The following is a 72089-nucleotide window of genomic DNA, read 5'->3' on the forward strand; positions in this document are numbered from 1 at the left end:
TGTCTTAAAGGTAGAGGGACTGTCTCAGTGTTTGGGGCTGCTGACTTGAAGCTCACTGCTCCAGCCTGCACTTTCCAGCTGGTGGCACCCAGTATAACTGGAGAAGGAATCACGGATTGGAAGCATTTGCCCATCTTTGGAAGCCCTCCCCCCCCCCTTAGCTGTGTCTTTAGCGGTCCTTCGATCTGCAGCAAATCATAGGTGATAACTCTTCTCTGCAGTGAAAAATAAACTCCACCTGTCGATTTCTTCAGGGCTAGTTGCTGTTAAAGAGTCAGACCAGGGCGTACCCCCCCCCCATCAGTTTGTGTATGTTTTCACAGCAGGGCAAACTGTGCTCTTCCAAGGACATTTTAGATCGGAAAAATAGCACAGAGGAGGAAGGATTCAAAACTCTTCTTTGTGTGCCAAGGCCCCAATCTAACTGCCCCCCCCCAAATGCCTGCTAAATAAACACTGGGATCTCTGGAGACGGAACTCCCAGACTATTATGTAGCTAGGCTCTCATGGAAAAGCAATCAGCACAGAGTTCCCTAATCTCTTCCCCCTTGAAAAGCAGAAGTAGAGGCTGCAGTGAAGAGTGGGAAGCAGAGGGGATATAAGGGATTGTTAAACCCTTTCCCTTCCTGCCTGTTGTCCACTCAAAACAGCACAACGCATGCAAATTTCCTTCCCACAGGAGGAAAGATATTGGATCCCTTTAATATCTTCTCCCCACTAGGGCTGCCAGACCCCTCTTCGCCAATGGTGGGAGGTTTTTGGGGTGGAGCCTGAGGAGGGTGGGGTTTGGGGAGGGGAGGTACTTCAAAAGAAGAAGAAGAAAGAGTTGGTTTTCATATGGCGACTTTCTCTACCACTTAAGGAAGAATCAAACCGGCTTACAAGTTCTGCAATTTAGGCAAGAAAAACCAAATGCACAGTGATGGGAATGGATTGAGGGATACCTCACTTAGCAGTAGTGCATGCAAAAAGGATCTAAGGATTGGAGCCAATATGACTGCAAAAAAGGCCAATGCTTTTTGAAGAAGAGTTGGTTTTAATACCCCATTTTTCTCTACCTTTAAGGAGTCTCAAAGTCACCTTCCCTTCTCCTCCCCACAATGGACACCTTTTTTTAAAAAAAATTATTTTATAATAAGAGGGGTACAGAAGGAAAAAAGGGGAAAGGAAGAAAATAAAGATGTCCAGCATTCAATTAACAAAAAAACCCCAAAAATTCAGAAACAAATCGAGCAGACTGCATTACCCTGCTTTTCACACTAGTTTACAATCAAATAATTGCCCAGGTTATAAAATAAAAAATAAAAAATGTTCAGGCGAGTTGAATATATAATATAACTGGAGAATGATCACCTTTTATATCCATCAAACATATTTACTATCTCTACAATCAAAGTAATTATCTAGATCTAAAATTAAAGTGTCATTACCATTAGTTAATATCTACTTTCTTATTTTGTTTTTGTTAACATTAAGCCTCAGCATATTTATAAAATAATTTCAATTTCTTGTGAATCTGCTCATAGCTCATGTCATTGCTTGTGTTTATCATATTGGTCATTTTTACCATAATAGCATATTCCATTAATTTATCTTTCCATTCTTCTATATCCGGGAGAAGTGGTTGTTTCCATTTCCTCGCTAAAACTACTCTGGCAGCAGTTGTAGCATATTTAAACAGATCTTTGAGTTGTGAGGGTAGTTCTGATGGTATAATACCTAACAACATGTTCTTGGGATCTAGAGGAAATTTTTGTTGAAGCATTTTTTAAAGTTCCGGATGAATGGCTCTCCAATATGACTGTAGCTTTGAACAAGTCCACCATACATGGCAATAGGAACCATCTGATGCGTTGCATTTCCAACAAGCCACTTGACATGTTTTATTTGTGTTATTCATCTTGTACCAATTTTCTCGAATTTTCTAGCTGGCTGTAAATTTGAAATCTGTGGTACCTTGTGAGGTAGGTGGGGCCGAGAGAGTTCAGAAAGATCTGTGACTAGTCCAAGGTCACCCAGCAGGCTTCATGTGGAGGAGTGGGGAATCAAATCCAGTTCTCCAGTTTAGAGTCTGTCACTCATGTGGAGGAGTGGGGAATCAAACCTGGTTCACCAGATTAGAGTCCATCACTCTTAACCACTACACCACACTAGCTCTATTGTAAGCATTGTAAGCATAGTATCCAATTCATAAGAAGTAGTGGTTTCACTCTTTTGCATGCTAGTTAGGCCTTATCTGGAGTTCTGTGTCCAGTTCTGGATGACATACTTTCAGAAGCATGTAGACAAATTGGAACAGATTGAAAGGAGGACAACAAAGATGGCCCAAAGTCTTGAAAACAAGTCCTATGAGAAAAGGTTGAAGGATCTGGTGATGTTTTTCCTGGAGAAGAGATGACTGAGGAGAGCCATCATTGTACTCTTCAAATACCTGAAGGGCTGTTCCATGGAAAAGGATAAAGGCTTGTTCTCTGGCACTGTAGAGGATACCACTAAATCTAATGGGCAATCAGGAGGGTTGACTCCAGTTGAACGTTAGGAGAAACCTCTTAATGGTAAGAGTGGTTGGACCATAGAAGCAATTACCTGGAAACTAGTGAGCCATCCTTTGATGGAAGTCTTCAAGAAGATGTTGGAGAGCCATATGTTGGGATTGTTTTAGCATTGGGTTTCCTGCATTGGGCAAGGGGTTGGACTCTATGATCTATGAGGCTTTTACCAACTCTATAATCCTATGAATCTGTGATTCTTGGGAGAGTGCTGTTCTAGCAGAAAGAGAGATACGTTTCTGCATAGAGCCATTTTGCATAATCGACTTCGTAGGGTTACACCTAAGTTGTGTTAAGTGTCAACCTAACATAGCAGAACTGCCACCACTTTTGCAAACATATGAATTGTTAGGTACACACTCATTGGGGAACCCTAACTGTCTATAACTCCCAATTGATTGTTAATTAGGCAGCAAGGGTGGGTTGGATTCTCTGTAAAATGTGCATTGGTCCTTGATTCCCATAAGGCTTAATCCAGGCAGCCCGATCTGCAATCCACGTGAGATGATCTTTCAGCAATTTTAGGAGGAAACCGTCACTTTGGTTTCAGTAACAGAACAATAAAACTTGTCCCGCAGAATCGCTCCCAATCTGCACTTTCATTCAACCATGTTATGCTTACAAGGCATGAACCGGCTTCTGAATCTGGTACTGAGTCCCAGACAAGTCCCAATAAAATTGATTTTAAGACCTGTGCAGCGTATGGCAGGAAATGATCTCCCAGCTGTGTCTTCCATGTGAACATCCCTATTAAATGGCGCCAGCTGTACCTGTCACTATTTCTCTGGCTTCATTAAGTGTGAACGGAGCTAATGCCCCTCTTGAAAGAGGCTGCTAGGTTTCTTGTTGTTGCTTTTCATTTTTTTTTTGTTTTTACAGTCCATTCAGCAGAAAGGATGAAAGGTGGCAATTGGCGAAACTACTTGTCCTGAAGGAAAATGTAGCTGTCGCTTTATTACTGAGTGCAGCCAGACTTAGCTGGCGCCTGAATGGGCTTAAGCCTTTGTAGGTTGTTTGTGCATGGGAGTTTTCCCTGAGGTTCGTTGCTGGCTGGACCCACACTTTCCTGTTGGGAATCTCTGCACCAGCAGTCTCCAAGCTCAAATCAAGTCCCCGCCCCTTGAAATGCTGCTTTGTAATTGGCTTACTTGTAGTGCTAACTGTGAGAGAAAATCCCCCCAACCCAATTGCCACATAAAAAAACAATTTTAAGAACAACAAAAATAGAGCAATCTGAAAGGGGGGGAGAAATACAAGCCTTTTCTTTTGCTCAGAAAGAGCCCCCAGGAAGCATTTGAATCCCTGTCTTTTTACAAGCTGCTTTGTGATAGGCTGTGAGAGAAGCCAAGCTTTTGTGTCCTGTGCTTGGAGATTTCATACCTTCATGCCTTCTGCATGGAGATTTCAGCCGGGCTGAGCTCAGGGGAGAGGGAAGAGTCAAGTTAACAGAGGAATAGGAAGACCCGGACATTGTGAGGGGTGGGCATGAGGTCACCTCTAAGGGACAACCGATTCAGACTGGGGGTGAACGTGAGTGAAAGTACCAATACATAAAGGACCGTAGTCTTAGGAAAAGGTCAGAATCTTGAGAGTATTGACTTCAGGGTAATGCCAGGCACCAGATTTGGCACTATACAGGTATGTTCTGAATAGACATGCAGGTCTCCTGCTTTGGTGGGAGACTTCTCACCCTGGGGCTCCTGGCTCCTGCTGCTGCTTGGTGGAGCAGCAGGAGCACAACTGGGGGAAGGAATTGGTGTTGCACCAATGGCACGATGTTGCTTCTGGCGCAAACCTGGCAACGACATCACTGTGTCAGCGCAAAGCAGCAGGAGTCGCCTGAAACTCCATGGTGAATCCTAGACTGTCACGCCAATACACAGGGATGTCACTTCCAGCTTCATACCGGAAGTGACATTGTGGCTAGGGTTGCCAGCCTCCAGGTGGTGGCTGGAGACCTCCCTCTTTTACAACTGATCTCCAGGTGGCAGATTTCCATCTTACTGGAGAAGAAGAAGAAGAAGAAGAAGAGTTGGTTTTGATATGCTGATTTTCTCTACCACTTAAGGAAGAATCAAACCAGCTTATAATCACCTTCCCTTCCCGACAAAAGACACTCTGTGATGTAGGTGGGGCTGAGAGAGATCTAAGAGAACTGTGGCTAGCCCAAGGTCACCCTGCTGGCTTCATGTGTAGTAACTAGTGGGGAAACCAACCCGGTTCACCAGATTAGCGTCTGCAGCTTATGTGGAGGAGTGGTTTTTTAGATTAGAGTCCACCACTCCAAACCAGCTCCTAACCACTTGAGTTTGAAAGAGCTCTTGTTTTAGGAGAGCCCACCCTTCACTTGTTCCACTCCCAGCATTCTTGCCCATGGAATGACTCTCATCATGCCTCTGAGTTCATTAAAGTCTGTCTTCCTAATACCTAACATACATGTCTGGCTATGAACTACCTTGACTCCTGACAATAAAAGGAATTCTAGGAGGAATTCATAGATAATAGATTAGGGTTGTCAACCTCCAGGTGGTGGCTGGAGATCTCCTGCTATTACAACTGACCTCCAGGCCACAGAGATCAGTTTCCCTGGAGAAAATGGCCGCTTTGGCAATCAGACTCTATGACATTGAAGTCCCTCCCCTCTCCAAACCCCGCCCTTCTCAGGCTCCACCCCCCAAAACCTCCAGGTATTTCTCAGCACATTTCTCTTCTGTGACTCTTTCTCATGCTTTTAGAGTCTCATGTGAAGAAGCCTGGAACACAGGCAGAACAATGCTGCTGCAGCTGTCTTGTTTGTGGGCTTCCTAGAGGCACCTGGTTGGCCACTGTGTGAACAGACTGCTGGACTTAATGGGCCTGGGTCTGATCCAGCAGGGCCTTTCTTATGTTCTTTTTTCTTATGACTATTGAGTTCCAGATGCTAACTTTGTAGGTTGGACAGAAAGACTAGTCCTGTGATACCAGCAAAGTTCATGTTCCTTTGGTCTGAGCTTTGGCAGTTTGTAATGATCACTTCCAACCAAGGCAAGCATTACACCTTCTCTAGCTCAGGCAAAGTCCAAGAAAAAATCATCCTTCTCCTTCCTCCCCTCCCACCTGCCATCTTTCCTCCTCCTTCTCTGGCAGGCAGTCAACAGGGGCACATACGTCCAAGTTATTGGCTTCCTGGGATTAGGTATGCCCCCAGGGTCATCACGGTCAGGTCATGCTTTAGGTCAGTTTGCATTTCAAATGTATGTGCCGCTTTTGAACCTGCCCAGTCAATGATGAATACATGCACCATCAGGTGAACACATGCACAGAACTTACCACATTGAACTACAGTTCCCAGGTAGCAGTGGGAGAACATGTAAAATATCAGTAATTATAAAGGAGACTACTGAATGAACGAGCCACATAATTTCCCACCACTCTGTCCTAGCATGATTAAGGCAAAGCACCTCTCCCCCCCCCCCACCATTTGGGGATACAGTGTATGGGGAGAGGGAGAGCCACAGCAAAGTAGAGTGAGACCACACATGCACAGAACGTTTGTGGTACAATTCTGTTTGCTCGATAAAAGCAGTTTATTGAGAGAGGCTGCTGCTCACAACTTGCAATCACATAGTGATTCCAGAACAAGAAAGAGATCAAAGTGGACAAGAGAGTCAGTTTAGTGATTCTTCTTTTCATTTAAATATATATATATAAAAGTCGCTGGAAACTGCATTCAGGAAAGGTGGGGTGGAAGAGAGAACCATTTCCCAGCTGTATTTCTTTATCTCAAATTTCCCTCCCCCAGATGTTTCTCTGCAATTCTACCATGTGCCCACAGTTATAATTCTGAGGTCAAATTTCACATTCAAAATGAACATTGGAGACTTAATATTCCAAAGGTGAGGGCCAAAATTAGAAACGTTCACAAGTTTACACATATTCATTCTGGTTCTAGGAGTTCTGAGGTTGGGGCTCTGATTTCTCAGTGCTAGATATCCCCCCCAAAAAAAATCCTTACCTGAAGAAGGGAGAATCATTCTTTGTGTGTGGAGGACATCTCCAACAGCCAAAGATCAGGGGTGGATGTTGATGAGATAATAAAGACACCAAAACCTTTTGCCCTTGAAATCTCTCACTGCCTTGAGCCAAAAGGAAAGGCAGGGTATAAATGTTTAAATAAATAAATGCCTCTCCTTTCCTGCTTTTAAAGGGAGACCAGTATTGGCCTTGAATGGAAAGATGAATGAATTGCCCAACCGGACTGGGAGAAAGATGGGGGACGCCAGATGTTTGGTCTCTGATGAGTCTGTGATGAGATCTATGCACTTTAATTCAATTTCCTTGTCCTACAGTCTTCTTTTCAGAATGCAATAAAACAAATGAATTATGTCTTTGCAGCCTTTTTCCCCCTCTTGCAATGGAGAAAAAGTGTACCAGCGTCTCTAATGAAAAGCCGGGCTCTATTTTGCCACCATGTCTACAGAATTATTAGTCTGTATCATTTAAAGGCCACTGATAAGATCAGAGCTCTAGGCTGTGTGTGTATGTTGTTGTTGTTGTTGTTGTTTTTGCTTAGAGCTATGAAAATAGGGTTGCCAACCTCCAGGTGAAGCATGGAGATCTCCCAGAATTACAACTGATCTCCAGACTACAGAGATCAGTTCCCCTGGAGAAAATGGCCGTTTTGGCAATTGGATGCTATGGCATTATACCATGCTGAGGTCCCCCCCACAAACTTCACCTTCCCCAGGCTCCAATCCCAAATGTATATATCTTGTTTGTTTTTTCTTTTGTTTTTATGTTTGTCTATGTTTATGTATCCCTGACCTGGATGGCCCAGGCTAGCCTGATCTCGTCAGATCTCAGAAGCTAAGCAGGGTCAGCCCTGGTTAGTATTTGGATGGGAGACCACCAAGGAATACCAGGGTTGCTGTGCAGAGGAAGGCACTGGCAGACCACCTCTGAGAGTCTCTTGCCATGAAAACCCCAAAAGGGGTCGCCATAAGTCGGCTGCGACTTGAAGGCACTTTACACACACACACATGTTTATGTATTGAATTAAAATATAAAAATATAAAACAACAACAATGTGCATAAGGAAGTGTGTGTGTGTGAGGAAGAGAGAGAGAAAGAGAGAGAATAGAAAGGGATGTGATTAACCATTACACTGCAACAGGTATTGCACATCACCTGAAGACACCAAAGATCCTTCCATATTCATGTCCTGTTACTACTAATGGCTTATGGTAGGGCAGGGTGGGTTTGCAGCGAAAGCAATAGACAGTAAAGCCACACTGAATTGCAACAGATAAATTCACAGAATCTTTATGAAGCAGCATTCCCCAGAGGTAGGGTTGCCCACTGAACTCCTGGTTTAGGAGATAAGCAAAAGTCCAGCACACCACGCTGGGGAAACCTTGCATTAATACAATCAAACGTTCAGTTAGGGAAGGGAAATAAATATCTGGCAGGGTTGGCCCTGGTTAGTATTTGGATGGGAGACCACCAAGGAATAACAGGGTTGCTGTGCAGAGGAAGGCACTGGCAAACCACCTCTGTTAGTCTCTTGCCATGAAAACCCCAAAAAGGGGTCGCCATAACTCGGCTGCGACTTGACGGCACTTTACAAACAAAGGCCATTAGCTGTCACTGCCCTCCACACTTTTTAAACAGGAGGTGCCATTGGGAGAGAGGATAGCATCTCCCTGTGGAATTAGGCAGGGGAAAGTACCAGTCCTACTGGTATCAGTAACCAGGCTGTAGTAAAGGACAGTCATGTTCCCAAATTGGCTAAGAAATGACAGAGTTCCTCCAGCTCCAAATCTGCCATGATGCTTCTCACTTATTGGAACCCTACTGGGTGATCTGATTGAAACCAAGACAAGATGAAGTCCAGCCTCACAGCCTTAAATGAAGGCAACCCCAAAGGCTAATTTCACTGACAGCAGTGGGCCATGATTTTGGCACACCAACCAGCTACTTGGGAATATGCCAAACAAGAATATTTGGGCACTTGGAAAACGATAAATCCCTCGTAACTGCGCTCAACATTTGGCAACGCCAACTGTCTCCAGTTCACTTGTAAAAGATGATAATTTCTGCTCCAGCAGTTTATTGCACAGTAACGTAAATGAAGCTCACGAGACGATATGGGTGACAAGAAACACCGACAGAATTCCCAAGGTAGAACATGAACATCTTGAATAACACTAGTGTTTTATAGGAACACAAAAGAAAAAAAAACACAATAAAAAACAAGAGGCAAATGTGCATTGGAGAGAGATATACTTAGTGATACATGGAATTTGATTAAAGAGAGTTCCTCTTGAATTGGGATCTCTGGAGCTGGCTTTTTCAGCACCCTGGATAGTTCCTTTGTTCCATATTCAAGACTGAAGATGCTCATTACCAAATCAATGTTTTTCAAAAAGAAAACAGTGTGGGAAGCTAGGAGGAATGAATGAATGAATGAATGAATGAATGAATGAATGAATGAATGAATGAATGAATGAATGAAGGATTACAGCCAGTCTGATGTGTAATAATCACATATTCAACATCTTGGGTTGTTCTGACCAGCAAGTGTTTTCACTCAGCCTCACCCAATTCCCTTTCTTACAACAGCCCCAGGTCTCACATAGCTTTTGTACATGCTGATCCCATGATTCCTAGCACAGCCTATTTTGGTGCTCAAAGGGAATCCCTGCTTCCCTTTTCATCAGCAGAAAAGCTGGTTGGATCCACACCCCTAATGACTCATGTAGGTTTTGGGCACAACAAACCTTACAGCAGAAATTAATATGTAACAATCATGGGGAATGGCAGCAAAATAGTCAACTTTTGGACTCAAGTGAGGCTCAAGAGCCAGAATGGTGTAGTGGTTAAGAGCTGCGGACTCTAATCTGATGAACCGGGTTGGATTCCCCACTCCTCCACATGAGTGACTCGAATTTTCAGCTGAAATTTTTGCATTGCTTTTATTTTCCCTTTCAAAACTTCACATGAACAAAATGATGCTGATCCAAACATATCTGCTACCATTAATATTGCTAAGGACTACTTAGCCAGTGTGATGTAGTGGTTAAGAGCGGTGGACTGTAATCTGGAAAACCGGGTTTAATTCCCTGCTCCTCCACATGAGCAGCAGACTCTAATCTGGTGAACTGTGTTGGTTTCCCCACTCCTACACAAGAAGCCTGCTGGGTGACCTTGGGCTAGTCACAGTTCTCTTAGAGCTCTCTCAGCCTCACCTACCTCACAAGGTGTCTGTTGTAAGGAGAGGAAGGGAAGGAGATTGTAAGATAGTTTGATTCTCCTTAAAAGGTAGAGAAAATTGGCATAGAAAAACCAACTCCTCCTCCTCCTTCTAGAACAAAAGTGGAGATGGTTTTTAAACCAAAGCATGTATTATTCCCCAGCAAAGTGCTTGAATCTCTGTCTGACAGGAAGATTTGCCAGATCAAAAGCAGGTCTGTTTTGATGGTATGGGGTTATACAATGTGTGTGAGTTAACACCTTGAAGTGCGCATACAAATAAGTGCTGCTTTGATGTTCAGGTCATTGGTTTTCCCACATGTTTCCTTTCTGGTTCAAATATATCACCACCTAATAGCTCAGATCATCTTTAAGATAGCATGTTGGCACCTATAGAACTTTTTGTGGCAAACAGAGGAAGGGATTCCCCTTCCCTGTAGCAATGTGTGAGGTTGAGGTTGAGAAAATGGAATCTCTTGGATGCTCGATCAGGTAGTTATTTCGGAGAGTATTTTTTTCTTTGCAAAGCATTCCAAAATGTTGTCAGCTTACTTGAGGGGCTGTATAACACAGTCCCCACTAGGGGAGCTGTTATTTCCCCAGTTATGCCACATGACACTCAAAGGCTCCATTAGCCAGTGTGGTGTAGTGGTTAAGAGCAGTGGTTTGGAGTCAGTGGACTCTGATCTGGAGAACTGGGTTTGATTCCCCACTCCTCCACATGAGGGGCGGAGGCTAATCTGGTGAACTGGATTTGTTTCCCCCACTCCTGCATATGAAGCCAGCTGGGTGACCTTGGGCAAGTCACTCTCAGCCCCACCTACCTCACAGGGTGTCTATTGTGGGGAGGGGAGGGGAGGGGAAGGTGAATGTAAGCCGGTTTGAGTTTCCCTTTAGTGGAAGAGAAAGTCGGCATATAAAACCCAACTCTTCTTCTTTTTCCCAAACTGTTAGTTACTTCATGTACTTCTGCCACCACTTCCTGTGGTTATCTTTTCACTAAACCAGAAACCCCTCTAGTAACATTATTTTTTCTTCTAAGGGGTTTCACCGTCCTAGTTGCCCTTTCTTGAACTATTTCAAGCCTATGATACATCTGTGTCTCTGAACATGGGCCAAAGCTCTATGGAGTTAAGTTTTTAAAAAAGGTAAAGGTCCCCTGTGCAAGCACCGGGTCATTCCTGACCCATGGGGTGACGTCCCATCCCAACGTTTACGAGGCAGACCTTGTTTACGGGGTGGTTTGCCAGTGCCTTCCCCAGTCAACTTCCCTTTACCCCCAGCAAGCTGGGTGCTCATTTTACAGACCTCGGAAGGATGGAAGGCTGAGTCGACCATGAGCCGGCTACCTGAAACCAACTTCCGTTGGGATTGAACTCAGGTCGTGAGCAGAGCTTTGACTGCAGTACTGCAGCTTACCACTCTGCTCCACGGAGTTAAGTAGGGATGCTCAAATACCTGCTCAGGTCCTGTTCGCCATTTGTGAAGCGGGAACCAAATTTTTGCTGGACAGTTCATCTGTGTGTCTTATTGTTCATGGCTGGTCCGCAGGTTGCTTCACCACATCCTTTCCTAACAGTAGAGTACAGAACAATCAACTTTTCACCCAATCCACTTTCTCAAATAGCCTGATATTCAACTCCCCCCACACCTTGATATGCCACTGCTCCATTTGGCAGGCAATTGCCTAAATAGACAGTCACAAATCATATGGATCTGTCATAAATAAACATCTTGCTTTTAAAAAAAAATCCTACCATTTGATCTGCATTTAAGAAGACGAAGAGTTGCTTTTTATATGCCAACTTTATCTTTTAAAGAGAATCAAACCGGCTTACAATCTCCTTCCCTTCCCCTCCCCACAACAGAAACCTTGTGAGGTAGGTGGGGCTGAGAGAGTTCGGAGAGAACTGTGACTAGCCTGAGATCACCCAGCAGGCTTCATGTGTAGGAATGGCGAAGCCTACCCGGTCCTCCAGAATAGAGTCCGCTGATCATGTGGAAGAGCAGGGAATCGAACCCAGTTCTCCAGATTACAGTCCACCACTCTTAACCACTACATCATGCCAGCTAAGTAGTCCTTAGCAACATTAATGGTAGCAGATATGTTTGGATCAGCATCATTTTGTGCATGTGATGTTTTGAAAGGGGAAATAAAACCAATGCAAAAATTTTCAGCGGAAAATTCGAGTCATTTGGTGCTGAGCCAAAACACCTGCCATTGATCTTTGCAGTCAAATAAGGTTGGTTCGACTGCTGAACACGTTTAACACAAAATTCACCACAATCCCTAATGTTAACCCCACAGAGGTGTGGGCTGTGACGGGCACACTCTGAGACCCCCTCTTCTGCATTCCCTGAGCATTTCCCCATACGCCGCACAGCTGGGACAAATGCCTCTTAGCCGCGCACGGGCTGAGTCGGAGACGACTTCCTTCCCCTGCGATTTGATCCAATATCCCTGCCCCCTTCTCCTTCTTTTTACAGGCAATGTGTTTTCTTGCTAGCTTGCGGGTGGGGGGGGAGGAAGGAGAGGATTGCATGAAAGGAGGACTCTGACAGCAGCTGCTGATGACCAACATCCTGGTGCAAGCTCAGCGAACGGGGCCGTGATGGATGGACGTGCAGGGCGAGAGGTAATAAAGCGGACCCCAGTCATGTAATCTTCCATTAAAATGAAATGCATACCAGGAACGCAGCATTTCTGCAGCTTGTACCATCTCCCGCAGAAGATCATGAATAAAAGAGGCAACTGCACCGCTGACAGATGCCGGCGTGCATAAAGGACAGTTCCTACAGAAAGGCAAGGTCCCAGCTAACAGATGGACCAAAGATGTGAGATGCAGGAAAGATTTAGCTAGCTAAATAATTCAAGGGAATGTCGTCGGTTGAGCCAGTGCTTTGTGATGAGAGCCAGCAGATGGAAAGGCTGGACAGGCCTTTCTCGCAAACCCATTAAGTACGTGGCTCGTCTGAGTGACAGCATGTTACACCAGGCACCGGCAGCGGTGTGTGTGTGTGTGTGTGGGGGGCTTTGCCTCCAGTGCTCCTTCTGCAAGGTCAAGGCGATGGCTCATTTCAAAGGCTGCAACCTTCCCCAGATTTTTCTTTGCCACTGCTGGGTCCTTAATTCCACCTGTGGGGGACATGGGAATAGTAGGGAGCTGTGGGAGGGGGGGTGGAACGGGATCAGGTGGACCATGAACACGTAGAACTGAACCCCGCAGTCCTCTTCATGCCTATAAATGGTATTCCTGTTGTTCTGCGTAATCGGCTAAACCTGTGCAGTAAAAAAGAAGTATCATAGAATCATAGAGTTGGCAGGGGCCATACAGGCCATCTAGTCCAACCCCCTGCTTCATACTGGATCAGCCTAGAGCAGTGGTTCCCAGACTTTTCGGGCCACCCCCCCTTGGTTCCACAAACTCAACCCCAGGGCCCCCTATCCTATAAAAAGCACTATTCAAAATAGGTGTTTGCATGATTCACTAAAGAAGATAATAACAATGAAATTTCAAAACAGTTACAATTAATTGCACATCTATTCAAAATCAAATTAAAACTTTTAAGTTGAAATTTATTCAACAAAACTGACGAACTTTATTCAGTGGTACCAGTTCTTCAAAGTCTGGAAAAAAAATTCTGATAGTTTCCACCAAATTTGCAAGCATGGTGCCATAGCTTGATCTATTGTAAATTAATAAACAACACAGTTGAAGGGACCCACCTCTAGCACCCCCTGCTGCCCCCTTGCCTCTTAGTGCCCCCCTAGGTAATGCCACCCCCCCAGGGGGTGGTACTGCCCACTTTGGGAACCACTGGCCTAGAGCATCCCTGACAAGTGTTTGTCCAGCCTGTGCTTAAAGACTGCTGGAGCACTCATCCTCTGACACTTGCCAGATGGAAATAATAAATCCACATGCTCCAGATTATGTGAAGGTAGCAGTTTCCAAAGCTTAATTTGAAGCAGAACTCACTAGGTAACAGTGCCAGGGCCTGTTTGAATGTCAGGGCCCAGCCTTGAAACATGGGAGAGAGCTCGTGAGACAGGATGGAATGCTCTTCCCACCGTACTACGCAGGTCCTTTCACAGCGGGGCGGAGAGCATGCCTCAACAGAGTGCCAGCACAGATGCAGGAGGATCACCCTACTATGCCTTTCCAGGCAGCCAGAGCTACGGGGGAAGAGCTGCATTGCAGATATGTCTGCCAGGGGCAGGAGATCTCCCACACCCAGTGGCCACTGCCCACTGGCAGTCTAATGTGAAGGGGGGGGGGAAATTAAAATCACTATCACTGACAGCATGACGTCACTTCCGGGAAAAACCCAGGAGTCATGTCAGTCCTCTCTAGATTGGTGTAGTGTGGTGTAGTGGCTAAGAGCAGTGGTTTGGAGCGGTGGAGTCTGATCTGGAGAACCAGGTTTGATTCCCCACTCCTCCACATGAGTGGCAGAGGCTAATCTGGTGAACTGGGTTGGTTTCCCCACTCCTACACATGAAGCCAGCTGGGCGACCTTGGGCTAGTCACATCTCTCTTAGAACTCTCTCAGCCCCACCTAACTCATAGGTGGCAGTTGTGGGGAAGGGAAGATGATTGTAAGCCAGTTTGATTCTTCCTTAAGTGGTAGAGAAAGTCGGCATATAAAAACCAACTCCTCCTCCTCCTCCTCCTCTTCTTCTTCTTCTTCTTCTTCTTCTTCTTCTTCTTCTTCTTCTTCTTTTTCTTCTTCTTCTAGGTTTTCCCAAGAAAATATTGCATGACATTGGTAACAACACTGCCATGTCCCCCCATGCCCCCTGGACAACCCTAGGAAAGTTAGATGGGCAGGAGGGTTTGTGATACCCTGGGAGGTGCTTAACAGCATGTTGAACTGCCTGGGCTTCATCAGTGACCAGCCATAGACCCAATGGGCTTCTTAGCTACCTTCACTTCCTTTATTGCCACTCTGCACAAGCTACTTCCCAGCTCCCCCACTTAGTATTGTGGAACTCCCTGCCCCAGGATGTGGTGATGGCTGCCAACTTGGAAGGCTTTAAGAGGGGAGTGGACATTTTTTGGTGGAGAGGGCTATCCATGGCTACTAGTCAAAATGAATACTAGTCCATGATACATACCTATTCTCTCCAGGATCAGAGGAGCATGCCTATTGTATCATGTGCTGTGGAACACAGGCAGGACAATGCTGCTGCAGTCGTCCTGTTGATGGGCTTCCTAGAGGCACCTGGTTGGCCACTGTGTGAACAGACTGCTGGACTTGATGGACCTTGGTCTGATCCAGCATGGCTTTCCTTATGTTCTTATCTTGTTATGAAGCCTTCCTAGGATCAGACCCAACACAACCCATGTGGCCTGACAGGACTGATTGTGAAATGTGAGCATGCAGACCTGGGCACAGATCTTTTGCCTCTCTCTTCTCCCCCACCCCGAACTGCTGCTCTTTCGGGGTTTCATGGTATATGGGTTGCTGCTCTGACCCTGCCTTGTTGGGGCATAGTATCTCAGCCCATTTGTGGCAAGCAGGGGGCATTACAGGAACCACAGGGTGATCACCTGTCTCCCAGGGAATTAGAAAGGGTGGATGCACAGGCAGTTACCATGGAAGTGCCGTGGGCATACTCAAATTCTGGGAACAAAAGGGGTGTAGGGGTGATCTACACTGGGCACAGTAGACCTCACTAGGGCTGTCGATTCAGTTCGTCCAAACCGAACACACAGCCAAATTTTCCCCGATTTGGGGGTTTTCAGTTCGGATGGAACCGAACTCAAAAAAGGCGGGAAAAGGACGTGCCGAATTCGGCGAGTTCCGGCGATTGCCGGATAAATTCGGCAGTTTTGGTGTTCCCGAACCTGCCTTTTCCTGCCTTTAAAGACCCCCTCCCGGTTTCCTGGGAGTCCCAGGGAACCGGGCAGGGGGTCTTTAAACTGCTGTGCACTGCCTGGGCAGGAAGCGCAGAGCACTTTAACCCCCCCTTCCCGGGACTCCCGGAAGCCGTCGGTGTAGGGGGGTGTTTAAACTGCTCCGCTGCCTGGGTCTCGACGCTCAGCTGTTGGGCAGGGCCCGCCCAACATCTGAGCATCGGGACCAAGGCAGCGGAGCAGTTTAAACCCCCCCCACCGCCCGGCTTCCCGGGAGTCCTGGGAAGGGGGGCGGTGGGGATTTAAACTGCTCCCCTTCCTGGGTCCCCATGCTCAGCTGTTGGGCAGACCGCGCCTAAGAACTGAGCGTCGGGATGGGGGTTTAAAGTGCTCCGCGCTGCCTGCCAAGGCAGTGCGGAGCACTTTAAAGACCCACCGCCCGCTTTCCCGGGACTCCCGGGAAAGCGGGCGGTGGGGGGGGGGGTTAAACTGCTCCGCTGCCTGGGTCCCGACGCTCTGCTGCCTGGGTCCCGATGCTCAACAGGTGAACGTTGGGACCCAGGCAGCGGAGCAGTTTAAACCCCCCTGCTTCCCAGGAGTCCCGGGAAACCGGGTGGGGGGATTTAAACTGCTCTGCGCTGCCTGGGCAGCAAGCGGGAGCAGTTTAAAGACCCCCCCCACCCGGTTAATTTGTTTGGGAATGCCGAATTTCCCGACAAATTCGGCATTCCCGAACAGGGGGGGTTTGGAATTCGGCCGAACCAAACCCAAGTCAGGCTGGGTTCGGCCGAATCCGAAACAGCCTGAATTTTTTTTTTCAATAGCCCTAGACCTCACCCTCTCTAAAGATAAGCTGGGTTAGAGGGTTCAGGTTGGTCCACACAGAGCAATAGAAAGAGAAGAAGAAGAAGAAGAAGAAGAAGCCGCCGCCGCCAAAAATGGCATAGAACAGCTAGATTCGAATCCAGGAGCTCCTTAAGTAAAGGTAAAGATCCCCTGTGCAAGCACCGGGTCATTCCTGACCCATGGGGTGATGTCACATCCCCACATTTACTAGGCAGACTTTGTTTACGGGGTGGTTTGCCAGTGCCTTCCCCAGTCATCTTCCCTTTACCCCCCAGCAAGCTGGGTACTCATTTGACCGACCTCGGAAGGATGGAAGGCTGAGTCAACCTTGAGCCGGCTACCTGAAACCAACTTCCGTCGGGATCAAACTCAGGTCGTGAGCAGAGCTTTTGACTGCAGTACTGCAGCTTTACCACTCTGTACCATGAGGCTCCTTAGGGAACAACAAAAAAGGGAAAACTCAACCAAATATGTAGAGAGAGCGTCAAAGGTTGAGCTACAAACTATACACTGTAGCAAAATAATTACATTTATTGCAAGGTGTACACTATAAAATTGTTAAAAATACGGGGCCTGGAGTGCAGGCTACATATACAAATATCATTTATAAAAGTCTCATACACAGTTGATATACCATCAATGTAAATGACCAATGCTCGACCAGACACATTTTGGCCTGAATAGGCTTTCCTCAGTGGTCATAAATGCAGAAAGTAAAAAAAAAAACACATCTGGAAATGAACCATATCAGATATTTTTATCTAATACTTTGTGTGACTTGATGTAAACTCTTAACCCAAATCATGGGTCTTGCCTCATGGACTGTCTAGGGCTGCCAACCTTCAGGTGGTAGATGGAGATCTCCCGCTATTACAACTGATCTCCAGCAAATAGAGATCAGATCCCCTGGAGAAAATGGCCACTCTGACTCTATGACATTGAAGTCCCTCTGCCTTCCAAACCCTGCCCTCCTCAAGCTCCACCCCCAAATCTCCAGGTATTTCCCAACCTGGAGCTGGCAACCCTACTCATGGACAACTGATACAGTTAACCATGCTTCTAGATGTGTGTACATCAACCTGTGATGAATGTAATTGTCCATTAATTGCAATAAATGTCATTATTTTGTTACAGGGTATAGTTTGTAGCTCAACCTTTGAAGCTCTCACTCCTTAGAGAATAACAAGATTTGGGAGGTATCAGGCTTTTGAGAATCAAAACTTCCCTACTGCAGACCAACTTGGCTACCCTCTGAAAAATGGTGTAGCACAAATTATGCCGGGATTTCATGAAAACTTTCCTGTTTGGAGTTTCGTTGAACTTCTAAAAGTGCAATTATTAAAATGTGTTAATGCTATTGTTGAAAGTTGTAGGGACAGGCACAAAGTTCAGAACCCACTGAGAACTTCTCCCATTGAAAACTGCACCTGGTGAAGAAGATGCCCTGGGCGCACTGTATCTGTCATGTGCTACATTATTTTAAGCAACACTCGTCATTTTTTTTCTTTTTATTTATTTGTTTAAAACATTTAATACAGTACTTTCTGGACAAGCTGCCTGAAGCAGTTTTCTGAGATCAAGTGCAATAAAATACCTTAAATACAATAAAGCACAGTAAAATGCAATAAATGCAATAAAGTACTCAACAGAAATAAGAACAGCAGAATTCAACACATTGGTTCTAAAAAGCAAGAGACTAACATCCCATTCCTGAAAGCCAGAGCAGCTGGGGATGGTGGGGTTGTGGCACTGTCGTGGCACTTCCACAGAGGTTTTGCGGCTGCCACTGGGCAAAAAAGGGGTAAAATTGGGGGGGAAAGGGAATGAGGGGAAAGGCCCCATTGCAAACAGCCATGTTGCATCAATAAAAAAAGGTGGTGCTGCAATGCCATTGCATTAGGGTTGCATTCCTGGGCTGAAAGGGGTTAGGAAGCTGCCACCCCCCCCCCCAGAATGCCCCAGGAATGCCTCCCGGGATTCCAGCATGGGGACTTGCACTGGGAGAATGCCAGTGGGAGGCCATGCCAGTGTCCGAGGGCCATGCTGCTGCTCCGGTCCAGGGGGGCTGGCATAAGTACCCCTACGCTGGTGTCTGAGCCAGTTTGCACGGCTCAACTGGCAAGGATGCCGGCATAGGGGTCATGCCACCTCCAAAGGAGTTTCGGATCCCAACCTCAGGAATGCACTGTAAAACATCCACCAGCATCAATCATCTATGCAGTATTACATAAAAGAGGGACAGCAACAAACCGGAGATAAAATGCATTGAAATCACAATTAAAATACACGGGATGTTTTAAAGAATTGGCTTGGAGCTGAGAAATTAGCAGGTTTAGCTCCAGGTAAAGAATTGTGTGGAAGGCATTCCAGCGTGGTGTAGTGGTTAAGAGTGGTGGTTTGGAGAGGTGGACTCTGATCTGGAAAAACGGGTTTGATTCCCCACTCCTCCACATGAGTGGTGGAAGCTCATCTGGGGAACTGGGTTTGTTTCCCCTCTCCTACACATAAAGCCAGCTGGGTGACCTTGGGCCAGTCACTCTCTCTCAGCCTCACCTACCTCACAGGGTGTCTGTTGTGGGGAGGGAAACAGAAGGTGATTGTAAGCCAGTTTCCCTTAAGTGGTAGAGCAAGTCGGCATATAAAAACCAACTCCTCTTCTTCTTCCCCGGGCATCGTAACTGAAAAGGACCTGTCTTTTGTGGCTACCTCTCCTCTGAAGGTGGGAGTGAAAATCTGACCCCCCCCCCCCCGCAGGTGCAAATGGTTCTGAAAGGCCACTAGTCCCACTCCCAGATCATGTAGACCTTTGAGAGAATGAGCACTTTTACATTGATCTTGAAAACAACCAACCAGAGTTTTAAGTGTGAGTGATGTTTATGATCGTACCTGACGGCAAATGCATTGCTGCTGCATTTTGACCTCATGGAAATTTCCAAAGATCTGCCCAGCACAGAGCATAGTACTGTAACTGGACTAGAACATGAATGTGACTGGGCATGAATGAACATAAAACCTAGGAGGTTGTGGAAATAGACTTAATGGTAAGACTGATACACAGGGTTTCCAGGTCCCCCTTTGCCACCAAAGCAGCCACTTTCTCCAGGGGAACTGATCTCTATTGGCTGGAGATCAGTTCTAATAGCAGGAGATCTCCAGCTAGTACTTGTAGGTTGGCAACCCTACTGATACAAGATTGGGAAGGTGTTCATCTGTCTCTTATGTTCAGAAATGGACTCCATATATAAATCACTGGAATATGCATCCAGATATTTTTTAATTGGACAGGATATTGAAAAAATAGTATGGAAAGGAACTGTGATTATTATATTTTATTTCCTTGAGTTTTTGTATATAAAGTTTGACAGAGTCAAAGCCCTAGTTTATTTCTTTTACTAAAAATAAAATAACTACAGGTGAGACTTGAGAATCCATCTAGGGGTGTGCGTTCAGATATTTCCGGTTCAAGAATATATCCGAAAAATACCTGATTGGCATTTTTCAAATATATTAGGGTGTCCCAAATACATCCAGAGTTTCTCAGGATACTGAGAAATGGGTGCAGCAAAATCCCAGGGCTTGGAATTGGCTTGCCAGGCTGCTTGAGGTAAGATTCTGTCCATTTCTGAGGATGTAAAGAGAGGGAGGACCAGAGGGGAAAAGAGCCATTTAACTGCTGTTTGGGTCAGACAGGGTTTAGAGCAGGGGTGGGGAACATCAGGCCCATGGGCCGTTTAAGGCCCGCGAAATCATTTGGTCTGGCCCTTCGTGAGTCCTGGCAGATCTCTTGCTCAGAAGGATCTATGACTGGTGATCCACCCCCTCCCGCGGACAGGAATAGCCTCTATTCAAGGAGGATGTGAATGTTTTGCTGAGGAAAGGAACCTTTTTCCCCCTTGCAGAAGAGTCATTAGCTATGGAGCTGCTAGGACCGCCCAAAAAACTGTGTTAACCCTTTCCCACCCAGGCCGTGGAGAAATGTATTCGCTCTGTACTACAAGAGGGCTGGGGGTGGAAGTGCAACAATGGAGGGGTTAAAGGGGGCGGGTCAGAATGCATGCGTGGGAGGAGGGTTCTTAGCCAGTGTGTCCTCATTTCACCCATGCAGGTAGAGGCAGCAGGAGCCGGCTGTAGAATCCGGCCCCGACCTTGTGGAGCAGGAGCAACTCCAGTGTGTGGCTGGACGGCTACGCCCAGCTGGTGCAACAGACCATCCTGTGCCATCAGGTGGGTGAGTGTGCCACTGGTTGGATGCCTGCCTGCTTGCCCGCACCGGAGGGGGGATGTCATCTGGGGCAGCTGCCTACTTGGGGCTTGGCCGGCTAATTTTTAAGTTGATAATTTTGTATGGCACGCAAATGATGTTATAAATATCCAAGTGGCCCTTGGCGGAAAAAAGGTTCCCCACCCCTGGTTTAGAGGTTCCTTAGACAGGTCAGGGATCTTGTTCTTTCTCCAGTCACTTCAGATGGAAATTGGCTTCTTTCGTGTGGTTGTCTAGTGTGGCCCACACTGGTTGGTGGTTCTCTTGCATGGACTTTCAGAGTTATTTGGCAGCTGCAGGGCAGACCGACATCTGCAGTTCAAAAAGGCTCTCATATAGGGTCGCCAACCTCCAGGTACTAGCTGGCGATCTCCTGCTATTAAAACTGATCTCCAGCCAATAGAGATCAGTTCACCTGGAGAAAATGGCCATTGTGGCAATTGGACTCTATGGCATTGAAGTCCCTCCCCTCCCCAAATCCCACCCTCCTCAGGCTCTGCCCCAAAAACCTCCCATCGGTGGCGAAGAGGGACCTGGCAACCCTACTCTCATATAATCTGAAAAAAGGCTTGGAAGCATCTGGAAAAAGTCTGACACAAATCTCTATCTCCATAAGTTATATTTGTATAAAGTTGGTCCCCAGTTTACTTTCCGCTCACTATGAAATAAACTGCTTTCTTGATGCATTAAATCTCTGCCTTCCTCCTTGGTATAAAGAATGGGAAAAGATATAACCGGGAGTTACCAAGCAGGAGAGGATACCTCAATTTACCCCAGGGGTGGCTAATGGTAAATAGTTGGGTACCCAAAAGATTGGGTGAAACAAGGCCTAAATAAAACTATGAAATATTTTTCTTTTGGTTGATAATGAGGTGCACACTCTGAATGTTATGCCAGCCCGGTCCAGAAAGAATTATTTTAAGTACACTCCGTGGATGTGTGCTGATACAATTCTAAATATAGTTGAGCAACACTCACTTGGATTACATCTTATAATACATACCCGAGCTGACCCTAAATGATTACATTTGTATTTGAAATTTTATGTCTGCAAAATATGTTATATTAGACCACTGAGGAAGGCCTGAGGGATGAAACACATTTGAAATGTTGAAGAGTTGCCATTAGAGCTATGCATAACCTCGCTCCCTTACTTTTTGTGGTTGGCTCCATCTCACACAAACACATGAAGCTGCCTTATACTGAATAAGACCCTTGGTCCATCAAAGTCAGTATTTTCTACTCAGACTGGCAGCGGCTCTCCAGGGTCTCAGGCAGAGAGAGGTCTTTCACATCACCTACTTGCCTAGTCCCTTTAACTGGAGATGCTGGGGATTGAACATGGGACCTTCTGATTGCCAAGCAGAGGCTCTACCACTGAGCCACAACCCCTCCCCCTGACCCCCCTACTTCTAGGAGGGGCACTTGCCTCGAAGCCCCCAGTTTCCCCAGGGCCCGATCCGCCCCAAGGGAGCTGGGAGCCGGGCCCAGCGCGCTCCCCCCGCTGCCTCCTGCCCCACGTGGCCAGGGCTGCCCATCTCTCACCCCCGCTCTTGGCATCACTTCCTCCAGAGGGCAATGAGGAAAGAGGATTTCACATGTCTTTTCCCACCCACTTTCATAAATGAGAAACAGCAACCTGCACGCACCCCTTCCTTCAGGTTCAGGCTTGGCTGATGAAGCTGAAGCTTTTTGTTTGCTTTTGCGATATATTAAAAAAAAAAAAAAAGGAAAAGAAACCGCCAGAAGAGACAGAGATCAGGGAAGTTCGATATCAGGAACCAGCAGCTGTTTGGCGCAGATTGTGGCCACATTCTCCGCTCGGAGGTGACACGTGCTCTGTGTTGGCAGCCTGGTGATTAATCGCCGGTGTCACAGTCCCTAATCCTATTCAGGGGGGGGGGACAAACACGGTGGCACCCAGCCACTCCTTTTTGCTCAAGCAATTAGCACATGTACATGAGCCAGGCACGTGGTGGCAAAGGTTGGCCAGCCGGGCCCTCGGAAAAGAAACCGCAGCAGTCAGTCTCTGGCGAAGTTTTGTTCTCGGATCAGTTTGGCTTCTAAGCAGCCTTCAAAGATATCCTCGTTCTGCTGGTGATGAGCTGCCAGCTGATAGGGTGGTATTCTCAATGAGGTTTTGTACGGGCAGCGCTTTCCCTACCATGCGTGCAAACGAGTTCACTCATAGCCGGTGTGGTGTAGTGGGTCGAGTGTCGGACTAAGATCTGGGAGACTCAGGTTCAAATCCCCACTCTGCCATGGAAGCTGGCTGGATGAGCTTTGGCCAGTCACGTGCCATCCGCCTAACCTTCCTCACAGGTAGGGTTGACAGCTCTGGGTTGGGAAATACCTGGAGATTTTTGGGGTGGAGCCTGAGGAGGGTGGGGTTTGGGGAGGGGACTTCAATGCCATAGAGTCCAATTGCCAAAGCGGCCATTTTCTCCAGGGGAACTGACCTCTATCGACTGGAGATTAGTTGTAATCGCAGGAGATCTCCAGCCACCACCTGGAGGTTGGATACAATGGAGAAGAGGAGAATGGCGTAAGCCATTTTGGGTCCCCATTAGGAAGAAAGGCAAGATATATACAGGGAGGGAAAAAAGTATTTGATCCCCTGCTAATTTTGCCCGTTTGCCCTCTGACGAAGAAATAACCAGTCCATAATTTTAATGGTAGGTTTATTGTAGCTGTGAGAGACAGAATAACAACAGGAAAACCCCCAGAAACCCAGAAGACAAAAGTCAGAGATTGATGTGCATTATAATGAGTGAAATAAGTATTTGATCCCCTATCAACCAGCCAGATTAGGGTTAGGGTTCTGCTGTCGACAGAAGCAATCAATCCATCAGATTCCAAACTAGCCACCATGACCAAGACCAAAGAGCTGTCCAAGGATGTCAGGGACAAGATTGTAGACCTGCACAAGGCTGGACTGGGCTACAAGACTATTGCCAAGCAGCTTGGTGAGAAGGTGACAACCCTAACCCTAACCCTAACTGTCAACCTCCCTCGGTCTGGGGCTCCATGCAAGATCTCATCTTGTGGAGTTGCAATGATCATGAGAACGGTGATGAAGCAGCCCAGAACTACATGGGGGGAACTTGTCAATGATCTCAAGGCAGCTGGGACCATAGTCACCATGAAAACAGTTGGTAACACACTACGCCGTGAAGGACTGAGATCTTGCAGAGCCCGCAAGGTCCCCTTGCTCAAGACAGCACATGTACAGGCCCGTCTGCAGTTTGCCAATGCACATCTGAATGACCCAGAGGAGAACTGGGTGAAAGTGTTGTGGTCAGATGAGACCAAAATCGAGCTCTTTGGCGTCAACTCAACTCGCTGTGTTTGGAGGAGGAAGAATGCTGCCTACAACCCCAAGAACACCATCCCCACCGTCAAACATGGAGGGGGACATATTATGCTTTGGGGGTGTTTTTCTGCTAAGGGGACAGGACACCTTCACCGCATCGAAGGGACGATGGACGGGACCAGGTATCGTCAAATCTTGGGTGAGCACCTCCTTCCCTCAGCCAGGGCATTGAAAATGGGTCAAGGATGGGTATTCCAGCATGACAATGACCCAAAACACACGGCCAAGGCAGCAAAGGAGTGGCTCAAGAAGAAGCACATTAAGGTCCTGGAGTGGCCTAGCCAGTCTCCAGACCTTAATCCCATCGAAAATCTGTGGAGGGAGCTGAAGGTTCGAGTAGCTACACATCAGCCTCGAAATCTTACTGACTTGGAGAGGATCTGCAAAGAGGAATGGGACAAAATATCTCCTGAGATGTGTGCAAACCTGGTGGCCACCAACAAGAAACGTCTGACCTCTGTAATTGCTAACAAGGGGTTTGCCACCAAGTACTAAGTCATCTTTTGCAAAGGGATCAAATACTTATTTCACTCATTATAATGCAAATCAATCTCTGACTTTTGTCTTCTGGGTTTCTGGGGGTTTTCCTGTTGTTATTCTGTCTCTCACAGCTACAATAGACCTACCATTAAAATTATGGACTGTTCATTTCTTTGTCAGAGGGCAAATGGGTAAATTCAGCAGGGGATCAAATACTTTCCCCCCTCACTGTATGAAATAAAGAGATAAATAATAAAATTTGGCTTTCTATATATGGCTACCCTGGTCGGGGGGGGGGGGGAATACACATTCATCCACTTCTATCAACAAACGTCTCAGGGATCCAGAATAAGCCAGGAGTATTTACCATGGATCACTTCATCAGTTTACCCCTGCCGCTATTTTGGCTTTATTCCTACCAGTGAAACATTTTCTCTTCCGATAAATGAACCTGGTAGACTGCCCAAAATTTTCCCATGGCAGGTCTAAGGAAAAACCCGATGTTTATAAACTTGGCACAGATGCGGTGACATATATTAGCCCACACTGCCACTTTTAACACAGAGACTTTTTAACAATGCGCTTCCTCTTTCTTTCTTTCTTTCTTTCTTTCTTTCTTTCTTTCTTTCTTTCTTTCTTTCTTCCTTCCTTCCTTCCTTCCTTCCTTCCTTCCTTCCTTCCTTCCTTCCTTCCTTCCTTCCTTCCTTCCTTCCTTCCTTTCTTTCTTTCTTTCTTTCTTTCTTTCTTTCTTTCTTTCTTTCTTTCTTTCTTTCTTTCTTTCTTTCTTTCTTTCTTTCTTTCTTCCCCTTTGCATCCAGCAGTGTTTCCTAACCCTCATTATTATAGGCAAGTAGGTGAGACACTCCGTGGTGAATTTGCATACCAAAACAAAGCACTTTGCAAGACTTTATGATGTTTAACAGCGTTGTGACCAAATTGTAAAACCACTGGATGAGCTGCTGGATAAATTCAGAAGTCTTTACAAGCCCTCAGCTGCTTTTCAAACTAAAAACAAATTTACCAGACACAACTTATTAGTTCAGTTGATGAATTGGTATGTGGCAAGGTCTTAGAAAGGTCTTTAACAAACGGTGCTAAATCTGAGCTGCTCAAATTTTTAAAGTAAACCTTATCTTATTTGTCACCAACTGTATGCCCAAATGAGGGCGTATAAATAGAATGTTAAATATATAATATCCAGGTCCAAATGGGCTGTCCCTTTTTCACATTCTACCAGCACACTCTATACCTAAGGTTGCCATCCTCTAGGTGGTGTCTCGAGATCTCCTGGGATTACAACTGATCTCTAGGCGACAGGGATCAGTTCACCTGAGTCATTTGTGCATGGTCAATTTTGATGCTCGTTCAAAGCTCTTATTTAAAATGCAACTTTAAAAATGTCTATTCACGGTCCCGATGCAAAAGGAGAAATTCCACCCACCCCCCACTCGCCTGCTCCTTTGTTCCTGTTAGCATAGCCATTAGCGTGTGCATGGCTACTGCGCCGCTGTTATTTTCCATGGTTCTTTCAGGGGATTCTTCGCAGCGGGGGCAGAGCAAACACCAAAGGGGCTCTTAAGTAAATGCGTTAAAGGGGCTCTTAAGTAATGCGAAGCAGGTATGCGCCGGCTTCACAGTCACTTCCGGAATGACGGTTCAGCGTGAAAAATAAAAAAAAAATATGCCGGGCAATTCAGCCTGGAACGCGCTGTTAATTACCAAGCATAAATGGCCCTGGAGAAAAGGGCCGCTTTGGAGGGCGGACTCGGTGGCATTATACCCCACTGAGGTCCCTCCCCAAACCACATCCTCCCCAGGCTCCATCACCAAAATCTCAGGAATTTCCCAACCCAGAGCTAGCAACAGTGATACTCAGTGGATTGGGAGCCATGCATAGCTCTTTGAGGTGCCACCTGTGGTTCTTCTGAGCACTGTTCCCCCTTGTGGCACCTGCCCCATGTTTTGGGAAAGTGAGCAAGGCCCTTGCTCAGTGGAGCTTGTTGTGTGTCAGCACCGTTTGTTTTTTCTTCTTTGCCTTCACTCTCAGCCTTATTTGTCCACAGTGCTGTTTAGTCCTTTTGGCTGCAGCAACCTCAAAGCCTCTCCAGTTTGGGGCAGACATTTCAGTCCTGCTTGCCCCAGACCCATTCATTTAGGGTTGCCAACCTCCAGATACAAGCTAGAGATCTCCTGCTGTTACAACTGATCTCCAGCCGACAGAGATCAGTTCCCCTGGAGAAAATGGCCGCTTTGGCCTTTGGACTCTATGGCACTGAAGTCCCTCCCCTCCCCAAACCCCACCCTACTCAGGCTCCGCCCCCAGTGGCGAAGAGGGACCTGGCAACCCTAATTTTATTCCTTCTTCGCCTTCCCTGTTGTGTTGTTTGTGGAGGTCCACATGGGGTTCCAGGGCAAATCGGTTGTCTTGCCAATTAGAAATGGAACTGAACAGGAATGGGCAGGAAGAGGTAAAAGAAATGCCTCCCTGTCTGAGGGCTGCTGCCTTTAGATTGGGTAAGTGAGGGAGGTTTTTTTTTTTTTTTAATGGTGGCAGGGCCAAAACGGCATTATTCAGGGATCCACTTTTCGGCTCCCCTTTTTTCCGGCCCATTTTTCCAGTTTTTTTTCCAGTTCGGCTTTAGCTGAATGCCCACCCCAATTGGGGGGAAGAAGAAGAATATGTCCTTGAGTCACAACAGACTCATGGTGACTCCATCTACAGGGCATTCCAGTCAAGAGACAAACAGAGGAGGCCACTGCCTTCCTCTGTTTAGCAACCCCCATCTTACTTGGTGGCCTCCTGCCCAGATACTGAATCATGGCCAACCCTGTTTCGCTCCCAAGTCCTGATAAGCTCGGGCTAAGCTAGGCTAAGCAAAATTTAGAAACAAAAACAAAAACCCTTTCATTAGGAGCAACACAAATGACACAAAACAGTGTACAAGCTTTCAGGTTACACAGAACTTTTCATTGGGCTGGATATTTTTAAAGGGGGGATGTCTCAGACCATGATAATAAGTCCTTGCTTTGCAAGCATCCAGTGTGGCATTCAGATATGAATAATCATAGAATCATAGAGTTGGAAGGGACCACCAGAGTCATCTAGTCTAACCCCCTGCACAATGCAGGAAATTCACAACTACCTCCTCCCACACCCCCACTGAGCCCGACTCCATGCTCAGAAGATGGCCAAGTTGCCCTCCCTCTCATCATCTGCTTAATGTTATAGAATCAGCATTGCTAACAGATGGCCATCTAACCTTAAAAACCTCCATGGAAGGAGAGCTTACCACCTCCCGAGGAAGCCTGTTCCACTGAGGAACCGCTCTAATTGTTAGAAAATTCTTCCTAATGTCTACACGGAAACTCTTTTAATTTAATTTAATGAAATGGTGCTGGTGTCAGGTTGCATCCTTGGCCTTCTGGAAAGAAGCAGCAAACAAACAAACAAATAAAACAATGGAAGCATCCCACTGAAAATACAGACACCAGCAGCTAAACAAATGCCTCTCTAACACCAGAAGGGACATACAGAATCCTTAGCCGGCTGAGAGCAATAGTATGTGATAGTTTGTGTATCCTTACCCGATCTGCAGACAGGTTTGAGAGCGTAGTGTCAATTCTTGAGCAAAGCCACTAGAGGTCCTATTGTTATTTCTGTGCGCTTTCTGGATGCATGTTAATTCCTGCATTGAGTGGTTTCCACTGCTGCCAAGTAAAGACCCAGCAAAGAGCATATTCAGTCTCAGTTTGTGATCAAACTGCATGGATAGTGCCAGATGATGGAGAAGCAGGGCCAGGTCACAAAAAGGGGAACTGCTCCCTAAAACTATATTATTGCAGGACATAAGCAAATTTGGTGATATATAGTTGAATTGTTCACGAGAGTTAACAATAGTTCTGATTGTTAGCTGAGATCCGAACATTGTGTCTGCTTTAAGATAATCTGATTTTCGCTCACTTTAAACCCCTCTCTTTAATCTTCTTAGGGCCCATTCCTGAAAAATGGGCCCAAAGCCCTTAGGAGGCCAACTATGGCCTCCGCCGGCACAGAGGCTCACACTGTCGGTGCCCGGAAGGCGCACGCCAGCGTTAGTGGCCCCAGCGCCGGCGTGCAGGGCCGGGTGATGCTCCCCGACAGCCGACAACGACCTCCGGCAACTGGCACAGGCTGCAACGGTGAGCCGGGAGGTGTTCCGGCGCCCCAGGAGGCGTTCCCGGGGTGTAAAGTCACCAGCCACGGGGCGGGGCCAACGTTAGTTGGCCTCTCGAGCACTTTCGGCTCAGGAACGCCCCTTTTTATTTTTGTAAAGATACGCCAGCTAGCTATGAGGGTTGCACAGTTGCACGGGTTTTTGGCGCCGGGCAGAGGTTTCGGCACCGAAACCTCTTTAGGAGGCAACGCCGCCAGTTTGCCTCCTAAGCCCAGAGCGGGCATTCCTTTTAGGAATGCGCTGTTAGTATATAAGGTGGGTTTCCTTGGCATAAAAGACTTAAAACATAAAAGTCCATATTGAGCTAAAAAAACAAAACACCCAGCTCGGATTTCAAGGGGAGGAAAAAAAAGAAAAAGATTGATTCAAATCAAAATGTGTTTGTAAAAAAAAAATATTTTCTTCCATATTGAAAAAGAAAACATATAGTTTGGATTAAATTTATAGCCCTGCCCTATTCATTAATATCTGGTTGTCAAAAGGTATTGGTTTGAACAAAAATATGCTGTAATAAAAATGCATTGTTTCGAAGAAATTTATTGGTCCCATGAAAACCTCTTCGAACCTCTTCGATTTTGAAAGATATGTTGATCTCTCAGTGAACGTCTGTTTTGTTTTGAAAAGGAAGGGCTGCGGAGAAGGGGAAAGAGGGCGAGAGTGTGCTGGGGGGAACGAAAGGCCACAATTCCATTAGCCGATCAGTGCGTTGTTCAAGGTGGCATCTCCTCAACGTCGCCATGCTGCTCAATAAAGAATCAGCCGCTGGTCCTGCCAACGCAGGAACGCCAGGGAGAAGGAAACTGGACGACCAGATGGGGAAGGAAGCATAGATCAATTGGTGGAAGAGATAAAGGGATGGAGAATGGCACAGCCAGAGAGACAGCTGCCTGTAGCAACCGGGACCCCCGACATGTGTAAGGCGCAAGTTTAATAGGGTTGGTATGCACTCAGCTCTTACCCTCTTGACATGCAAATGAGCCGGTTCCACTCCATCAGGTATCTGCATCGACTGTTGCCCCGGGGTGAGATGAGGACTAAGGAAGGCACAGTCGGAATGAAATTTGGGCTGACCTATCGCCATCGCCTTTCCCAGCTGCTCTCCCTGCCTAGGACGGGTGTGGTATAATATCCACTCAAACCACTCAGCGGCAAGTTGCTTTTTTAGCTGAAAATCAATAGGCAAAGCAAAGGCACAGTTAAACAAGCTGTTATTATTAATCACTTTGGAAGCGTTCTAAAAGTGCAGTACGATATCAGATTTATTCCCTCACACCAGATCCCACAAGGATGCTGTCTCATTAGGGCTGCCAACCTCCAGGTGGTGGCTGGAGATCTCCTGCTATTACAACTGATCTCCAGGTGATAGAAATCAGTTCGCCTGGAGAAAATGGCTAATTTGGCCATTGGACTCAATGGCCAAAGTCATAGAGTCCCTCCCCGTGTCCAGAGAGGACACGGATCTCAGCGGGGTACAATGCCAGAGAGTCTACACAGAGAGAGAAAATTAAGGTTATCAGCTCTCATTGCTGAAGTTCTGGGATTTTAGCTTTCTTCTCAGAGTCTCCAGGAAAATTAGTATGGCCTCAGAGGAAGGGTCCACAACCAACAAGAAGGGGAGAGAGATTAGTTTTGGCTCAGCCACATGGAAACTTTTGCCACTTGTTCTCCTTTTCCTTCTAGGGTTGCCAGGTCCAGGATGGGAAACTCCTGAAAATTTGGGGATGGAGCCTAGACAGGACAAGCACCACAGTTAGGGTTGCCAAGTCCCTCTATGCCACTGGTGGGAGGTTTTTGGGGTGGAGCCTGAGGAGGGCAGGGTTTGGGGAGGGGAGGGACTTCAATGCCATAGAGTCCAATTGCCAAAGCGGCCATTTTCTCCAGGAGAACTGATCTCTATCGTCTGGAGATCAGTTGTAATAGCGGGACATCTCCAGCTAGTACCTAGAGGTTGGCAACCCTAACAACAGTGGGGTACAATGTCATGGAGTCCAGCCACCAAAGCATCCATTTTCTCCAGGGGAACCGATCTCTGTAGTCTGGAGATGAGCTGCAATTCCAGGAGATCCCTAGGCCGCACCTGGAGGCTGGCATCCTGACCTACCTGGTTCACTATAACATTGCCATAGGTCAGCTACGGGTTAACTTTTCTGGCAAGAGGGCAGATTAAACTCCTTCTGCTCAAGTTTAGGACACCACCCCTGCAGTACTTTTAAAAATACGAGATTGAGAAGAAAGATGTAGCAGGAGCAGAAGACCGAAAAACATCCTGCTAATATTGTGTGAGGAAGGCTTCACAACTCCCATTCATTAAGTGAGGCTTGCTTCTGACAATGTCCTGGTAGATCATTCCTTTTGGGACAGTTTTTTCTGTCTTCATCTTTGCTGCTCAGTGAGGCAGCCCCCTCACCTTGATTTATGTTAGGGCTGTCTGTGAGTACAGGCATTCATTACCACCAGCAAGGGCAAAGGTAGACTGGCCATGAAATGTACAGGGAAAGTTTCCAGTGGGCCAATGTCTTGGAGAAACTACAACAAAAGAGTGGGGGGAAACCAAATGGAACTCAACCAGAGTACTGATTCCAGACCAAAGAGGTTGAGCTGAAAAATGCAAAAATTACAAATATATAAATTTTAATAAGGTGCACATTCAAGTTAAAAACATAGGCCTCTAGCATAGGCAAAACTTTCACATTCAATGTATACAAACATGAACACCTGCAAAATAGAGTCTTATATTGACCAAAGTAGGATCCAAAAAAGGACCAGACCAGTTTCGGCCTAAGAAGGCCTTCCTCAGTGGTCAGTAATATAGTTATAGTTTAGCACACATCCTGATAATATAATTATATCATAAAGAACAGTAAAAAATGTATAAAAGCCCTTTTAGTATAGTGAAGCTCCCTGTATGTTTATTTATTTCTTATATACTAGAACGTGGCTTCCATGTCTCACCTTCTGTTGCATGTCGGGCTCTTAAGGATGTGTATACATCAAGCAGTGTAATAGGTCAATGTCTTGGAGGCCATGTTAGCAGCCAGATGCAAACAGAGCCTAGACTTAGGTCTTTTATGCATGGCTGTTTCACCCGCCATCTCCCCTCCAATGACTTCAGGTATTTGTTTTGATTGTGCATGACATTTCTGACTGTCAGAGGTCGCCTCGCTCTCCCCCTGTGCTTCCCCACATTTTCAGAGACCTGTTTCATCTTGAATTTGAAAATGTGGGCAAACCATGGGGAAACGCAGGGGGAGAGCAAGCCAACCTCTGATGGTCGGAAACAGCATGCATAATCCAAACAAGGACCCGAAGTCGTCGGAGGGGTGACCACGATGATAATGAAAGTCCCCTATGCAGAACCACTACCAGTCTGAATAGACAAGACTGACTTTGATGGACCAAGAACCAGTATAAGGCATATAAAGGTAAAGGTCCCCTGTGCAAGCACCGGGTCATTCCTGACCCATGGGGTGATGTCACATCCCAACATTTACTAGGCAGACTTTGTTTATGGGGTGGTTTGCCAGTGCCTTCCCCGGTCATCTTCCCTTTACCCCCAGCAAGCTGGGTACTCATTTTACTGACCTCGGAAGGATGGAAGGCGGAGTCAACCTTGAGCTGGCTACCTGAACCCGACTTCCATCGGGATCGAACTCAGGTCATGAGCAGAGCTTGGACTTCAGTACTGCAGCTTACCACTCTGCGCCACGGGACTCCTATAAGGCATATACAGTACATGTGTATAAATAAATAGTGAACAATCAGTCAGCTGTACCTCACCCTCCCTGATGTTCACTGAAATACATGATGAGTACGGTTGCCAGCCTCTTGTTGGGAAATACCTGGATATTTTGGGAGTGGAGCCTGAGAAGGGCGGGGTTTGGAGAGGGGAAGGGCATCAATGCCATAGAGTCCACTTGCCAAAGCGGCCATTTTCTCTGGGTGAACTGATCTCTGTTGGCTGGAGATCAGTTGTGATAGCAGGAGAGCTCCAGCTACTACCTGGAGCTTGGCAACCCTAGTGACCCTTGAAGCAGTACAAAGACTGCATGGCTGGTTCCTGGGCCATTTTATCTTCTCATCCTGCTCCTGAACGAGGACCATGTGGCCTTCATGGCTTAAAATGATAATGCTGCTTTAGACAGGATTAGCAGAAAAGCCTCCATGGCATCACCTGAAATCCACCTTGCTGCATTTTTAAAAATGTAAAGCAATCGACACATGTTTGCAGTGAGCTTTGCTTTCATTGCAGGCCAGCTCTGCTATTTAATCAGCTTGCTGGCTCCCCGTGTTTGCGCAAGGTTCTGCGAGCCCAGATTAAAGGGATGGCGCTTGCCGAAGAAATGTCAGTGGCTCCCTGCCATCGCAAACAGGGTGCAGTTGCAGCAGGGAAACGCGAAGGGTTTTTTCTGACTCATGTTAATGAAGCCGTGAGTATTAATAATGTTAATAAGCCTGTGCTTGTCACGATCACCTTGCTTACTACCATGGGGGGGGGAGAGAGAGGGGGGAGCAAAAATAAAAAGAGTACATGCCACTCTGAAATAATTTCACCAGGAAAGAGTGCAAAACACATCTCTGCCTCTAATAGGGTTGCCAACCTCCAGGTACTAGCTGGAGATCTCCAGCAATTACAACTGATTTCCAGCCAACAGAGATCAGTTCACCTGGAGAAAATGGCTGCTTTGGCAATTGGACTCTATAGCATTGAAGTCCCTAAACCCCGCCCTCCTCAGGCTCTGCCCCAAAAAACCCCCAACGGTGGCAAAGAGGGACTTGGCAACCTAGCCTCTAATGAACCACATGGACTAATAGCATACATGCAAGTCAGGTAGTAACAAAGAAACCCCAAGTCCACATATGTATGAGTAGGGTTGTTAGCTCTGGGTTGGTAAATATCTGGAGATTTTTGGGATGGAGCCTGAGGAGGGCGGGGTTTGGGGAAGGGAGGGACTTCAATGCCATAGAGTCCACTTTCCAAAGCAGCCATTTTCTCCAGGTGGACTGATTTCCATCAGCTAGAGATCAGTTGTAATTGCAGGAGATCTCCAGCTAGTACATGGAGTTTGGCAACCCTATTTGTTTATTTATTAGTTATTTCCATTTGTTACCCTGCTATTCGCGGCCAAAGCCAGGCTCAGAGCGTCTTACAGATGTATGAGGGATGCTTCCAAAATTCTCCCTAGATTGGAGGGTTTTGAGGCCCCTGATCTTGTTTCTACAGCAGCACCAATGCATTAGCCATTCTTCTATTTCTGAGTTCTAGATCATTATAAGTTTCATGTGCATGCAAGCATGTGTGCATTGATTACATCCTCCCAAAGCAGAAAGAAAGAAAGAAAGAAAGAAAGAAAGAAAGAAAGAAAGAAAGAAAGAAAGAAAGAAAGAAAGAAAGAAAGAAAGAAAGAAAGAAAGCGAGCATTTTGTTTCACCCAGTAGCCAACCAGTTGCCCGGGAGGGCTAACTAACAGGGCATAGTGCCCAAGGCTTTCCTCTATTGTTGCCTTCTAGCACTGGATTTCATAGACTTGGTGCCCTGAATATGGAGGTTCCCTTTATTCATTATGGCTAGTAGCCATTGATGAACCTTTCCTCCACGAACTGTCCAATCTTTCCTTTTAATGCCATCACTGCAGGTGGCCATCACAATGACTAATAGTAATGAATCCCACAGTGATTGACTGTGTACAATGGAGCAGACCGACTTCGCACAACTTTTCAAATCCCACTATTAAAAGCTGCCACAATAAAGCATGTAATCAGGGGGCTGAGGCTGAGAGAGAGGGTAACTTGGCTAAGGCCCAAGTAGGGGTCTTCTTGATATAGACTCTGCTTAGGTGCAACTTGGGCTGTGGCTCAGAAGTAGAGCATCTGCTTGGCATGTAGAAGGTCCCAGGTTCAATCCCCAGCATCAGCAGTGAAAAAGATCCAGTAGTAGGTGATGCGAAAGACCTCTGCCTGAGACCATGGAAAGCTGCTCCCAGTCTGAGTAGACAACGCTGACTTTGATGGACTAAGGGTCTGATTCAGTATAAAGCAGCTTCATGTGTTCACCTGATTCCCTCTTATTCTCTTTCATGTAGCTCCTTCCAGCTTCTGGGGTTTATTCTTCACATCCAGAACTGAACACCAGACCCAAAGCAGTACTATGAGCCAGCGTGGTGTAGTATTTAAGAGCGGTGGTTAGGAGCAGTGGACTCTAATCTGGAGAACCGAGTTTGATTCCCCATTCCTCCACATGAGCAGAGGACTCTAATCTGGTGAACTAGGTTGGTTTCCCCACTCCTACACGTGAAGCCAGCTGGGTGACCTTGGGCTAGTCACAGCTCTCTTAGAGTTCTCTCAGCCTCACCTGACTCACAGGGTGTCTGTTGTGGGGAGGAGAAGGTGATTGTAAGCCAGTTTGATTCTTCCTTAAGTGGTAGAGAAAGTCAGCATATAAAAACCAACTCCTTCTTCTTCTGTAAAATGCCGTCCAATCACAGCTGACTTATGAAAACCCCAGCAAGGAGCTTTCAAGGCAAGTGAGAAGCAAAGGTGGTTTGCCATTGCCTTCCTCTGCTGAGTTTTCCTTGGTGGTCCCTTCCAAGTACTGACTCTGTTTAGCTTCCAAGATCTGATGAGATTTGCCTATACCATGCCGCCTTCCCTCCCCACTATGATGCTATAGGCTACATGAAATTGCAGCTGTTTTGCTTTGCTGTTTGTGTGAGCTCTCTCTGGAGTTTTCTACAATGCAAGCCGAAGAGGGTGGGCATGGCATTTTCTCTGGAATTCTCTGAAAGCAACCCCACCGTCATGTTGCTTCGTGCTACCCCAAGAGACCGCTGGAAGAAAAGAATCAAGCGAGACATAACCTAATCATTTTAAAAGCTCCCCGAAGATGTTGGTAATGGCAATAGCGCCGCATCGCATGCTAATAGCACCGCTAATCCTCTGCTAATTTATTTTATCAAATTAAAAAAGTACAGCGTTCTTTGAACACCAGGGACGCTCCATTCTTAGGGCCCCAACAGAAAACCACATGATCCATTTGTAAAGAGGCCTCTTCTGCCAAAAATATAAAATTAATAAAGCAGGATTAAGGGGAAGATAGAGGGGGTTTTAACTGATTCCTTAATCCCAGTGAATAATTAATGACAGCAATTCATGATGTGGTAGTGAATTCGTTCCACATTTGAATAATAAATAGTGCTGCGGAATGAAGCGGGATCCAAGGCCAAGCTTCAGATGCCCAACAAATGGAGATTGCTTGCCGCAGTGACTGGTGGTTTGTAACAGCAGCATGCAGGAAGACGCTACCTGGCCAAGGTGAGATGCCAACGGTACATAACTATTATGACCACAATGAGATTGTTGGTGTTGCTGCTGGTGTTTTTATTTATTTATCTATCTGTGTTATTTATAGTCTGCCTTTCTCCTTGGGACTTATCAGATAGTCTGTGTTACATAACAGCAGGCAGCCCATTCCTGAGCCTTTCGGCAGCTGGGGACAACGTGGCTGAGGCGCCGCCCCAAGTGCCAGGGGGTGGTAGGCAAACTAGGGCTGTTAAAAAAAAAAATCAGATTCGGATTCGGCAAAATTTGGCCTGTTTTGATTCGGGAAATGCCAAAGTCCGAACTCCCCCGATTCGGATCATGGGATTCGGCGTGAGATTTGGAGTTAGGGAAAAAATTCGACTGAATAAAACCATTTAAAGCACATTTGCACCTTTCCGTGGCTCTGGGGGGCATGTTTGGAGATAGAGGTCCTAAACTTTCAGTTAGCTTGAGGGGACCGTTCTTGCAAGAACCCCAAAGTTTTGTAAACATTGGGTCAGGGGGTCCTGAGTTATGGGGCCCAGAAGGGGGTCCTCCCATCTGCCCATTGGAATAAAGCCATTAAAAACACATTCACGGCTTTCCACGGCTCCAGGGGGCATTTTTGGAGGTAGAGGTCCCAAACGTTCAGTGTAGCTTGAGGGGACCCTTCTTGCAAGAACCCCCAAGTTTTGTAAAGGTTGGGTCAGGGGGCCCCTAGTTATGGGGCCCGGAAGGGGTCCACCCATCTGCCCATTGGAATAAAGCCATTAAAAGGGATGTACTAAAATGAATGACAAGTCAGCCCATTGGAAGCAATGGGAGAGGCTGCCCAGCCCATTGAAGATAATGGGAGAGGGGAATGTCGGTTGACTTGTATCGACTCCACTGAAATACATTACAGGGGATGTACTAAATTGAATTACAGGCTAGCCCATTCGAAACAACAGGAGCGGCTGCACAGCCCATTGGAAACAATAGGAACCAGCCAGAGAGAGACTCACTGACCCACAGTTAACTCTACATGAACTTGGCAACCGGTGAAAACAGTACAGTAGAAAGCACAGTTCCACACAGAGGCAATCAAGCCCACCCCCCAGCAGAACAGGAAAATTCACCCCTCTTTGGCTTCCACGCTCACACACACACACACACACACAGAATCTCCCCCCCACACACATACACACACACAGGAAAAAAATTATAGAGAATTATAGAGAAAAGCCCCCAAATGGGTCTTACTGTGGATGTCTTCTTCTCTTCCATCAGGAGCAGGGACTGGGAGTCAGGACTCAGGAGTAATCCAATACGATTCTAGCAGACTCACACACACACATACTCTCTGGCCATTTATGCACGGGAGGTTTTACCTTGGATTTGCCACTCTCTAGATGCACATTAAGGATTGCCTGCTCCCATTCATTCTAATGGGTGGATGGGGGGCCCATAACTCGGGATTAATTGCCTTTTAGTCAGACCCCCCGGGCTGGGGTAATGGTACGGCCCAACTGCCGAGGCAACCAGACCCCCGGGCCGGGGTAATGGTACAGCCCAACTGCCGAGGCAATCAGACCCCCGGACCGGGGTAATGGTACGGCCCAATGCGAATGTGTTTTTAAAGGCTGTATTCCAATGGGCAGATGGGTTGGGGCCCCATAATTCCAGGCCCCATAATTTGGGACCCCCTGACCCAATCTTCACAAAACCTGGGGGTTCTTGCAAGAAGGGTCCCCTCAAGCTACACTGAAAGTTTGGGACCTCTACCTCCAAACAAGCCCCCCCCCCAGAGCCGCGGAAAGGCGTGAATGTGCACACACACCCCCGCCCACGGGGATCTCTCTCACACACAAACAGACACTCTCTCTTTCTCTACCCGGGCCGCGCAGCAGCTGGGCTCACGCACTCAACCGCACTGATCAGCCAGAAGAAGACCCGGCTTGGCCGCCATTGACCGCAGGAGAATGCTGCTAGTTGCTTACTAACTGACGGTTATGCTACTGATTCGGAGCCCCTGAATTTGCTGAATTTATTCGGCGTTCGTCCGAACTCGCCAAATTTGGCTCCTCGTTTTCCCGCCTTTTTTAAAATTAGGCTCTATCCGAACTGGAAACTGCCGAATCGGGGGAAATTCGGCTGTTTTTCGGTTTGGGGTGAACCAAATCGACAGCCCTAGGGCAAGCCCCCGCCAATCCACCTGACTGACTGCCAACACGTGCCCACGCGCCTGCCTGCTGTGGTACGTCACTTCCGGTTTACAACTGGAAAAGGCCTCTTGATGCAGCACTTCCGGTTTACAACCGGAAGTGATGTAATCGCGTCAGTGCGGCCATGCGAGCACGATCCCACCTTTCCTCCACCCTAAAAACCTCCCACCAAAGGACAGGAGGGATTTGGTAAGCCTAGCCTCGACGCCTCCAAAAAGGTTCCCTGGCCACTGAAAGGCTTGAAAAAGCCTTTTTTAAATTAAAAAAGTAAAAAACAGGGCATTTCCCCCCATTGAGAACAGCGAGGCTGCGCCAGGTTTTGCTTTGCTGTTGCTGGAGGGGGCATTCCCAGCCTGGAGGGGCTTTGGAAGCTAACATCAGTTCTGCCCCCAGGTACACCCCAGGAATGCCCCCCCCCCAGCCAGTGCAGCATGTCTCTTCCGGGATTTACGTCCCAGAGAGACTGCACCACCGGGGGAGCAGTGTGCAGCTTTGTGGCACCCAGGCACCGATGGAACTGCCCCCACCGCTGGCGTAAGTGCCTCTTATCATGGAATAAGAGGCACTTACGCTGGTGGTGGGGTCATGCTGCCTCCTGAGCAGTTTTGGCCCTCCACCTCAAGAATGGGCTCTAAGGTAGGGGTCCCCAACCTTTTCAATCCTGCAGGCACCTTTGGAATTCTGACACAGGGTGACCAGAACGACTTTAAAAATAGCTGTTTCGGGGAAGGGCCGTGGCTCAGAGGTAGAGCATCTGCTTGGCATGCAAAAGGTCCCAGGTTCAATCCCCGGCATCTCCAGTTAAAGGGACTAGGCATGTAGGTGATGTGAAAGACCTCTGCCTGAGACCCTGGAGAGCCGCTGCCGGTCTGAGTTGACAATACTGACTTAGATGGACCCAGGGTCTGATTCAGTATAAGGCAGCTTCATGTGTTCATGTGAGATGGAGCCAACCACAAAAAGTCAGGGAGCGAGGTTATGCATAGCTCTAATGGCAACTCTTCAACATTTTAGGATGCCTTTTTAAAAGGAACACAGTGAAGATCCTTGTGGTCTGATGGCAACTGTCACTGAAGCTTATTTTTAAAAATCTACGCAGCCAACTATATTTCTAATGGCCTTTTAGAACCCCTGCTGGCCCAAAAGCCCCATCTGCCCCCAACCACTTTCTAAAAACATTTGGTTGGCACAAGGAAGGTGTTGGCAATAGGGTTGCCAGCTCCGGGTTGGGAAATACCTGGAAGTTTTGGGGGTGGGGCATGAGGAGGGTGGGGTTTTGGGAGGGGAGGGACATCAGTGCCATAGAGTCCAATTGCCAAAGTGGCCATTTTCTCCAGGTGAACTGATCTCTATCAGCTGGAGATTAGTTGTCATAGCAGGAGATCTCCAGCTAGTACCTGGAGGTTGGCAACCCTAGATGGCAAGCACCATGGTGCCAAGGAGACCTCTGAATTAAGCAACATAGGGGCCCCAGTCACTGGTCACTCTCTCTCAGAGAGACCGGGGCAGCTTCCCAACTGATGGTCTTTCTGATCTAGACAGTGAGTGACCCATCATGGGAAAGCCCTCAGGTAGACAGGTGATGTTGTTGTCATGGCAACTATGTGGGAGGAGCCTAGCATCAGTATAATTGCTGACATGATGGGACAGGGCAGGGGGAGAAAGCAGAACCAAGATACCTTGTAAGAATTGACTTGCAAATATCTATAGTATATACGGGGGGTGGGGGTATAGATGTGTTTATGATGCCTTAAGCAAAATATGCATTTTGTAGGTGATAGGAAAATGTTGTTCTGGAGATAATTTTTCAGAAACTCTGTTTTGGACCTTGAGTATCATGAACCTCCATAAAGGTGGCTTCTCCGCCATGTCTGCTCTTTACAACCCCCCCCCCCACACACACACTTATTGTCTCCTGTAACATACAGCAAGGGCACATTTTTCATTTTAAAAATGTTGGAGGGTATGCAACATTGAGTTGTTTCCCTCCACTGAATTACTATAACTACAGAGGACTGTAGGAGAAGTGATATATGACATTTACTCCAAATATGAATATTGCAAAGCAACCAGCAGGCTCCTCTGGAGATTAGCTTGGATTTTACAAAGGAATTTACAACAACAAAATTGAGCCAGTACCAAAACTGATGTCCCAATTCCTTCTCTGTTTGCCTCACTGATAAGTGCTTTCCTGTAAGAGAATGCAGGCAACAAGGGCTGGAAGTCGGTTACAGGGTTTTAATTCTACTCTGTGTGGTCCTTTGGTTACAATGTTGGACTTAGAATGGGGAGATCTGAGTTCAAATCTTTACTCAGGCATGGGACAACTGGGCAACCTTAAGGGCAGCCATTGCCTCTTACCATAACCTGCCTCAGAGGATTGTTCTGAGGATGAAAGTGAGAGCATGCCAGGCCATGCAAGTTGCCTTGAGCTCTTTGGAGAAACAGCAGTATAAAAATTAAACAGACACATGTAATTTATCATTTTCTCATTTTTGCAAAAGTCAAGGGGGTAGTCACTACATTTGACCCTCATTCACAGTGTATCTGAAGAAGTGAGCTGTGGCTCACGAAAGCTCATACCCTACCAGAAAATACTTTTGTTAGTCTTTAAGGTGCTACTGGACTCTTGCCCTTTTCTACTACATTCGACCCTGGTCCTTTATGCATGGGAGTTTTCCCTGAGGTTCGTTGCTCACTGGATCCACACTTTCCTGTTGGCAATCTATGCACCAGCAGTCTCCAAGCTCAAATCAAGTCCTTGCCCCTTTAAATGCTGCTTTGTAATTGCCTTACTGTGAGAGAAAAATCCCCCCCAACCCAATTGCTGCATAAAGAAGCATTTTAAGAACAAAAAACAGAGCAATGTGAAAGAAGGGGGGGGGGGAATCCAAGCCTCGTTTTTTAAAAACTTTCTTTGGCTCAGAAAGAGCTCAGAGGAAGCAGGAAGTATTTGGATCCCCACCTCTGGACATGCTGCTTTGTAACTGGCTGTGAGCGAAAGCAAGCTTGCATGTCCTGCACTTTGCCTTATGCATGGAGGTTTCACCCGGGCTGAGCTCAGGGGAGAGGGAGGAATTGGGTTAACAGAGGAAGGGGACAGTCCAGGATTTGTGAGGGCTGAAGTGAGGCCATCTCTATTGGATGGAAAACTCATGTATAACTCCAAAGAACAACCAAGACAGACCGGTGGTGAACGTGAGTGAAAGTACCCATGCATAAACGGCCCCTGTATCCCCTTCTCCACACTATTTCCACTTTCACTCCTCCTGGCAGTCCCCATATTCTCACTTTTCCCTGCTTCCTTCTGCCCTTCCCACTAACCAACCAGCCTTTTGTTTACCTGCCCCCTCAGTCTTCAGCTTTATTTATTATTTATTTTACTTAATTTATCATCCACCTTTGTCCCCAGCGGGGTCCCCAATCTGCTTACACCCTTTTCCTCTCCTACATTTTAAAATAAAAATATATTTCAAAAACGAACAAACAGCTCTGTGAGGCAGGTCAGGCTGAGAGAGTGTGGCTGGGCCCAAGGTCACCCAGAAAGATCCCATGACAAAGTGAGGATTCGAGCCCGGGCTTTCCAGAACCTTCTCTGAAACTGTAACCACTATATAGCACTGGCTTTGACGCAGGGTATCACAGCAAGCCAGACATGATGTAGTAACGCAACCAAACTTTTCTGGGTTTGGCCAGTAGACTCACACCAGTAAAAAGCTAAATAGAGCTTTATTGGAGAAATATTAGTAAAAGGTTTTAAAACACTGCATACAGTTCTTTGAAGGTAGCATAACATAACAAAACTAGCTGAAACAACCACTCACTGAAATCCTCAACAGCATAGTTGGTTCTTCAGGCCTGATGTTTCCAGAGCTTAATACAAGAGTCTTTCTGGCAACAAGGAGGGGGAGAGAAGGAATAAGGGAGCTAACTAGAATCCTTACTAACTGTTCTTAAAGCTGCAGGTGCTGCTTCTATTATTTTTTTAACCCCCAATGTGTTTTTTTAGACTTCAGGGGTTTTCCCCTGCAACCCTGTGGCATTTTTCAAGTTTGTTGAAAGACCTGACTTACCTGTTCATAACTCCAGTCTCTGGATTTAAGTATCCACAGATTTTGCAACAGTGAGAATTAGATATATTAATATAATATGGCAGTGACCTCCGACATTAACTGTTAAGCGTTGGTTTGGATGGTATGAAATGACCCTGCCCTGAATGTTCCTTAGGAGAGTTACAAAAGGAAACCATCACCCAGCAATCAGGAACAGGCCTCCAGATCGTCTTGTCCCAAGTTCCAATGTACAGTACACTCACTTCAGTAAGATCTTTGAGCCTTAAGGAAAAGATTTGAGCTTATGTTCAAATACTTATCATCCAACAAAGATCTTGTTTAGTGCCTTGAGTCCAAGGAGATAAGATGAGATGTAAATATTTTAAATAAATACATGTATAAATCAAAAAGGCACTTGTGTGACATTTTGTCCTGCTTCTTGAGAATGGACAAAAAAAAACCCCAAGAACGCTTTCCTGGGACTAAGCACAACTGAATAAAATGGGACTTACTTCTGAATAGACCTGCTTAGGATTGCTTTCAGAGTCAGTGATCTCGGATGCAATTTGCTTGATTCTCCAGTGTTGCTGTGTGTGTGTGTGTGTGTGTGTGTGTGTGTGTGTGAAGTGCCATCAAGTCGCTTCTGACTCATGGCGACCCTAGCAATCAAAGTCCTCCAAAATGTCCTGTCTTTGACAGCCTTGCTCAGATCTTGCAAATTGAGGGCCGTGGCTTCCTTCATTGAGTCCATCCATCTCTTGTTGGGTCTTCCTCTTTTCCTGCTACCCTCAACTTTTCCTAGCATTACTGTCTTTTCCAGTGATTCTTGTCTTCTCATAATGTGACCAAAATACGATAGCCTCAGCTACTCGCCCTGTAATAAAATCCGGGAGAAAAACTCTTACTGCCAAACTTCAAATTCTGAATGCACAAATTGTTTTCCTCAGCTGTAGTGTGAAACCGCCTTGATAATTCCCCCCTGCCAAAACCTCCTAGTTATCAGCAGGTGGCACCACTTCCGCTAGAACCCCAAATATCAGATGCCCACAACATACCTGGTATGCTGAAAATCTCACTCCTCATTTAAGCAGGGCCACGGTTCTCCTGAAAACCTATTTAAGTCAGCATGTCTCTGTATGTATGGACTGTTATCCTTGTGATGTGGCATTGCTTGAGAGCTGCTGGCATCCATTACTGACTGAAATTTCTAGGATTGTTCTCTAAAATGAATGGTTTCATTGTATTAAGTCTGTATGGGTAGCACTCAAAGTTAAGCGGTGTTTAAATGTGTGTGAGGGGGGGGGGAAGCTCCGCTGGGAGCTCCGAGGTAGCAATAAAATTTAAATAAACAGCTATGCCTGACAGGTGAATGGTATATTTTTTTCCAGTACGCCATGGCTCCTCCTGGTAAATCTACACATTAACCGTAACCCCCTCGATGCTGGCGCTTGTTTATCTCTCTGAGGAAAATGCGACTTCCTGCCTTTCAAGGCAACAGCTGTAAAGAAACCATTCGACTATAATTTTGTATACAGGACTGGGTGAGCCATTGAGTGGTACTGGGCTGTCTTCGCTATGTTTGAGGTTGTCGCACGGCTATATTTACAGCCCAAAGTGAACATAAGAACATAAGAAAAGCCCTGCTGCATCACACCAAGGCCCATCATGTCCAGCAGTCTGTTCACACATTGGCCAACCAGGGGCCTCTAGGAACCCCCCCAAACAAGACGACTGCAGCAGCACCATCCTGCCTGTCTTCCACAGCACCTAAGATAATAGGCATGCCCCTCTGATCCTGGAGAGAATAGGCATACATCATGACAACAGACTTCTGATGAAGCTAATGCAATTAGCGAAATGAGGATAAGATTCACGAAACCTTGTAAACTTGCATAAGAACATAAGAAAGGCCCTGCTGGATCAGACCAAGGCCCATCAAGTCCAGCAGTCTGTTCACACAGTGGCCAACCAGATGCCTCTAGGAAGCCCACAAGCAAGACGACTGCAGCAGCATTATCCTGCCTGTGTTCCACAGCACCTAATATAATAGGCATGCTCCTCTGATACTAGAGAGAATAGGTATGCAGCATGACTAGTATCCATTCTAATAGCCATGAATACCCCTTTCCTCCATGAATATGTCCACTCCCCTCTTAAAGCCTTCCAAGTTGGCAGCCATCACCCCATCCTGGGGCAGGGAGTTCCACAATTTAACTACCGGTATGTGTTGTGTGAAGTAATACTTCCTTTTATCTGTTTTGAATCTCTCCCCCTCCAGCTTCACTTCTAGTATTATGGGAGAGGGAGAAAAACGTCTCCCTGTCCACTCTCTCTAAACCATGCATAATTTTATAGACCTCTATCATGTCTCCCCTCAGCCGCCTTCTTTCCAAAGTGATGTGGGAAAGGCCGTTATTGTCAAATGCCTAGTAGGTGTCAGTTCTTGCTGTTGAGGTGTAGATACGGCCTGCTCTGTAATGAGGAAATCGGAGACACTTGCCTCAGGCAGCAGTTTGAGGGATGGCAGCCTCCTGTCCCACCCACCTGGCTGCCGCTTCCATCTGGGAGCCAGAGAAGATAATCCCCCTTACCTATTTGATTCCCCAGGCTTCTTTAACAGCAGTATAGCCAGTCATTTACCAAACTGTCATAAGATCCTGTCTTATTGTGAGAGCTTGGCCTCAAGTTTCCACCAGTCCTCAGCAATGCTGACCTTCTGAACCTGAAAACCAGCTTGGCTCGCAAATTCCCGTAGGATGGGGGCGACCCTATTATGGGCCCATAAAATTGGTCCCCTGTCCCAAACTTCAACAGACTTTGGTGCCTATCTAAGGAGAGCCCCTTGCAGCGATGCTGCAAATTTGGTGACTCTACCTCCAAAAGTGCCTCCACAGGAGCTTCGGAAAAAATCCCCATAGACTATAATGGACTCAATTTTGGGGGGGAAACTCAGAAATAAAACCGAAATACCTTTTTATCAATATGGGTATTCGGCTTATTTTGGGTTTACCGAGAAAATTCAGGCCCAATAAACCTGAACCCAAACAGTGCCATTTTTTTTTTTGCACACCCTAGGACAAAGTTATAGACCAACTTCTCTGAGCATTCTGCCCAGAAAAATTGCAATTTCGGTGGTCATTTTTCACCAACTTCTGTCTAATGGTTAGCCAGTATTGAGATCATCTATTGAGAACAAAGTTTTCTCCTGTTTTTTTCCTGCCAGCTTCAATGCAATTCCTTAATCCTTCCCTACAAATGCTGACTTCCAAGGCAGTCTAGGTGAGTCAAACAATAAGAAGTAAAGTAATAAGATGATGATTAAAAGTATACCTCGATAGTATAGTATCCATCAACCTGTCATGGAAAGTGTCTTTCTGCGCTGGTTGTACCAATCTGACCTTTCCATTATTACTCACAGATCACAATTCTAAGTGTTTATAATTCCTTCCTTGAAGGAAACCTGAAATGTGCCCTGTCTTCCCTATTTGTTTCCCCTTGTAAGAAACAAGATGAATGAATAAATGGTTTTATTTGCATTTAGCCATAGGGCATTACAAACATGTCAAGGATACCACAGATACTGTACATAATAAAGGAAATATAAGGTTAATAAAATTCTGGATTGATAATAAATATAATAAAACTATACTAAAATATGCATAATAAAACTATACTAAAATATGCATAATAAAACTATGCTAAACTCGATGCATTCAGATAAATAATAAGTAAAAACTGCGGTGGTGTCCCAATCTGCCAATGGGACCTAGCAACCATTAAAATCAACCTGAAGGTTCAGCTGTCTTAGCAACCATATTGGACCTTATTTTGTTTGCCACCAGAGCATACAGGGAAGTCATGAACACATGAACACATGGAGCTGCCTCATACTGAATCAGACCCGTGGCCCATCAAAGTCAGTATTGTCTACTCAGACTGGCAGCGGCTCTCTAGGTTCTCAGGCTGGGGTCCTTTCCCTCACCTACTTGCCTGGTTCCTTTAACTGGAGATGCTGGGGGTTGAACCTGGAACCTTCTGCATGCCAAGCAGATGCTCTACCACTGAGCCACAGCCCCTCCCCTAAGAAACAAACCCATCGGTGTCTTTTAACAAAAATACTAATTTCTCAGTGCTAGGACAAGTGTTTAGGCCAGAAACCAACCCAGCAAGAAATTTAGCCCTGGGTTCCACATACAAAGGGCATTCAAATAAGTAATGGTATAAATCCTCCAGTGCAGACGTTCCACAGATGCAAAAATGTTGATCTTTTGGAATTCGGCAATAACGCCCAGTCAATACAGCCGTTGGCTTTGTTTAAAACCCAAGGCTGCTCTAAGTTTTGGATCTAGTACATTGGCTAAATAAGAAGCTCTAAGATAGTCAGTTTTGAAACGTTTAAACCAAGGAGCAGTTCCCGATATCAGAATCTGGTTCCCCTTGTAAGCCTTGATTATCATGAGACCTTGTGTCACAAGGGTCTGCGTGGATGTTGCCACAGGGTGATAATGGAATAAGGGCGTGTTGCACTGATCGCACAAAAGAAATGGAAGTAACACTAGGGGTTGCTGGATTCTGTTGCTGAAGACACGTCAAATGCTAGTAGCGGAAGCCCACATAAGGCTGGATTAGGATGTGGGTTTGTGTATGTGTGTGATTTTGCCCTCAAGTCACAGCTGACTTATGGTGACCCCATAGGAGCCCATAGGAGCTAGCGTGGTGTAGTGGGTAAGAGCGGTGGACTCTAATCTGGTGAACCGGGTTGGTTTCCCCACTCCTGTACATGAAGCCAGCTGGGTGACCTTGGGCTAGTCACAGTCCTCTTTGAGCTCTCTCAGCCTCACCTTCTTCACAAGGTGTCTGTTGTGGAGAAAGGAAGGGAATGAGATGGTAAACTGGTTTGATTCTCCTTAAAGTGTAGATAAAATTGGCATATAAAAACCAGCTCTTCTTCTTTTCAAGGCAAGAGAGGTTCTGAGATGGTTTACCATCGCCTGCCTCTGCGTGGGCTGAGAGAGTTCTGAGAGAACTGACTGGCCCAAGGTCACCCAGGAGGGTTCAGGTGGAGGTGTGGGGAAATCGAACCCAGTTCTCCAGATTAGAGTCTACTGCTCTTAACCACTACGCTGTGCTGGCTCTCTGGATTAGGATGTAGGGATGCCATTTCCCCAGTCTGGGCAGGGAATCTCCTGCCCTTGAGCTCCTGTTGTCTACTGCCACTAAAATCTTGGCAGAGAGGGGGGAACAAAAAAAAAAAACTGGCTGTGTTGTAGGTGTGATGATGCCACTTCCTGGGAAAACCCAGAAGTGACCGCAAGTAGTTCTGATTCCTAGAGCTACCTGCTGTCACTTCTGGGTTTTCCTCAGAAGTGATGTCATCACACCTGCGATACTGCCCCCTCCACCATGTTCCCACCCCCCAACCCTCCCATCGGTTGCCAGTCTAAGCATGGCAACCCGATATGTCAAGTTTAAGAAGCACCAAAGAATTACCAAAAATGGTAATTAAGTATTTTTAGTACTTGTTTTGTAATTATAGGTTCCTCATATTTACACTTTAAAATACACTTTAAGGAGCCCCATGGTGCAGAGTGATAAGCTGCAGTACTGCAGTCCAAGCTTTGCTCACGACCTGAGTTTGATCCTGACGGAAGTTGGTTTCAGGTAGCCGGCTCAAGGTTGACTCCACCTTCCATCCTTCCGAGATCGGTGAAATGAGTACCTAGCTTGCTGGGGGTAAAGGGAAGACAACTGGGGAAGGTACTGGCAAACCACCCCGTAAACAAAGTCTGCCTAGGAAACGTCGGGATGTGACGTCATACCATGGGTCAGGAATGACCCAGTGCTTGCACAGGGGACCTTTACCGTTACCTTACATAATTTGAGGCCCTAAATTGTAGCTTACCTAGTTTGTGCATATATTTATTTATTAGACTTATAACCTGCCCTCCCCAGCAAGCCGGCTCAGGGCGGGTAACATCATTTTTAAAATACAACAATATACAATATAAATATACAGTAAAATCCATAATAAAACCATCAATAAAAATCTAAAAACCTAACAAGTCTAAAAGCTGTAGGGACCGAACAGGTGGCAACCCTTGAGGCCAGTAGATGGTATAGATAATATAGATAATATGAGCAAATATAGGTGGCTGTCCTCAATTTTAATTCCACTTTTCTCCCTTATCAAGACCCAAAGCGGCTTTTCACATTACTCTCACCACTTTATCCTCACAGAAACAACCTTATGGTTAGGCTGAGAGCTTGTGACAGGCCCAAGGTCACCAGGTAGGGTGGCCAACCTCGAGGTAGTAGCTGGAGATCTCCTGCTATTACAACTGATCTCCAGCCAATAGAGATCAGTTCACCTGGAGAAAATGGCCGCTTTGGCAATTGGACTCTATGGCATTGAAGTCCCTGTCCTCCCCAAACCTCACCCTCCCCAGGCTCTGGCCCAAAAGCCTCCCACTGGTGGCAAAGAGGGATCTGGCAACCCTATCACCAGGCAAGCTTCCATGGGATTCCAACCTGGTCACGGTAGATCCTAATCTGACATTCTAACCAAAACACCACCCCGGCTCTCAACAATAAATTATATAAATCCAGCTCTGAGCTCATGGCAGAATATGCCTGTCAACTAGTTAGAGACCAGTGGTGGACCCTAGCGGTGAAGCATTATGTTGGAAGTGAAGGACTTTGTGCTGTCTCTTAACCTCAGACTTTGGAGGGGGACAGTACTAGTGAGTCAGAGAGATAGATGGGACATGACACTGGGCATCCTTTCTCTACTGCTCTGAAAAGGGTTGCCAGGTCCCTCTTTGCCCCCAGCAGGAGGTTTTTGGGGCAGAGCCAGAGGAGGGTGGGGTTCGGGAAGGGGAGGGACTTCAATGACAGACTCCAATTGCCAAAGCGGCCATTTCCTCCAGGTGAACTGATCTCTATCAGCTGGAGATCAGTTGTAATAGCAGGAGATCTCCAGCTAGTACCTGGAGGTTGGCAATCCTAGCTCTGAACTATCCCTTTGATGTGTAGATTGCTGCTCTCAGGGAAACTTCCTTCCTTCCTGCTTCTTCCTCACCTCTTCACACATGCGCACACCTCTTCCCCATCTTGCCATCACGAGGGGAGGATGCAAGTCCTTGATCTCCCTCCATCCTAGTTAGTTAGAATAGACAGGGAACTATATTTTACTCTGTCCTATACAGAAACGGATTTCCTACAATAAATGAAGTATATTAGTTGAATAGACAAAAGGCTCCAAGCAATTTTGTTCCTGGCATACACAGAGGTCTGGATGGGCTTCTCTGCGCACAACAGCCTTTGTGCACTCTGTTAAATTAACCAGGAATTGGGCATAATGAAACCCTCATAATCCAGCATAATCTTCATCATTCACAGTCTGCATATATCCCCCAGTCTCAATAGATTCATGCAGCAAGCCCCACTCCGGTTCCTGACATTCCCATAGGTTATGAAAATAGATGCAAATAAAAATCTGGGTGGGTACAAGATGTCCTCTCTCAACCATGTATTTGTTATTTCCTTTAAATATGTACAATGACATAAGATCACAGTACATTCTCCCCATATTGTCATCCTTTCCTGGGAGATCGGAAGAAGCTAAAGTTTCCCTTCTCTTAGCAGACTCCTCTCAGGAGATAACCATTCAAGTAGGCAAATTTTGCCTCCGGTCTAGTGGGATTCGTAAACGGCTAATTGAAAACCTTTCTCCATAGAAGACCTTTCCTCCTCTTCTTCAGATCATCCTTCCCAGAATCATCAACTTTTATTATTTTATTTTATTATTTTAACCTTAACTTTGATTTTTATTCAGAGCTGATATTGTCTCGAAATAAAACTCGATTGATTGATACAGCCCATCGTTCTCCCACACCAAAGTGGGAACCAAGAAGCACAGCAACAAAAAAAAGTTTCCCAGAACACGTAACTACAACAACAATCATAATGGCCAACAAAACCAAACTCTGTAACTGAGTCCTCTCTAGCTCCTGCAGAACTAACTGTATGCCCAGAAACCTCTCATGGAGTTCCAAAGGCTCTCAGAATAGCTTCTTTTTTGCTACCTCTCTGAAAGACCAATTTAGGAGCTTTAGGAGCCTGTTCCATAATATACTGAGGCACCACTGAGAAGGACCTTACGTGGGCCATAACCAAATGTACCATCATGAGAGGACGGGCCGAGAACATGAGGTGGCCAGTGGAAGGAAAATGCCACATGGCTGCAGAGCTGGTCTCATGCTACATGCAGTCCTTTGGTTATGTAGGCCCCAGGTTGTGAAGGGCTTTCAAAGTCAAAACCAGTAGCAGCTTGAACCTGGAAACATATTGATAACCAAAGCAAACCTCTTCAAACAGGGGAAATACGATCCCAACGGCTAACTCCAGCTGTCAATTGGGCCGCTGTGCTCTAAACCAGTTGAAGTCCCCAAATTGTCTCCAAGGTCGGCCCCAAATACAGTGCATTACAGTAGTCAAGCACATATACCTCGCTGGTGGCCAGGGGAGACCTGGCAGCCCTATTACTATAGCATGGATCAGCACATCTCAGGTGACTTAATCAAGATAGGGAGCTAAGCTCTGAGGTATATGCAGCTGGGGAGGGGAGGGTTGCTAGATCCCTCTTTACCACCGGAGGGAGACTTTTGGGGCAGAGCCTGAGGAGGACAGGGTTTGGGGAGGGGAGGGACTTCAATGCCACAGAGTCCAATTGTCAAAGTGGCCATTTTCTCCAGGTGAACTGATCTCTGTCGGCTGGAGATCAGTTGTAATAGCAGGAGAGCTCCAGCTAGTACCTGGAGGTTGGCAACCCTAGGGGAGGGGGCACGTTTTTTATTCACCAAACTCACCTGCTCCTCTTTTTTTTTTAAAAGGAGGAAAGTCTTCCATTTGGAATTCACGTCATTAATGATGAGTACCTACAAGGGCAGCAGCCAACTGTGAGATGGATGGAGAAAGTTGCCAAGTTAAGGAATGCCACTCAGGAAAAAAGTGGTCTCGAGTCAGAAGAAGAGCTTGAAATCTTGCTATGTTGATGCAGCTGGTCATCTCAGTCAATTTTATTCATCATTAGGGGTGCTGCTGTTGTTAGCCCACAAGACTGCAAAGGAGGGGCTGAGGAACAAATACCATGTTGTCAGTCTATCTTCCCCTCTCTGCACGCTCTCTCCTGCTCTGCTAGAGTTTCAGCTGTAACCTTAACAGTAGCCTGAAGCAAGATCTCTAGAGTATTTTGGGGGGGGGGGGTAGGAAAACACTGGGGGTTACCACATTATGTATTCCCAGCAATGTATTAAGAGTCTGAAAAGTTATAAAAAACATCGTTTTAAAAGGGTTTTTGGATACCACGGCTACAAAATGGTTGGAAGACGTCTTCACAGCTAAAGGGGCCAAACAAAGTGCAAACAGTATTTTTTATAACATTTTCAAACTCTTAATACATTGCTGGGAATACACAGAAAGTGCGAACAGTATTTTTTATAATGTTTTCAAACTCTTAATACATCCCTGGGAATACATAATGCGGTAACTCCCACTGTCAACAATTGTATTTATTTATTGGGAATTTTCGTCCACCGTATGCTCAAAAGCTGTCTCCGTGTCAGTGGCTTTCTCTGTATTACTATGACACCCTCGTGTACATGCTGATGCCTAGAGATCTTTTAATTTTAATAAGTTTTGGTCATTGAAAAAGTGTAAATCTTAACCGCAAGATTGTCACTTTTTAATTGGTGTTCCATAGGGCCAAACCAGTCATGAAGAAGAGTTGGTTTTTATATGCTGACTTTCTCTACCACTTAAGGGAGAATCAAACCGGCTTTCAATTACCTTCCCTTCCCCTCCCCACAACAGACATCCTGTGAGGTAGGTGGGGCTGAGAGAGAGAGGTCACCCAACTGGCTTGATGTGTAGGAGTGGGGAAACCAAGCCAGTTCACAGATTAGCGCCCACCACTCATGTGGAGGAATGGTAGGGTTGCCAGGTCCCTCTTTGCCACCGGCTGGAGATTTTTGTGGTGGAGCTTGAGGAGGGCGGCGTTTGGGGAGGGGAGGGACTTCAATGCCATAGAGTCCAATTGCCAAAGCAGCCATTTACTCCAGGTAAATTGATCTCTATCGGCTGGAGATCAGTTGTAATAGCAGGAGATCTCCAGCTACTACCTGGCAGTTGGCAACCCTAAGGAATGGTGAATCAAACCTGGTTCTCCAGATCAGAGTCCACCACTCTAAACCACCACTCTTAACCACTACACCATGCTGGCTCATGACGCTGGGAGCAGCGATTGGAACAGAGTGCCTAGAGTCCCCCCATAGATACAGCTGTGGCCTTCAGCTGAGCAGGTTTGTGGTCAACAAGCTCTTCCTTGCTAGACAGGGCTTCTTCACCCAGTTTGCATCTCCTGTGGTGTGGGAAGCACTGCCATTCTTTGTTAAGTGAAGGAGGACTGCTTAGCCAATACACATTTCCCCCATTTTTGCAGAAAGGGAGGAATTAGGAGACATTTGGAGAAGTTAAGTTTTGAGGCATGGATTTCCTCTTCACTCATTCACTAGTGTGGCCATCCTTGCATTCCGAATTTCAAGGAATGGAGCTGAAGTTCCTGCTGGACATTTGTGCCCGGAGGTCAAATGTTAGCAATATACACTTGCTCTTCTGGTTGTTCTCCTTGGCTATTTGGGCAAAGGGCTCTTTTTTGAATTTATTCATTTCATTTATAATCCTCTTTTTTCAAAAAGACTGAAGATGGATTATGAAAAAATTAAAAACAATAACAACTGACAATGTAATAAAACCAGCAATACAATAAAAACCAGCAATACAATAAAAACAACCATACATACAACTCAAGACCTATCTAGAAAGAAGGGGATAAAGCCACTTGGGTAACCGCTGGGGGCACAAGTGGGTTATAAGTGAAGTAAGTAAATAAATAAATTTGCCTTATAACTTTAAAAAACAGAATTATAAATATGTGATATGAGAGAGTCTATTTTCCTGGATATTAGGAACAAGTTTTTCACAGTAAGAATTGTTCAACAGTGGAATCAGCTGCCTAGGGAGGTGGTGAGCTCCCCCTCCCTGGCAGTCTTTAAGAAGAGGCTGGACAAGCACTTGTCAGGGATGCTCTAGGCTGATCCTTCATTGAGCAGGGGGTTGGACTAGATGGCCTGTATGGCCTCTTCCAACTCTATGATTCTATGATTTCCAGAATGGGGGCTAGGTTATATTAAATGAAATAAATATTTCTTGTTTTAAAAAGTTGGTGGCGGCAGTCACTTCCTGCCCCAACCCTCCCCCTCCCCCATCCCCACCTGGAAGTGCTCTAAACCTCATTTACACCAAATTACCAGTTCTGCTCGCTCAAAATTTCATGGTAGCTCTGGCGGATTTTTCAAATTGCTACCACCCTTATTGCCCTGACCTGGATGGCCCAGGCTAGCCTGATCTTGTCAGATCTCAGAAGCTAAACAGGGTCAGCCCTGGTTAGTATTTGGATGGGAGACGACCAAGGAATACCAGGATTGCTGTGCAGAGGAAGGCGCTGGCAAACCACCTGTTTGTCTCTTGCCATGAAAACCCCCCAAAAGGGGTCACCATAAGTCCTCTGCGACTTGATGGCACTTTACACACACACATACACACACCACCCTTATCAAGTTGCAGTGATCCTGGGGGAAAAATAACATCCCTGTTTAGCTATTGTGACTCTGAACATAGCAGGGAGCTTAAAAGTGAGAAAGGGCAACACATGGACGCCACTTCTTTCTAGAGTTGATACATTTCCAATACTAGCAATTCATAGACCCTAAACTGCACATGGACACTTTGGCTTGGCAAGAGGTTTCTAGAAGCTTTTAGTGGTTGGGACTGAACTTGTTTATTTAGGGGGCGGAAAGGTATGTGCCACCTCTCCAGTGACGTGCTTCAGGTGACACACAAAGTAAAAACAATGCAATGAAACAATTAAAAACAACCTAAGGGTTGTCAATAATAAAACTAGCCATTAAAAAATCCAGGGTGTAAAAACAGCATTAAAAAATTGTACATCCTAAGAGGCTATCCATAGAACAGTTCTGGGGCTAGAAGCAAGCTGTGAAAACAAGTTAAAAACATGTGACCGGTCAGTTACAAGCTTGGATAAAAAGAAATGTTTTGGCCTGGTAGGTCAAAAGTAGGTACCAGGTGAACCGAGTCTAGAGGGATTCACAGTGGGTCGCCGTGTTAGTCTGTTTGCAGTAGTCAAAAAGGGCAAGAGTCCAGTAGCACCTTAAAGACTAACAAAAATATTTTCTGGTAGGGTATGAGCTTTCGTGAGCCACAGCTCACTTCTTCAGATACAGCTAGAATGTGAATCCATCGGTCTTTAAGTAGAGGAACAGTATGTAAATGTGAATAGCAGGCTTGATGGGATTAGGTGTGATATGCAGAAGAGTCTGTGATGTCCAGGGGAGAGATGGGTGTGGAGAAATCAGCATTGGTAATGGGCCATGAATGCAAGGTCTTTATCTAGAGGGAGAGCATTCTAGAGGAAAGGTGCCATCACTGGAAAAGCCCTGCCTCTGGTTGCTGGTGAACTCACCTCTGCAAACAGGAGCTTTGAAAACAGGTTTTGGAAAGAGTATGTTGACTGGCAGCTGGGACAGTATGAGAAGATGTTTGGAGAATCTTCTGGAGAAAAGGAAGCTCCAGCTTCTGAAGAAAGCTGATTCTGGCCAGAAGAGTCTTGAGCTTTGGAACCTCAACAGGTGCAACTCAATGGGCTACATCTGACGGACATCTGTCCGGAAGCCTCAAGGAGGTTGCTTGCCACGACTCTACAAGGGCATGTTGTAAGTCAACCCTTTCTACTTTCAATCCTCTAGAAAGAGTTAGTATGTAAATCCCAACCTATTTTTAAGGGTTATTTTCACTCAAGTGAAATCTATCAAGGAAGGAGGTTATTTTTACAGTGCACAGCAACTGCTGGTCACCATGACAACCGGCTTGGTGAAATGCAATAATGCATCCCTCTGTTATCGTAAACACAAAAGGGAACCACTGAAATCCAAGAGAAAGGCAATTATTATTGGGGCGGGGAGGGCAAAGAAGTGTTTCCAACATCACATGGTTTCTTTTAGCTTAGAAAGTCATCTCGGAGAAGCTTTTGCCACGTTCCTGACTCAGGAGCGATGAGGGTTCAACACCGGAGGAAAGGCAACTATAGCAGGAATGACATTTCCAACCCAGCATGGACTCTTCTCATTCATTAATGAAAATAGGAAATAGTTTGACGTAACAGGGATGCCTCCAAGGGATGGGTTTAGGAGGACTATTGGAACACATAAAGCTTCCTTATGGTCTATCAAGGTCAGTCTTGTCTACTCGGACTGGCAGCAGCTCTCCAAGGTCTCAAGTGGAGGCCTTTCACATCACCTACGGCCTGGTCCTTTTAATTGGAGATGCCAGGGATTGAACTTGGGACTTTCTGCTTACCAAGCAGATGCTCTACCACAAGGTGTCAAGGAGGTCCGGCCTGCTCTCCAGCAAACCGGTTCCTCCTTGGGTCAAAAGTTGCCAAATGTTTCCCTAAGGAAACCCAAACTTCCCACTGGGCTTCAGGACTCTCCCTAAAGCACAATGCGGATAGACTCTGCTACCTTGTCAAGGAGACTCTGTCTGCTCTCCAGCAGGCCGATTCCTCTGTAGTTCAAAGTCACCAAATGTTTCCCTAAGGAAACCCAAATTCCTTACTGCGCTCCAGGATTCCCCCTTTGAGCGTAGTATAGGTATTTCGCCACCAGCTCTCAATTCCAAAAGGCTGGCTTTCCCAGGGATGGGCTGAGAGCTACTCTTCCCCAGCCAGTTTCCCAAAAGTCAAAACAAGCAAAAACCGTCCCTGCAGAGTAGAGCTTCTGCCAGGGGAGGCTTATTGCCACAAAACACTAGGGTAGGTGGTTTCTCACACACACACACACACACACAGGCACTTGGATTTAGCCCTGAGACCCAAAAAAGGTTTCTCAGACTTCAATATAAAGTCTATAAGTTTATTTGATAAAATGTGCTCGTTACAGAAAGGAAATTGTTTGTGAGGCAGATAGCATAAAAAACAAGAAATCTTAGCAATCTCTAACTTCACAGTAGTTCTTTAAGTTTCAGGCAAAATAGGCAAAGTTTCCAAGACAGTAACAAATGCAAGGTTTTAGTTGATTTATAGTTACCAAGACCCAGTTTTGGTCCTAACACGCAGAGTGTCAGCCCTTCCTGGTTGCCAGATGATGATCGCTTGGAGACATGACCAGCATGTCTCCCTCCCAAGCTTCATGATTTTGATTAGAACAGAGTTCATATTTATCTCTCCCATCTCATTGGGTGATGGCCATTCCACCCAATGAGATGTTGGGGATGCAATAAACTTCTAAGATATTTGGCATGACACCTCTAGGCCTTTTGAAGTTACAGATGTATTTGCATCTCTGCAGCAATACAAAACATCTGGGCTCCTTCAAGCTTTTGAGATGTCAGGCTTCTAACAGGATTGTCACCAAGAGAACAGATAGCTGATTTACAATAGGAAGGCTTTGAAATGGAGGTGCTTTGAAGTGGAGGTGGCAATGCCTCCGGTCTCCACACCTTTCCCCCCCCCTTCCGAAGTGAAGTGGCTTCCCATGGGAAATGGGAATGGTTTCTCACGGGAATGGTTTGTGAGAGAGAGCTGGTCATCAGCTCCTAGTCTGATATCAAGACATTGAAGACATAGAAGGCCGCAGCCTGAACCAAAGTTTGGTGATCAGAAGAAGAGCAAGGTTGCTTTTCTTTACATCTTCCCCTTTCGGGGAGATGAAACTACAGATGCAAGCTGAGTTTCATCTTAAGGAAGTTCTAATCTACAACAGTCAAGCAAAATCACCTAACTAAATAGGAACATAAGCTATGAACTAGAACACATATGAGGCATATAGGCCTTAGAGCAACACGTACACTCATGGCATCATACTGATACAGACAAATCACATACAGAAAGCAAAACAGGGTTAAACAGCAGAATCATGACTGTATACTCAAAATATCAGAACACAGTACAAAAGGGAAAACAAGATTAAAACCTTTTAGCTTACAAAATAACTCAGAGCTCTCACAAAACACGACCTCAAGTAACAGGACCAGGAAGAGTGTCAGAAACTTTATTAAAATACTGCTTTGGTCCTTCAGCAACTCCATCCGTCAGTTGAGCTAATCCATGGCACAGCACAGGCAAGTTGTCAGCAGCCATCAGCTTATCAGGTTGCCCAGAATCCATGTAGGGTTGAGTCAAACCCTCATCATTAGGAGTCAAAGCCACACAAGGATGCAAGGGGGAATTGGCAGGCTTATGGGGTCCCATGTCCCCCCTCCTTTCCCCTCCCTCAGCCTTCGTTGACCCCTGTTGGGTTGGCACTTCGCAGGGTTGTGTGTTTACAGGCAAGGCCTCCCCAGCAATAGTTACATGATTAATCCTTGCAGTTCTCCCAAACCGATCGGGATTTACTGCCCCAAATTGTTCCACCATCACATTCAGCCTAGCAGCTAATATGTCTCTCACCTCTGGATCTAGCCCCACCTCCTCTGACTCTCCAGGCGGTTGGCAAGCAGAGGATATTTCTAGCATCCTAGGGATTTGCCTATAGCATCGTTCCAGGGGATGTACAGGGTTTTTTAGCTGCAAAGAATTTTTTGGCCTTTCCTGCCCCTTAAGTGTATCATTTGCATCCGTAAGGGAAGAATGTACAGGGCCGTCTGGCCGCAAGGCCGGTTTCACTGTCAAGACTGGGAGAGAAGGATCCCCCGCTCCTTTTCTTTCAACCACAACATCAGCATTTGCAAGGGAAGAATTCACACCAGTCTCTGCTGTAGGAGAAGAGCTGGCTGTCAGCACCGGAGAGGAATTTCTCCCCCCCACCTCCCTTGTTTCTCCCTTTCTCACAGGGTTACATGCCCTCCCAACCGTAGTATCATTCCCCTTCAACTCACAACCAAAATCAATAAACGCCATCCGCACAGTCTCTAAGTCTCTAGATGTCCCAGCAGGCGCAGTTTCTGGCAGCTGTTTCCCGGCAGGCCGCTGTCTCGCTGGGTCGCTTGAAGCCGTCGCCCTGCTCTCTGCAGCGATCTCAGCTTCCCAATCCCCCACCGCAGGTTGTTGACTGGGTTCAATCAGACGCATCCTTGGAGCAGGAGTGGGGGGTGTAGATTTCCTCCCCTCCCGTTCCTGCATGACAGGGCAGTCAAGTTTCTTGTGCCCCCTCTGTTTACAAACGAAGCACAGGCCGGATTCCACAGAGACGCGAGGGTTAACTGCTCTCACAGGGGAGGTCGCCGCTGCTTTCCTATCTCCCTTCCCCATCTTACTCTGCTCGTGCGCGGGGCTGCGGGTGGGAATTCCAAGTTGTCCAAACTCCTTTTGTCGGTGCATCCACATCTGATTGGCCAAATTGGCAGCCTCTGTTAAAGTCACTGGATTCCTATCCTTCACCAAGGCTGCTAGCTCTCCCGGCAGCAAGTGAAAAAATTGCTCCAGAAGAATTAACTCCGTAAGTCCCTGGAATGTTTTCACATTTTCAGCACTTATCCAGTGTTGAAAGTTACGGGATAACCGCGAGGCCATGGCTGGGAAAGTGTCTGTTGTGGACTGGTCTATTTTCCTGAAAGCTTGGCGGTAGGCCTCGGCAGACAGGGCAAAATGTTGCTGTGCAAGCCTCTTGAAACGGGTATAGTCCTGCATTTCATGGGGGGGCAAATTACCCATGAGGTCGAGGAGACTCCCAGAGACTTGACCCCTCAAAACCCTCATCCAATGTCTCATAGGTATACAAAAATCCAGGCAAAAATCCTCAAAGAGGGAGAAATATGCGAGGAGGTCGTTCCCATCTTTGTACGGCGGTAGCAAAGATTTGTTGGCTCTCCAAGTTGCAAGAGAGTCCCGTTGGGATCGGGCCCGGTAGGGAGAGAAATCCTCGTCTTCATCCGAAGTGTAGTAGTCTCTCCTTCCCCTCCTCCCTCGCTGTGGGCGCCTCGGGGGCTCAGAGTCTTCCCTCCCGCCGTCAAGGCCGCCCCTCCGCCAGTCTCGGTGCCGCTCTGGGAAAGGCGTTCTACTGCTGGGGTTCCCCCCCGCCCTTCTGTATTCCAGGGGGTAAGATCGCTCTCGGTCGAGGCGAGGGGAATACTCCCTCTCCTTTTCCCTCCAAACATAGTCTCTCTGGCGGGGCCGTCCCCTCTCTTCTACATCCCTGGGCTGGGCTATTGGGGAATGGGCTCGGTCTCTCCCTTCTCTCCCCTTCCCAATCTCACCAGAGTAGACATCTGGGCTGTAATGGGTCACCTTCTGTTTCCAAGGCTGCTCCCATTCGCGTTCCCAGTTTGATCGCATTTCCAGCCATAGCTCTTCGTCTTGCCTCTGTCGGAGCCGGGGTTCCTCCATCAGCATCTCTGCTCCCGGCTGCCTTTCTCCAGCTCTTGGGATCGGCTGGAGGAATCCGCTCGGAAAGTCCTTTCCTTCCCCCTCCCGTTTGCTCACCAATGTTGTTATTGGCATTCAAAAGCAGTCGCCTCTCCTTCCAGCAGCTTGCCCACTCTTCCTTATGGTGGGTTCGGCCACCGTTTCTTCCAAAAGGCCAGCCTGGTCAACCGTCTTGAGGTTGCTTTCCTCCTGGCTCTCAAACGACAGCCTGCCTATTGCCTTTGCTGTCCTAACTCAAACTTCCAAAAATAACAAAACTTGCTAGGTGCCTCACGCTGCAACCTCAGCACAAAATTGATTAAAGGAAACCTTTCAGGGTCCCAATTCAGATCACGCACGCTGCCACCATGTCAAGGAGGTCCGGCCTGCTCTCCAGCAAACCGGTTCCTCCTTGGGTCAAAAGTTGCCAAATGTTTCCCTAAGGAAACCCAAACTTCCCACTGGGCTTCAGGACTCTCCCTAAAGCACAATGCGGATAGACTCTGCTACCTTGTCAAGGAGACTCTGTCTGCTCTCCAGCAGGCCGATTCCTCTGTAGTTCAAAGTCACCAAATGTTTCCCTAAGGAAACCCAAATTCCTTACTGCGCTCCAGGATTCCCCCTTTGAGCGTAGTATAGGTATTTCGCCACCAGCTCTCAATTCCAAAAGGCTGGCTTTCCCAGGGATGGGCTGAGAGCTACTCTTCCCCAGCCAGTTTCCCAAAAGTCAAAACAAGCAAAAACCGTCCCTGCAGAGTAGAGCTTCTGCCAGGGGAGGCTTATTGCCACAAAACACTAGGGTAGGTGGTTTCTCACACACACACACACACAGGCACTTGGATTTAGCCCTGAGACCCAAAAAAGGTTTCTCAGACTTCAATATAAAGTCTATAAGTTTATTTGATAAAATGTGCTCGTTACAGAAAGGAAATTGTTTGTGAGGCAGATAGCATAAAAAACAAGAAATCTTAGCAATCTCTAACTTCACAGTAGTTCTTTAAGTTTCAGGCAAAATAGGCAAAGTTTCCAAGACAGTAACAAATGCAAGGTTTTAGTTGATTTATAGTTACCAAGACCCAGTTTTGGTCCTAACACGCAGAGTGTCAGCCCTTCCTGGTTGCCAGATGATGATCGCTTGGAGACATGACCAGCATGTCTCCCTCCCAAGCTTCATGATTTTGATTAGAACAGAGTTCATATTTATCTCTCCCATCTCATTGGGTGATGGCCATTCCACCCAATGAGATGTTGGGGATGCAATAAACTTCTAAGATATTTGGCATGACACCTCTAGGCCTTTTGAAGTTACAGATGTATTTGCATCTCTGCAGCAATACAAAACATCTGGGCTCCTTCAAGCTTTTGAGATGTCAGGCTTCTAACAGGATTGTCACCAAGAGAACAGATAGCTGATTTACAATAGGAAGGCTTTGAAATGGAGGTGCTTTGAAGTGGAGGTGGCAATGCCTCCGGTCTCCACACCTTTCCCCCCCCCCCCTTCCGAAGTGAAGTGGCTTCCCATGGGAAATGGGAATGGTTTCTCACGGGAATGGTTTGTGAGAGAGAGCTGGTCATCAGCTCCTAGTCTGATATCAAGACATTGAAGACATAGAAGGCCGCAGCCTGAACCAAAGTTTGGTGATCAGAAGAAGAGCAAGGTTGCTTTTCTTTACACAAGGCCATGCCCCTTCCCTGAATATTTTTTAACAGGAGCAGATATTGACTGTCTGTTTTGGCCAAGTAAGCCGAGGCCTTTTAATTTGCCTGTTTTCTCAATATTTGTATATTCGTAGGCTTTGCTGTCCAAGGGCTATTGGGCTGAGAACTGACTATATAACATACTACTACTCATCTTTAATAAACATATAACAATTTTATTAACAAAGAACAGTATTTTTTATTGGAAACATTTTAATATTGGAAAAATTATGGCCACAACTAAAATTAATGGCAACAGTGTTATTGACGCATTGGCGAAGCATGGGAAGGCTGAATGGGGGCATCAGCCGTCCCGTTGCGAACTGATGCAGGCCTGAACTCCCAGCGGTCCCGCTGGGAGTAGTAGAGGATGATGGTATGTGGGATACACATGGGCTTGCGCCACTTGGTGTTCCCCCGTCACTCAGGTAGAGGCCAAACCTGCCGCCCCCTATGCGGCAACTCAACTCCTTGGCCTCCCCCAAAACCCCTTATTGGGGTCCCCCAGTTGGAGGAAGGGGCACACAGGCCGCTTCCCCCCATCAAAACCCATCCAGCCCCATGCGTAAACCGCCTTAGTTGTGACAAATATAGCATAACATCAACACCTAAAGCCCTTAGGGAGGGAGGGTGGGCCAAAGCCGGAGACAGACTGAAGCAACGGTCGGTAACTGCCGGACATGCGCAGTGGGGGAGGGGGCCGAGCCAAGCCTCCCCTGCCTCGCAACAGCCTCCCGGCCCCGCCCGATTGGTCGGGAGCAATCGGCTCCCTGGCCCAATCAGATGCGCCCCCGTGAAGGGGGGGGGAAGCAACTCTGCCGCTCTCCGCCCCCGCCCCAGACACCAAAGCTGGCTCCAGGTGAGTCTGGAACCTTTGCTTGCTGTCCAAGGGCTATTGGGCTGAGAACTGACTATATAACATACTACTACTCATCTTTAATAAACATATAACAATTTTATTAACAAAGAACAGTATTTTTTATTGGAAACATTTTAATATTGGAAAAATTATGGCCACAACTAAAATTAATGGCAACAGTGTTATTGACGCATTGGCGAAGCATGGGAAGGCTGGATGGGGGCATCAGCCGTCCCGTTGCGAACTGATGCAGGCCTGAACTCCCAGCGGTCCCGCTGGGAGTAGTAGAGGATGACGGTATGTGGGATACACATGGGCTTGCGCCACTTGGTGTTCCCCCGTCACTCAGGTAGAGGCCAAACCTGCCGCCCCCTATGCGGCAACTCAACTCCTTGGCCTCCCCCAAAACCCCTTATTGGGGTCCCCCAGTTGGAGGAAGGGGCACACAGGCCGCTTCCCCCCATCAAAACCCATCCAGCCCCATGCGTAAACCGCCAACTAGCTGGGCATTACCCCGCCCAGCTACCGCCAACGCGCCTTAGCACTGCAGCCAGTTTTTTAGGGCATCTCGAATGCCATGTAGCCATATATCAGACCCCCACTCTGATAAGTGGACCCCATCTGGTCTGAATAATGCCGCCATCCGGTGGGAGATATCCCAATGCCGTATTATAAATCCCCCGAGGGAGACCACAGTCTTCCCCACCGTGTTTGTGACCTTACGCCTGGCAACATCCAAAGGCCGGGCAGGTGCCCCCCAACACCAACTCCGCCTCTCCAATAAATCGGACCACCCGATGGTCATCTTGGGCCAGTGCTTTGCCAGCGCCCGTAGGTTTAGTTGTGCTGTTTCTGACAGATTCTTCCCTTTGCGGAAACCCAGGTCATTCTCCCCAAGCTGAATAATTAAAACGTCCGGGATTCCAAGCCGTTGGGAATAGTGCTGTATTGCAGGAAGGAAAGAAGACCATCTCATTCCGCGTTGGCCCAGCCACTGGATCGATATCTGTTTAATCCCCAGGTGGCGTCCCCATCCGGATGTCTTAGCATACCGTCCGGCCCAGTATACCATGCTGTGTCCCAAAATCCAAACTTTTGTTGATCGGCACACTGGAACTCAAAGAATGGAAGAAACAAAGCTTGTATTAGTTCAGTTCGAGGTGTGGGCGAATATAAGCCCTATAAGCAGCTGATTTCCACCTGCCAAGCGCCTGGATGTGCGTGACAGGCAACCCCAAGCCGGCTGCCGTTGTGGCGGCCCCGATCCTAAATGAATGTGAACCAAATTCGTCCGCCGGTAAACCAGAGGAACACAAACATAACTTGAACACATGCACAAACTGGAACCTTGTCACAGGTGAACCATCCCTATGCATGAAGAGCCAACCAGGCCTGGGAGGGCGAACATGCAGGAAGCGCTTCAGATGCTAAGCATGGTTGGCCTTGGTCTTTTATGTATGGCTGTTTCACTCGCCGTCACCACTCTGACAACTTCAGGTCTTTGTTTGGATTATGCATGCCATTTCCAACCGTCAGAGGTCGCCTTGCTCTCCCTTGGGGTTTTTTCACACCAGGTTTTTGCTACAGCTCACCTTCTTAACTTGATCACGTACACACGAAGCTGCCTTATACTTAATCAGACCCTTTGTCCAGCAAGGTCAGTATTTTCTATTCGAGACTGGCTGTCCAGGGCCTCAGGCAGAGGTTTTTCACATCCCCTACTACTAGGGTTGCCAGGTCCCTTTTCGCCACTGGTGGGAGGTTTTTGGGGTGGAGCCTGAGGAGGGTGGGGTTTGGGGAGGGGAGGGACTTCAATGCCATAGAGTCCAATTGCCAAAGCGGCCATTTTCTTCAGGGGTACAGGGGTACTTATCTTTATCAGCTGGAGATCCGTTGTAATAGCAGGAGATCTCCAGCTAGTACCTGGAGGTTGGCAACCCTAGAAGGGGAACAGCAATGTCCTGCAATATCCTGCACCCAATACTGTGCATAAGGTGGGGTAATGCAATTAAGAAGCCAAGCTGGAGTGAAAACCTGGTGTGGAAAAGTCCATACTCTTTGAAAATATGATCCCAATTAAAAGGAGAGGGGAAATGTATCCACAAAACCCTCTGATATGGCTTGCATTCTGCTCACCAGTTATGATCAAGAAGCCAAACTGCATACAATTCCATATTTTTCAAGTAATTCAGTTTCATGACTGAACCATAACCCCAGTAGATATGTGATTCTTCCCCGGGGCTTTGGAAGATTTCGTTTGTGAACTGTGTTAAGTGTCAAAGTGGCCGCAAGCTGCAGCATACATGTTACATAACCAAGGCCTTAACCTGGTCTTGTAGAATAAGCACCTAGTGGCAAGTGCATTGTTGCTTGGCATGGCACTCAAAACAAAAGTGTAAGTGGGGTTTCCAACTCTGGGATTTGAAATACCCGGAGATGTGGGAGGGTAAACCTGGGGAGGGCGGGGTTTAGGGAGGAGCAGAACCACAGCGGGGTATAATGCCATAGAGACCACCCTCCAAAGCAGCCATTTTCTCCATGGAAACTGATCTCTGTCATCTAAAGATCAGTTGTAATTTCAGGAGATCGCCAGACCCTGCCTGGAGGTTGGCAACCCTAAGTGTAAGTGTGGGCGTTCCATCTAGGTACTGTTCCATCTAGGAACAGAGTATCATGTTCATGTTGAAATTTGTGATAACCCTCGTTCAAGTTAATAGAAATGAAAATCAGAAAGAAAACAAACCACGTATAATAAAAAAACACCATTTCTAAGTGCAAATGAAACCCCCAAAGGTGTACACATCTGTAATAGAATTCCATATGTGTATTTGTGGTATAGTTCTTGATTTAAGTCTGGATACCAGCTGGACCCTTTCCCGTATTTTCAAGGGCTGGAAAGATCAAAAAATATATTGTAATATGACACCTGAAGCAGGCCCCCTTGAACAGTGTGATTTACTTATAACCATGTCGAGAGAAACACATTGGGAAAATCTCCCTGGCTTTTAAATTTCGGAAACCTTGATGGGGTAAGACAGCTAGCATGCTGTAGTGGTGAGAGTATCAAATGAATATCTGCAAAACTCAGGTCTGGATCTCCACTCTGCCAAGGAAGTCTGCTGGGTCTCAGCCCAGTCTCTCTCTTTCTTTCTGTCTCTCAGCCTCACCTACTTCATAGGGTTGTTGGTAGTAGAAAATGGAGGAGCCGAGAAAGGTGATGTAAGCCACTTTAGGTCCCCCTTAGGGAGAACAGCTGGGTACTAATAAATAAGAACCCAAAAGTTTCTCCCCTGCTTGCCAACCTTTCTCCTGTGGCCGTCCCGGAGGATCTTGTCAAGGAGTAAGGTTGCCAACCTCCAGGTGGTATCTGGAGATCTCCCGCTCTTATAACTGATCTCCACCAGACAGAGATCAGTTCCCCTGGAGAAAATGGCCACTTTAACAATTGGACTTTATAGCATTGAAGTCCCTCCTCTCTCCAAACCCCACCCTCCTCAGGCTTCACCCCCAAAAATCTCCAGCCATTTCCCAACCCGGAGCTGGCAACCCTACCTCAGCTCCAATCACCGCCTTCAAGAAATTTAGAAGCTGGAGAAAAAATGGCTAGAAAATGGCCTCCATAGTGACGCTCTAGGAACATGTCTCTATGTTCTTTATCATAGAGAGTAGGGGAGATCCCTACAGCATCACCAGGTATTTCCCAACCCGGAGCTGGCAACCCTACCCTACACCCTTCCTACTGTCAGTAAAAGGATCTTGGCTGGAACAGGTAGGGATAGGGTTGCCAGGTGCCCGCTGATGGTGGGCAAACCCCCGGTGATTTGCCCCTCTGCCCCCCAACCACCTGAGGGTCAGCGGGCAAACGTACACGCGCATGCGCATACCACACACGTCACTTCCGATTTAGAACCGGAAGTTCCGCCTCACGAGGGGCCTTATACCTCTTAGTTTGAGTGGTAAAGGGCCGCTTTACCACTCAAACTTAGAGGTATAAGCCCCCTTGCGAGGCGGCACTTCCGGTTCTAAACCGGAGGTGACGCACGCATGCTTTCACGCTGCAGCCTCCGGCCAGAGAAGAAGAAGGACCTGGCAACCCTAGGTAGGGAGCAGGCCTGCCCATTCCAGCTCCCCTCGGTTGCCAAGAGGGAAAATGTGTCTCTCAATGGGAGGCATCTCAGGATACCACCATGGGGCCTGCCCCTTCCAGGCTTCTCATATTATGTCTCCTGTAGTTCAGTGGTAATATAGCCCCACTCACCTCCTCCAATGAAATAAACACAGCCAGTAGCTTTTACAGGCATCCAACGGGTTTGCTGAGCAGTTGCCATTGAATTTCTGTCACGGCTGGTTCCCTTGGGATCCTCCGCAATCTCAGCCTGCAGCTTCATCTTGTATATCTCTTACAGAACCAGATTGGTCGTGGGGGTTTCCCCCCTTCCTTCTTCTGACCTTCTTCTCCTTTCCTCCCCTGTATTATACAAATTGAATCTATAACATAGATTCGTTTCATATACATACAGCATTATGTTTGTCCCCAAACACCCATTGAGTCCCCGAGCTGATCTGCAGATATGTTGTGCAAAAGGCAGAAATTGTGAAATACTCTTGTAGCCTTTTAGATCATTCAGCCCTTTGAAAGAGAGAGGTAGGTGACAATCCCTGGTTTGAAGTCTTATCCCCTTATAATTTGCCACGGAGCCTGCTTCCATGAGTTATGGAATCCAGCGTGGTGTAGTGGTCAAGAGTGGTGGTCAAGAGTGGTGGACTCTAATCTGGAGAATGGGGCTGGTTTCCCCACTCCTCCAATGAAGCCAGCTGGGTGACCTTGAGTCACAGTTCTCTTACAGCTCTTAGAGCTCTCTCAGCCCCACCTACCTCACAGGGAGTCTGTTGTAGGGAGGGGAAAGGAAGATGATTGTAAGCTGGTTTGATACTTCCATCAGTGGAAGAGAAAGTCGGCATATAAAAACTAACTCTTCTTCTGTGCACTTCACTTCTCTGAGTGGCAAGAAGTTCCAGGAGTAGCACTTATGTGGACTCCTCTATGATCAGTATTCATAAGAACAGTTTCATGATGATGTCACATTTCTTCTCTTTCTTCCAACCATAAATATGGTTGACCAACTGGGATCACAAATGTTGCATGGTATGGGAAGGAAGAATTTCCCTGGAAGAGAGGAGGGGAGCGACCACTAGGGTAGCCAGCACTGCCTCAGCAAATGTCAGTAGATTTTGAGGGCACACCAAAAGTTCTGATCAATGCACAGAAGAAGAAAGTAAGGCAGGGTGGAGTTTGGGAAGGATGAGACATCACTTCTGGGTGATGGCTCTAGGAATTCCCCTGATCACTATGGTAAAGACCATAGAGAATATGGAGGCCATTTTCTGGACATTTTTTCTCCCACTTATTTTCTTGAATATGGAGGATTGAGGCTGAGGGTGGGAGTTTACCTGCTACAGGTAGGCAAATGGTAATCCTAGTGTCCGTGGGCCTTGCTGTGTTATGTCACATGGAGTCATAGCTGGACACCTGCCTTGTTCTCTAGTACTGTGCTGTTGCCTGCTTTCTGGCTGAACCGAGAGAAAGTTCAATTCTCAGACATGTTTGACATGAAATTCATGGCATCCCTAGTTTCAATTAGTAAAATTAAGTGTGGCTTTTAAGGTTAAATCTCCTCCACTGTGTAGCTTTGATCCAAATTATAGCTGCACATATGAGGTTTATGTTTTACTATGGTTGCCAACTCCAGCTTGGAAAATTGAGGGCAGTGTAGGGTTGCCAACCTCCAGGTAGTGGCCAGAGATCTCCCGCTATTACAACTGATCTCCAGGTAGGGTTGCCAAGTTCCTCTTTGCAACCAGTGGGAGGTTTTTGGGGCGGAGCCTGAGGAGGGCAGTGTTTGAGGAGGGAAGGGACTTCAATGCCATAGAGTCCAATTGCCAAAGCGGGCATTTTCTCCAAATGAACTGATCTCTATCAGCTGGTGATCAGTTGTAATAGCGGGAGATCTCCCACTAGTACCTGCCTGGAGGTTAGTAACCCTACTCCAGCTACTGCTGTTAAAAGGGTTACAACCAGCTACCTTGCTGAAGTCCGGATCTACAAATTATTTTCTGTGGAACAATCCCTTTGAAGCTTCATTCTGATCTGCAGGATTATCTGCGGCAACTGCAAAGAGAGTTCATTGTCGATCGGCAACCCAGATCGCGCATTCCACAGAAACAAAAGCTGGGATCCCCATCTCTCCATGGACTGCTGAGTACTGATTCAGGCCTGTAAAGAATGACCAGATGTTCACTGCTACGTTAAATGTAATTCCTCACAGGCAACTGATTAGAAGCAGACTAGTTCGGTGCTCTGTTATTGCTAAATTGTGGGTACCCAGAAGTTCACATTCTTTATCACTACCCACAATTGACACTCCGCAGTGTATTAGCATAGAAATCAGATGATAAGTCTTGACAGAAAAAAAAAACATTATAAAAACCAGCATTTCAACAGAATGGCACATGGATTTTTATTTTTTTACGAAGCTCTCAATTTTAAAAACAGATTACTAACAGTTCCCCTACAGAATTTGTAAAAATGGGTGGAACTTGCTCTTAAGTAGCTTGTTGGTTTTTTTTTTTTTTTTTGCATTTTAATTTACAACAATAGTACAAAAATGTTTTCATATCTAAAGAAAATGGAGGAGGGTAATGCATAGGGTTGCCAACTTCCAGGTACTCAAGCAAAATTAGCACAAGCACAAAGGCCAAAATATCTGGCACCTAAACTCCACACTTGGAAGTATGCTGAATAACTGTTTTGTTAAAAGACAATCATGCAACGGCAGTTGACATAAAACAAGAATAAGCAAGCTCATACAATTTTCATGAAACGCAATGCATTTAACATGTCAAGAAAAGCAATGGGCTTTTCGGAGGCACCAGAATGGGCTTTACTTTTAAATTAAAATTCTTTAGTAATTGCAACAGTTAATATGTGATTTACATCATCAGATGTCCCTGTTGATTTCTTTATGTAGGCAAAACAAAAAGAGCTGTCAAATTTAGGATTGGGGAGCACAGATCCCGCATCAGGAATGCCAACATGGAAGCTCCCTGGAGGCGTACGGTGGGTCTTCAAACCCCTCTGCGCTCGCTGTGCAGAGAGTGCAGAGGCGCTTGACAGCCCCCAGCCTGCCTCCTCGAGAGTCCCGGGAGGGGGGGCGGGGGTCTTTAAACCCCTCTGCGCTGCCTGCACAGACAGCGCAGAGGGGCTTGTTTAAAGGGGCCCCCGCGCGCCTTCAGGGGGCTTCCCTGAAGGTGCGTGGGGGGCCCTTTAAACAGATCTGTGCCTCCCAGCTGGGAGGAGCAGATCTGTTTAAAGGGCCCCCCGCGCGCCTTCAGGGAATCCCCCTGAAGGCGCGCAGGGGGCCGAATTTTCCCCCGAACTCCGGATCCCCCCGAATTTCCAGGGATCCGAAGCGGGGGAGTTTGGACTTTGGCACGGCCCAAATAAAAACGGGCCGAATTTTGCTGAAGCTGAATTATACCAATTTTTTTTCAACAGCCCTACCTCCCATTCACCCATAAATTGCGTATTGTCTTTTTGATTTATCAATGCCGTAAGTTTTGCCATTTCCACCAGTTCCAGCATTTTTTGTATCCAGTCTTTTTTGTCTGGAATGTCCGTTGATTTCCATTTAGCTGCATAAATCAATCTTGCAGCAGTGGTGGCATAGATTAAGAATGATCTCTGAGTTAAAATAGAGTCTGGTATCATACTAAGTAACATCATCTCAGGTGTTTTAGATATATTGTTCTGTATAATCAATCTTATTTCATTATAAATCAAGTCCCAAAAGTTTTTTGCTTTGTCACAAGTCCACCACACATGATGAAATGAACCTATTTCTATATTGCACTTCCAACACTTTGGGGACATTGATTTGTAGATCGTTGCCAACTTTTTGGGAGTTAAATACCACCTATACATCATTTTGTAAATGTTTTCTCTTAATTATTGAGCAAGAATAAGCTTCATATCTCGTGACCAAAGTCTTTCCCATTTATCCAATAATATATCATGGCCCAGCGTTTGTGCCCAGGTAATCATAGTAGGTTTTATCTGTTCTTGCTCACAATAAATTTCTAGTAATAGTTTATACATCTTGGATATTAGGTGATCATTTGTATCCAATAGAAGTTTTTGAAAAATTGATTTATTTTTAGAAAACCCTGTTTTCAAGTCCTGAATATAAACAGAGTTTATTTGATGGTATTGAAACCAGGTCAAAAGATCCTTTACTTCATCATAGTCTTTTAGTGAGCATTTATTACCTTCTCACTTTAAAAGATCTTGACACGTGATGAACTGTGCGGGCCTGAGTGGTCATAATGTCAACATTTCTTGTGATAATATCCACATCGGTGTCTTTGGTTCAAGAAGATGTTTGTATTTCTGCCATGTTCTAAATAAAGAGGATTTAATTCTATGTTGCTGAAATGATGTATGCATTTTAATTTTATCATACCACAGATAACCATGCCAACCACTTCTATTATCGAAACCCTCTAGGTCGAGTAATCGTGCATTAGAAAGTTCAATCCAATCTTTTCACCATACTAAAACAGCCGCTTCAGCATGTAATTGAAAATTAAGGAGTGCAAATCCTCCTCTATCCTTAGAATCCACTAAGTATTTGTAAGCAATTCTTGGTTTTTTCCCTTGCCAGATGAAGTTCAATAGATCTTTCCTCCAAACATTAAAATATTTTGCTTGGGAGATAATAGGTAAATTCTGGAATAAAAATAATATCCTCGGTAATAAATTCATTTGAGTTGTCGAGATACGTCCCATAAAAAAAGTTTTTTATTGGACCAACTTAACATGTCTTTTTTAATTGTTTCCCATAGTTTAACATAATTATTAGTAATAAAATCCTTGTTCTTGGTAGAAATCCAGACGCCCAAGTACTTCACTTTATTTGTTTTCTCCCATCCTGTAATAGTTACAAAGTCCTTCTGCTCTGCTTCAGAAAGATTTTTAAATATCGTTTGTGTTTTTTCTTGGTCGATTTTAAATCCTGAAACTCGGCCATATGAATTCAGTATTTCCATTAATTTGTCCATTGATTGATTTGAGTCCTCCAAAATTAACAGAAGATCATCCGCAAACGCTCTCATTTTAAATTCGTGTTTATTTACTTGTAGACTGCGGATAGCTTCCATTTCTCTTATCTTACAACACAAAGTTTCCAGGACCAAAATAAAAAGTAAAGGAGAAAGTGGGCATCCTTGTCTTGTCCCTTTTTGTATAGTGCAATCATCTGACATAGATTCATTAACCAATATTTTTGCTTGTTGTTTTGTATATATAGCTGTAATGCCTCTCCGAAATCGTACACCAAAGTTCATTTTTTCTAATACTTTTTCCATGAAGTCCCAAGAAACCATGTCGAAAGCTTTTTCTGCATCAAGAAAAACAAAGGCTTCTTTTTGTTGATTATTATGTTCATAGTACTCCAGTGCATCCAATAAAACCCTAAGATTGTCTTTAATTTGCCTTCCCGGAACAAAGCCCGCTTGGTCTTCATGTATTAGGTCTTTAATGAATGGTTTGACTGTATTTGACAAAACGGAGGCATATATTTTGTAATCCACATTCAGTAGAGAGATAGGTCTATAATTTGTTACTTTTTCAGAATCTCT

The sequence above is a fragment of the Euleptes europaea genome, chromosome 2, assembly GCF_029931775.1.
Source record: "Euleptes europaea isolate rEulEur1 chromosome 2, rEulEur1.hap1, whole genome shotgun sequence".
In the NCBI taxonomy this organism is placed as follows: Eukaryota; Metazoa; Chordata; class Lepidosauria; order Squamata; family Sphaerodactylidae; genus Euleptes; species Euleptes europaea.